The 62,534-nt window shown below is 38.0% G+C and overlaps 1 protein-coding gene across 1 annotated transcript; it reads left to right on the forward strand.

Annotated features, from left to right (window-relative positions):
• Positions 1-3,025: 3,025 nt before the first annotated feature.
• On the forward strand, positions 3,026-58,694 carry GNB4 (G protein subunit beta 4). The gene is made up of 10 exons (XM_029214671.1): positions 3,026-3,201; positions 31,863-31,960; positions 43,046-43,084; positions 43,804-43,910; positions 46,099-46,162; positions 47,818-47,980; positions 49,008-49,074; positions 49,177-49,378; positions 54,469-54,685; positions 58,449-58,694. Exons 2-10 carry the CDS (start codon positions 31,904-31,906, stop codon positions 58,553-58,555), a joined length of 1,023 nt encoding a protein of 340 aa, XP_029070504.1. The 5' UTR covers positions 3,026-3,201; positions 31,863-31,903; the 3' UTR covers positions 58,556-58,694.
• The last annotated feature ends 3,840 nt before the right edge of the window (positions 58,695-62,534 follow it).

The following is a 62,534-nucleotide window of genomic DNA, read 5'->3' on the forward strand; positions in this document are numbered from 1 at the left end:
GCGGTGGCTTCTCTTGTTGCAGAGCACGGGCTCCAGGCGCGCGGGCTTCAGTAGTTGTGGCTTGCGGGCTCTAGAGCACAGGCTCCGTAGTTGTGGTGCACCGGCTTAGTTGCTCCGTGGCATGTGGGATCTTCCCAGACCAGGACTCGAACCTGTGTCCCCCGCATTGGCGGGCGGTTCTTAATCACTGCACCACCAGGGAAGCCCTGGGGTATGATTTAAAAGCAGAGGTTATGAACCTATGGCACTGTGGATTTTAGGGTAGCTTGCTGAGAACAGGATTCAGATTTATCCAATAGAGGACCGAGAGCAGAGCTTCTCTGAGCTTGGTCATAAGAGAGCAAAACACCTTGCAGAAGCAACTACAACTGAGCTCCCAGAAAAATAATGATCACTCTTCTCCTTTCTATGATTCTGAGTAGGGCCTGAGGGTGGTTGGTATGAAGGTTATTTGAGTAAAACAAGTAGCCAGATACCTTTATTCATTCATCTGCTCACTGAGTAATTAGTAGGTGCAAGGTATTCTGTTAAACACCACAAAGAACACAAGGATGAAACAGATAGGGATTTTGTCTTCAAAGGTTCTCTAGCAGGGGCCCCACCACCCTCTTTTAATAGAATAGGATTTGACAACATGGGCATAATGAGTCAGAAATCTAAATATCAGCCAGTGGCATCCAAACACATGAACACTGGATTTAAACCTTAGAAGCAGGCAGGATACATCATTACAATTGTCTACACAAATCTACGGGCTTCGAGAATATTAATAACACTTCCTTTCTTGCTCTTTCTTTTCTTTTTCTTCCTTCCCTCCCTCCTTTCTTCCTTCCTCTCTTTCTTTTTCTTTCTTTCTTTCCTTCTCTCTTTTTCTTTCTACATGGATTATGCTATCATTTGAAAAATTACTAATTGCTGGGTCACTTAGATACATCAATGTGCTTTTAGGAAATTATTCCTGCTAATGAAATTCTTTTCATCAGCTCTACTTTCAGATTTACAACACAGGCTTGTCCTTTAACAAGTAAGTGTTCCTTTCAGAAAAATGTGCAGCAGATGTGGCAAAACAGAAATATAATATTCTTGGAAGTGAACTAGTTTGGATAATAAACTTTCCTTTCTTGTACTTAGACTTTATTCTTCTAGTCCACATCAAATTTTCAGGAAGGTTGAAGTGATCATTTTGTGTAATTTATTCTCAAGTCTTCAAATAATGGTCAGTAAAATTCTTGTAAACTAGTTTCAGGTTTTTGTGTTTAGGAGCTGTTGATTTATATTTCCCCTAATCCTTTGTGGAATAGAATAACACAGTACTTTCCACTGGGTTTTCCTAAATAACAGCAACTTGTTTTTCAGCTAATAATCTTAACCCAACCACCTCTCAAAGACCTGTACAAGTGCCAGTACACAAGAACAAGACAAAAAAGAATCTAAAAGAAAGTGGGCTTTGGAGTCAATCCAATCTAGATTCCATGTAAGGCTGTGACACTCACTGTGTATTCTATGTAAATTACTTAATCTCACTGAGCCTCAGTTTCTTTATCTGTAAAATGGAGATAGAATGCACACTGTAAAGTTAGTATGAGAGTTAAGTACAATATAAGAAAGCAGGGAGCCTGGTATGTAATAGGAGTTCCTTAAATAATAATTCCCCTTTGCTTCCTCCTAAAAATGACAATGATAAAGCTCAGGATTTAATCATTAAAACATAAATAGTTACAGCTGTAAACTATTCAGGTCCCAATCAACTTTTCAGACACTGATATGTAGAAGATTTGGCATTTCTCCTCTTTCTTCTTAATGGAAACAAGCACCCCACATTAAGGAAAATGAAAATTTTGGGGAAAAAACCACCTATAATTTCATCACCCTAGCACCACAGCTGTTTCCATTTTTGTCATGGTCTGGCTTTTAAACAAAACGGTCACATTTTCTCCACAGCTGCAGTCAGGGTGTGCTCATCATGAAGGTACTAAAAGATTTATTCCAGGTGATGGTGGGACGCTGCTGAAGAAGAAATGGAAGGGCTGCGGAGGTGTTAAAGTTCTCTTAAGATATTGTTCAAACGTTTCTCCAGCACAAAAACTCTACAAAGAACTCCTCTGCAGTTGTCGTTACCCAGGGCTGTTTCTTTAAATTGTTTGACGTCAGAGCAGGAATGCTATAGCAACAGTCTGTCAAACTGGAATTAACTCAGAAGAAAGATGGGGGTGGGGAGAGGAAAATTGCTCCCGGGCGGTACTGACTTCAGAGGAAGCAAATTGGGTAGATGCATTCATTTTATGACATTTTAAACATGAAACACCCCTAGAAATCTAGAAAAAGTCGGTTGCATGTGATGTTTAACTCATGCAGAGATGAGCAACTTGACAGGGTTATCTGGAAGGCCCGGTTTCATCAGTGACAACAGTAACGATAACTTCCAAGCATTGATCATTTATTTAGAGGCAGGTTCTGTGCAACTGTTAACGCAGTTAAAATTTTCGCACCTTTTTGAGGCACGTACAGTATCCCTATTTTGCCCATGATGAAACTGAGGCCCTGAGATGGTACACGGTCATACAACTAGGGACGGTAGAGCTGGGATTGCAATGCAATTTTGTAAGACTCTGGGCTTCAGTTTACTCTCTTACATTTAGAATTCCAGAATGTTAAACCTAAACGGGACTTTGAGGTCTTCTAAATCAGCCCCTCTATCCTGCCCACGAGCAAGCTGAGGCCTGTGCGGTGGCAGGAAGGAAACCGGCCACACCACTTGGGCGCTACTGAGAAGTGTGCTCCAGCGTCCAGGCGCCGAACCAAGAAAACGAAACTGCCCGGGAATAAATGTTTTTCTTCTTCTAGCAGGAAACGAGAGAGAAAATAGGAAGCAGACGCTCCGCTGCGCGCCAGCTGCTTTCGCCCCCCGCCCGGGCCGCGCACGCTCCAGGGTCTGCGCGCGTCCACGGCGCGTCCCCGCGGGCTCGCGCGCCTCGTGCCTCGCGCCTCGCGCCTCGCGCCTCGAGCCACGTCCCCGCCCCGGCCCCGCGCGCAGCGGAGTTGGCTGCTGGGAGGCGCGGGCCTGGGTGTGGTCGGCGGATCTCGGCGGTGCTGGTCTCGGCGGTACTCTGCGCTCTGCAAGCCGGCTCCGCGCGCCGGGGGCTGCTGAGCGCCCAGCTGACCTCCGCACGTCCAGTCCACACGGGCCCAAGCTCCCTTCAGGTAGGCGGCGGCCGCGCTAGCTGCGGCTTCTCGGTGCGCCCCGCGGGGGCATCCCGGGCTTCCCTCAGGGGGCGTGAGGCGCGGCCGGCGGGGTCCTCCTGACTCGGGGACGGGGGACTCCAGGAGGCGGACCCTGCCCGGGAGGGACGGGGCGGGCGCGCCTCGGTGGCGCTTCGCTCCGGTGCGGGGACCAGCCGCTCGGCCGCCGCTTCGGGCACTTTCTGGGCAGCGAAGGGGCGGTCTATGGTCCTTGGCCTCCAGACCCCCAGGTTTCTCTCCGCGCCCCGAGGCGCCTCCGGGGCACTGGAACGCGAGCGTGCGTTTGTTCCGAGAATAGCGGTTATTCAGGGCTCCCCAGAAGGGTTATTGGGTGGTGAGCGCTGGGAGAGATAAAAGTTCTCCACCGAGTGCTAAAAATGAGTCCAGTGGTTTCGTGTTAAATTTATTTTGTAAAGGATATGATGATGCCCAATATTTGGCGGGGGGAAGGAATTAAGGATTTTGAATACTTGTAAGTTCAGTACATGATAAAATGTTTTCCTTTTCTCTCCGCATTCTTTTCTGCTTTCAAAACACAAATGATTGCCTTGTATTGTACTTTGATATTTATTGCTCTTCGGCAGAGGAAGAATTTCCCAAAGTTTCAAAACAGACTTTCATTTGGTTATAGAAGCAGTGTCTTGTTATTTTGCATCTCTCTCTCTCTTTCCTTTTCTCCCACTCCTTCCTTTTCTCTTTTAGTAAAGGGTGTGGATGCATCTTTCTCCTTCCACAAGCAAAATAGCTCGGTCTGTGGATTAGCACCCTACTGGAAAGTTTTCTTAAGACGTTCGGCATTGAATTGTTGATGAATTCTAATCGTTTTGGTATTGCATACTGAGATTGTGACCTCTAAGTGCGTCTTCTAGAACAGAGGTAGAGCACACACTGCTTATTTAAGATGAAAGAGAAGTCATTTCTAGTCGGCGAGGAAAACGACGGGTAAAATTGTATGCTTTGTGTCTTATTGCCATTGCGCATTTTAAGGCTCTTCAGTGTGGGGCTTTGGGGTTATTACTGATTCTAGGCTCTGAAAGTTTATTGTATATTTCAGTATTTAGTTAAAGATCACTTTAAGACTTTCCATGTTGCATTTTGGTTTGTAGATCAATTTGAAAGTGAAATAGAAACTTTTAAAACATTGCTTTATTGAACGTCCTTAATTCTCTTGTGTATACACATTTATAAAATTATAAAATAGGTTAATATGCCTTTTGATACATTTATGTTCATCTCTTTGTGAGCCATAGGCATTACTTAGGAGATTATTCAGAGTCGTTGGTATTGCTTCTTTTATTATTTTCTCCAGTTTTATTGAGATATAATTGGCACATAACATTGTGTAAGTTTAAGGTGTACAACGTGATGATTTGATAGATATATAAATTACAAAATGATTACCACAGTTAAAGTTAGTTAATACATCCATCACCTTTGTGTGTGTGTGACATTTAAGATTATTCTTTTAGCAACTTTCAAGTATGCAATACAGTATTGTTAACTGTAGTCACCATGTTGTACATTAAGCCCCCAGAACTTATTCATCTTATAACTGGAAGTTGTTTTTTTTTAATTAATTAATTAATTAATTTTTGGCTGCTTTGGGTCTTCGTTGTGGTGGCTTCTCTTGTTTCAGAGCATGGGCTCTAGGCGTGCGGGCTTCAGTAGTTGTAGCACGCGGGCTCAGTAGTTGTGACGCACAGGCTTAGTTGCTCTGCAGCATGTGGAATCTTCCCAGACCAGGGCTCGAACCGTGTCCCCCGCATTGGCAGGAGAATTCTTAACCACTGCACCACCAGGGAAGTCCCTAACTGGAAGTTTTTAACATTTGATCAACATCTCCTCAGAATTGTTTCTTTTAAATCATTGGCACTTTAGTATGTCAGCACATATTTTTACACTTTAAAAATAGACTCTGGGACATTTTGAAAATTGAGAATTGGAACTACGTGTTGGACATTTTTTTTGCCCTTACCAAATACTGCCTGAGATGGTGTGATTTCACTGATTTCTTTTAAGCATGTTATTGAAACACACTGTGTAATTTCTTTACCTTGTTAATCTGCATTTATTATAGGAACTACTTATTAAGCATATGTTCTGGGCCAGGGGCAATTCTATACATTATTCTGTTTATATTCTACATTAACTTGGCAAAAGAGATATTATCCAGTTCTACAGGTAAGAAAATTGTGACTCTGAGATGTTAAGTAACTTGCCAGTGGTTATGTAGCTGTTAGGTAACTCAGTTGGGATTTAAGGCCAGACCGCTCTGTCTCTAAAGTTCATGTTCTTCCCTCTGTGCCACACTGACTTAGTGCCAGGACATGAGGAATAACCCTCAGTTACTCAATAGCATATTTGTAAATTTTCCAAGACGTGCCAGAGATGTGGGTTTGATTTTCTAGCACGATCGTTACTATCCATCTGTGTTACTACACAGATCCTCATGTCACCCATTCTCTTCTCACCTCTCTATTCCTGCTTAAATGTCTAGCTCAAAGTTCAAAACCTCCCTCTTGCCAGGGCAGAATTTCTCCTACTGACATTAATAGGTAGTGATAGCTTAATTATCCTTCCAAAATAATAACCCCATTTTATGTGGGTTCTCTAGAGCCATAGGTATAACTAATTTGGAAGGTTACAAACAAGATGGCATCTATTTTGGAATATGGGAACCTTTTGATATCCCTCAAATTTAAACCAGAAGTTATTTTGATAGATATTTCTTTATGCAGTTATCCCATCCCTTCTCCACCTTCAATTTCAGTTTCTGTGGAATCATTTACATTATAATACAAACATTCTGTTATGTCTCCCATCTTAAAATTCTTTCTTGATCCAGTATGCTGTCCCATTTCTCTGTTCCACATTGAGAAAGCATAATCTTTTGATAGAACAAAAATAGAGAAGAGGTAACCAGAAACTAGCTACCTGTAGGGGGTGGGTAGGAACTGAGTAAAAGGGATGGTGGAGGGAATGGCATTGCTCTGATTATACCTTTTTGTGTAGTTATGAGCTTTGGAAACTTGGTAATGTTTTATATGTTCAAGAATGAAATTAACAGGGTTGGGAGAAAAAAGCCTCCAAAATTGAATACAAACAGCAACAGATGAACTAACTGTATTTTAGTGAATAACGTAAACTCTCAGAAGCAAAAAAATGAATCCAAGTAAGTTTTTAACACAGGACTTTGATTATATGCCTTTAACCTAAAGGTGAAAGGACTGCCAACAACAAAAACAAAAAACCTTGAACCATGTGTAGTAGGCTGTTATCTATAGTGTAGAGATATAGCAGTTCTGAAACTATTTTGTGTGTTTTGTAGGATTGAGCAAATGAGTAAATTCATTGCTATTTTGAGAGCTAGGGTTTTCACTGTGGGAGAAGGGAAATAAAAAATATGAAACAGAAGAAGGCAATGAAGACCTCTATAGTGTTGGATTGGAATTAGAGTTATACATATGAACTCATGATTAAAATATACCTACATTGGGCTCCCCTGGTGGCACAGTGGTTGGGGGTCCTCCTGCCGATGCAGGGGACGCGGGTTCGTGCCCCGGTCCGGGAGGATCCCACATGCCGCGGAGCGGCTGGGCCCGTGAGCCATGGCCGCTGAGCCTGCGTGTCTGGAGCCTGTGCTCCGCAGCGGGAGAGGCCACAACGGTGAGAGGCCCGCGTACTGCAAAAAAATAATAATAATTAAAATATATATATACCTACATTCATACAGACATGCATATAATTCCTAGCTCTGTCTGATGAAAGGGCTAGAAGTAATGACACCCTAGTAGCAGTGAGCACAACCAGTGCACAGACCTAAATAGCTGATTCGAGAGCTGGGGAAGGGAAAGTATAAGATGAGACTAGAACACAAAATAAGGACGGGTTCAAAAAAATAATGGGGGCATGTCAAAGGGATGTAGGAACTAGCTTGAACAGACAAATCTGGGAAAATTTGAGCATCAAAATTAATAATAATAGTAATGTAACCCGTTGAATGAAAACAGAATCCACAAGTCCATAATAAATAAATAAAATAAGAAAAAGGGAAAAACTGTTCCTGGTAGACCACCAATAAAAACTGTAGAAGGAACAATAGAGTTAGAAAAGTCACTAGTTTGCAACCATCATGATAATATTGATTCAGGCAAGTGTTACTAATAGAGAAAGGTCGATGAGGAAAAGGGTATTACTACTGTTTCCAGTGATCTCTCTGGAGATTAACAACCAAGGGGAAGACAGTAACTTCACAGTGGAGAAATCTGGCAGATACCACTTCAGTCAAGTGATCAAAATTAACATCACCAGTAGTGGGATAAACATGTTCCTTTTAACCCTCTTGCCCTGTTGGTGGGAATGTACATTGATACAGCTACTATGGAGAACAGTATGGAGGTTCCTTAAAAAACTAAAAATAGAACTACCATACGACCCAGCAATTCCACTCCTGGGTATATACCCTGAGAAAACCATAATTCAAAAAGAGTCATGCACCACAATATTCACTGCAGCTCTATTTACAATAGCCAGGACATGGAAGCAACCTAAGTGTCCATCAACAGATGAATGGATAAAGAAGATGTGGTACATATATACAATGGAATATTACTCAGCCATAAAAAGGAACAAAACTGAGTTATTTGTAGTGAGGTAGGTGGACCTAGGGTCTGTCATACAGAGTGAAGTAAGTCAGAAAGAGAAAAACAAATGCCATATGCTAACACATATATATGGATTCTAAAAAAGAAAAAAAAATGGTTCTGAAGAACTTAAGGGCAGGACAGGAATAAAGACTCAGACGTAGAGAATGGACTTGAGGACACGGGGAGGGGGAAGGGTGAGCTGGGACGAAGTGAGAAAGTGGCATGGATATATATACACTACCAAATGTAAAATAGGTAGCTGGTGGGAAGCAGTCGCATGGCACAGGGAGATCAGTCGGTGCTTTATGACCACCTAGAGGGGTGGGATAGGGAGGGTGGGAGGGAGACACAAGAGGGAAGAGATATGAGGATATATGTATATGTATAGCTGATTCACTCTGTTATAAAGCAGAAACTAACACACCATTGTAAAGCAATTATACTCCAATAAAGATGTTAGAAAAAAAATGTTCCTTTTGACATGCTTGAAATAGGGATGTCATTACTTTTCTGTGGTATTTCTGAAATGTGTAACCAAAATCTAATCACAAGGAAACAGTTGAGGGACCTTAACTGAGGATTGTTCTACCAAGTAACTGACTTGTACTCTTCCAACATGTTAATGTCATGAAAGACAAAGAAAGGCAAAGGAACTGTTCCAGATTAAAGGAAGTTCAGGAGACCTGTCAGTTAAATGCAATGCATAATCCTGGATTGGATCTTGGGTTTTGGGAAATCCAGTTACTCTAAGAACATTATGGAGACGTTGGCAAAACTTGAATATGTACTGAATATTAAATATTAAACTTGAATATGTACTGAATATTAAATAATATTGTATCAAATTTAACATGTTAAATTTCCTGAATTTGATAATTGTACTGTAGTTATGTAGGAAAATGCCCTTGTTTTTAGAAGATACACAGTGAATTATTTAGGAGTAAAGGGTCAAAATATCTTCAATTTACTCTCAAATGGATAAGCAATAATAATTATTACATATAGAGAGAGCAATAAAGCAAATGTGGCAAATGTTAACAACCGGTGAATCTAGGTGAAGGGAATAAGAGTATTCACTATATTAAAATTTTGAACTTTAAGTTTGAAATTCCAAAAACATGGAAAGTTAAAACTTCAAAAAGTAATAAAGCTACTTAGTGTCCAAAAATCTTGGAAAGATTCCATGTAGGCTGTATCTGCTTCTCAACTCCTCCTCTCCCTCTTCTTCTGAACCTACTCCAGAGACTTTATCCTTCCTATGCCACAGAACCATTCAAGGTCACCAGGGATGTCAGTCTTGCCAAGTTAGATCTCTCAGCCACGTTTGACACAAGTGATAGATAACTCCTTCCTTACTGAAGCATTTTTTCCCTTGTCTTATGGGACACTAACTCTGATTTTCATCCTGCCTCACTGGCTGTGGCTTCTTATTCTTTTCCAACTCAGTAAATGGTATCACTATCCACCCAGTTGTTCAGTCTAAAACTCCTAAGAGTTATCCTGATTGACTCATCCTATATCTGTTCCTCCATTGGCAAGTATTATGGCCTCTAACTTAAGAATTATTCCAAATTTGTCTGTTTTTCATCACCTCCACTGCCACTACCCTTGTGTCAAACCACCATCTTTCCTGGTCCAGACTACTGTAATAGTGCCTAACTGGTCTTTCAGCTTTCGGTGTCTGTGTTGCCTAGCAGCCAGCATGAACTTTAAAAGGTATCAATCAAATCAGATTATATCTCCCAGTCATCAGAACACATTACTGTTAGATGAAAACTGAAGTTTTTATTATGGTCAGGAGGCCTACATGATCACATGTTTGGGCTCTTACCCACCTCTGTTATATCTTCTGCTTTGCTTACTCCCCTCCAGCCTTACTCTACTCTCTCCTGTTGATTCAGTTTGCCAGGTTAGTTTCTGCCTCAGGGCCTTTGCATTTATCAATACTATTTCTTGTACCTGGAATGCTCTTCTCCATTTAAGGCATGGCTCATTTCCTCATTTCATTCAGGTCTTTACTTAGATTAATTTATTTAAAAATAGCCTTCCTGGTCACCCTCTAACTTCTTGCAGGTTTTTTTCCCCCCTGCGTAGTACTTTTCTGTACTTGAAATTGTTATTTATTCACGAGCTTTGTAATCTTCTCCTAGACAAATATAGAATAAAGCTCCATGACCACGGGAAACTTTTTGTTTACTCCCTGGAGCCTGGAATGTGCCAGGCATGTGGTTGGAATTCAGATATTTGTTGAATGAACGAATAAATGCATGAATTAATATTTGCCAACTTTCTGGCTGTATTTTATTTAACACTATGGCAATTGGAGAAGACTGTCTCAGAGAATCCCATAACATCGGTGCTGTTTTTTGGTGACACTGCTCCAGGTTTTCTGGAAGCTAACAGGTTATCAGCTTTGTGTTTCACGACTTCATCTTTCTTTTGTCTGCCCTCTGGTGGAGGGAGTACTAATAAGCAGGAGATAGTAGAGCAGGTCAGTAGGAAGAAATAAAAGTGGATGAGTCTTGATCACAAACTGGATAATTAACTTTTAAGTTACAAAGATTTGAAAATTTAAATTTTAGGTAAGCCTCAAAATTAACCATAATAAGGTTGGAAAGAATGAAAAGAAAACTGGCAGTAGTTAGATTTAAAGAACTATCTGGCTTAGGATGAAAAATAAAACTAGCTCCAAAATGTTTTGATTACTTAAAATAATTTCTGCTTAAATACAATTCTTCTCTTAAAATATTTTTAACATTTTTCCATCTTTAGTGCAAAGACATCTTTTTCTCAACTGTACTAATAATGTCAGCTAACCTTTGTTGACTTTTCCAGTTGTCAGTTAACATATGCCAGGGGAAAAGCCAGTATTCAAACCCCAACAGTTGGGTGCTAGAGGCAGCACTCTTAACTACTGTGCTTCACTGCAGCCTTCCTACTAATGTCCTATGAATGGTACAGGCACCAAAGAATTTCCTTTGGTGTAATAGTTATGAATAACAACAACAAAAATGCTTGATAAGGGGAATTCTCTGGCAGTCCAGTGGTTAGGACTCCTGTGCTTCCACTGCAAGGGGCACAGGTTCAATCCCTGGTCGGGCAGCACAGCCAAAAAAAAAAAAAGCTTGATAAGTTTACAGCCTGTGTTCCTCAATACCACTTTCCTAGTATGTATTATGGAGAGCTTTTTCTTACAGAATTTGAGAACTATATCTTATTTAATCTGTTTTGAAGTAGATATCACATTAAATGATTTCAACACTTGTGTACTATTGACTTGCTAAAATAATATAAAGTTTCTCTTAATGTCCATATTTAACATTTAAGGCAATATACAGCTTAAAATTTTTTTCCCCAGTTTCGCCTTTAGCTCTCCAATTGATTTATTTTTATAATTTTTGGTTATATAAACAATTGGGTAATGACTGTCTTTAAACATTCATTCTTACCTCTTCAAAAATACCATGTTTTATTTTTTATTTATTTATTTTAAAATTTATTTTTGGCTGTGTTGGGTCTTCGTTGCTGCAGGCGGGCTTTCTCTAGCTGCATCAAGTGGGGGCTACTCTTCGTTGTGGTGTGCGTGCTTCTCATTGTGGTGGCTTCTCGTTGTGGAGCACAGGCTCTAGGCACACGGGCTTCAGTAGTTGTGGCAGGTGGGCTCAGTAGTTGTGGTTCGCGGGCTCTAGAGCTCAGGCTTAGTAGTTGTGGCGTATGGGCTTAGTTGCTCCGTGGCATGTGAGATCTTCCCGGACCAGGGCTCGAACCCGTGTCCCCTGCATTGGCAGGTGGATTCTTAACCACTGCGTCACCAGGGGAGTCCTACCATGTTTTTAGAAGCCTTACTTTTTCTTCTTCATCATGTAATTTGTAATACATTTTTAGCTATAGAGAAATTGATAGAATCTGTATCATAAAGTGAGAACACTACTTTGGTAGGGACAAAGATGAGGACAGTGGCTCCTGTGCTCAAAGTGCTAGTAACCTCTGGGCTCTTACATAGGAAGTTTTGGTATTTTTATTATGATGACATTTACCAATGGCTTGACTCTGTTTTTTTCCCCTTCAATTTTTATGAGTTCCCCACCTAAACACCTTTACCCAGGAATTGTTTAAAATACGAAAATTGAACGTTAACTCTTTGGTTTGTGAAATTAAAACCCCAGTAATGCAACTTAAGCTGAATGAGGCTCTGTTGTACAACTGGCATGTTGTACATGGTATTTAGGATAATTAACAAGGCTTATAATGACTAGTTTTATAAGGAAACAATTTGAAACAATTTTACTTTCTAGGCTTCTGTAAATTAAATTATGTATTTAAATGGAAAAATGGTAGACAGCTAATTACTTAAGGAAATTGAAATTCGTCAACAAGGGATGTCATTATGTGCATTGCTTACTAAATGTGCCCCTAGGGAAGTTGTTGGGAGAGAATAAACTTTTTGAAAAATGTGGTCTCCTTGTCATTTGGTGTAAAAAAGCAAAAGCAGTTGGTATTTTAAAAGTTTTAATAGATACTAGTTTTCATGGTTATGTTAACCTTTACTTTTGGGAATTAAACTTTATCAACAAGGAATTTTATTATGTTTATTAATTATTAATGCGCCACTAAGGAAGATTTTGGGGGAAAATGAATTTAAAAACACACACAAAGACTCCTCCATGCCTTAAGATATAAAAAAGGAGAGAAATGTTTGTATGTAAATTTCCCCCATGGTTATAACTAATCTTTCCATGAGGGAACATCTGTGTATAGTTTCTAGCGATGATAGAGAGACAGGTTATGAAGGGATTGTGAAGCATCAGGAGCAATGTGTGTTTCCTTAAGGCTGCTGAAGGGCAGTATTGGTGTATGTGATAGTGAGTGTGGCAGGATGAAAACATCAATAGGACAGTCTGAGCAGTAGACTAAAACTGTATGCGACTACAATGTAAATGTAACTAAAAGTGAATACACTGTTCAAGCCACCTGGTGGAGATAAACTCTCTGTTGATTGATGGATTTTGAGGATATTAATTGTAGGAGTAGGGAGCTGGGGATGGAGTGGAGTTGCAAATAGCTAGTGTGGGTTATTAATTAGCTGTTAGTCTAAACCCAAGAGAGCAATCAGATGACATTTTGGTAAAGAAAGTGTGATACTGAAGTAGGGTTGGTGGATATCTGTTCATCTCAGACCAACATCATATAAGTACACTTGCTTCTTAATTAGTAAAACTTCCAAAGTTTTACCTCGTGCATAGGCATTATAGCTTTATGTTAGAAAGAATGAAATCTGCCCTGGGAGAAAGGCACTGAGTGCTATACTCTATTTCGACTTATTATTGGTAATTTTAAGATATTTTACTTTTATTAAAACTGAACATACGGAATTGTAGCTACCGTTCTATGAATATGTTAATTACACAAGTCACATTTTGTGCTATCGAGCCAACTCAGCAAATGAGTTAGATCATGATTGATGCCTGCTAGGCACTCATAAAAATTTGTTGGATGAAATTCTGATGTATCCAGCTGTCATATTTTCATCCTTTAGCGGTGGGATTAATTTAAAAAAATTTTTAGATATAACCAAGAGTAATATGTAATCAGGTCTGGTGAGTTTGTGTTGTTTCTGGTAAAACAAAAGCAAATTATGTGACTTTAAAGGGTATAAGACTTTGTGACTTAGTGGTACAAAGATGAACCATGCACGGTCCTATCAAAAAAATCCAAGAGGTGATAATATTTGAGTGAAGTCATATGAGAAAAGACGGGCTGACAAGGTTATGATCTGTAATGTACATAATCGTAATTCATTTTCCTAATGTTTGGTTCACGAAGCCTTGGAAATACTAAAACTAGAGGCGTTGCAACTTAGAGAAAGTAGTTTGAGGACTAAGTAAAAGGAAATACCCTCCTATTTTACATCTCTGACAGCGAATTTATAGAACTGGTTACTTTAAGAGGTTGTACAGCTAAAAATACAAGCATACTGAAAGTGGTTTCAGTGGATTCACAGACAGTGTTTTTGGAATGTATTGCATTTAGTTTAAGGGAAATCCTTAGTATGTTGAGTTCAGTCACATTCTCATGAAACATTTGGTTTTGGTGACATAACACTCTAAATATGTTCAGTATTGCGGCACTTACATCTTAATGTAATTATTATCTTTCTTGTGAGAAGATGAATTTTTCTGATTGGGACGGGTCAGTTCTTGTGCCTGGTGCAGGGTAGGTGTTAAATACATGTTTGTTGAGTGGAAGAATAAATCACATGATGATATGAATTGACAGCAGTTGGAATAGTGCTCATTTATTATGTACTTGGGACTAGAGATAAAAATAATAGGAAATGCAGGAAGAAAACTCTTTTTTGGAAAGCCTTCCCAGAATGTTAAATGGAAAAAAGCTAAACCTAATCACTTAAATTTTCCATTGTATCTCTCTCTATATATGTATGTGGGAATTTAAAAGGGATGCACTAAAAAGAACAGAAGCATATCCACTTTATATTTAAAACATGTACTCTGCATCAGGTTTTCATGTAGTACTTGATATTACAGTAGTTTTAGTTTTTGTTAGCTTTGCCTCAAGACTTCTTCCCCTTCTTTTCCCTTTCCTTGATTAAGGATAATTTTTTAATTAAAAATTTAATTTAATTTTAATTTAAAAATCAAACTCAAAGAACTTAGGGTTAAACACAGCTTTTATAAATGGCAAATAGTCTTAAGACATTGCAGATGTCTCACATTTAATTTATAACACAAATGTAAAAAATGTGTAGGAATGAAACAACAAAATCCATTTGCTTTTAATTTCATGAATTCCTATTCTTTTTTTTTTTTTTTTGCGGTACGCGGGCCTCTCACTGCTGTGGCCTCTCCCGTTGCGGAGTACAGGCTCCGGACGTGCAGGCTCAGCGGCCATGGCCCATGGGCCCAGCCACTCCGCGGCATGTAGGATCCTCCCGGACCGGGACACGAACCCGTGTCCCCAGCATCGGCAGGCAGACTCTCAACCACTGTGCCACCAGGGAAGCCCTATTCTTTAAAAAACATTTTATGCATGATATTTTTTGGGGTCATGGAATTTACCATCTTAGTTTAGATTTCTGCAACGATGACATAGCCTGTTCAATGATAGAGCCTCAAATTATTATCCAAAGTGTTCACCCCGGGCTTCCCTGGTGGCGCAGTGGTTGAGAGTCCGCCTGCCAATGCAGGGGACACGGGTTCGCGCCCCAGTCCGGGAAGATCCCACATGCCACGAAGCAGCTAGGCACGTGAGCCATGACCGCTGAGCCTGCGCGTCCGGAGCCTGTGCTCCGCAACGGGAGAGGCCACAACAGTGAGAGGCCCACGTACCACCAGAAAAAAAAAAAAAGGAGTCAAAGTGTTCACCCTAAGTGGATCTGTTTATGACATTTAGATAAAGAACTTGGTTTCTTGTTGATTGATTTATGCCTATGTGTAGACTGATCCTGTTGTGCCTTGTTAAGAAAACTTAATCACAAGTGGGTTTTTTTGTTTTAAAGAAAAATATATAAAAGTCAGTTTTGGCATTTCATAATCCAAGTTCCTTTTTTAGTTAATTCCAAGGATACACGAAACACTGTTTTCTTCGGGGTATTTTCTCATATACTTTGCTACTTTAACAAAGATTAATACATTTAAGACTTGAATTTAAAACATTGTTTTCAAGTATCTGTCTTTTCAGGTGACATGGGTATTTCAACATAGAAGATAGCTTGGTTCTTAAGTTGTCCTTTTCAATCCTGGTGTTTATTTCATTCTTATATTTCTTAAAGAGTAAAGCAAGACCAAATACAAGTAGATTATTTTAAAGAAGGCAATGGCTGCCAAAAAAAAAAGGAAAGAAAATAAAGATTTTACCAGATGCATTGTTTCCCTTGAGGAAAGGGAAGATAACACCTGAAATACGTCAAGGAATTGTTATTGATTTCTTTGTAAAAAATATGTTAAGGTGTGAGTGTTGAAATAGGAAATGTATATGGAAGCTTCTTTTTTCCTGTTGCTTCTTTTCTCATTCCCAAGCTATCCTTCAGAAAAATAAAACTAAAAAATTTCATAATTCAGATATGGGAAATAGTTTTGCTCTATTATTTATTTATTTGTTTATTTTTGGCTGTGTTGGGTCTTCGTTGCAGTGCGCGGGCTTCTCATTGTGGTGGCTTCTCCCGTTGCGGAGCATGGGCTCTAGGCATACAGGCTCAGCGGCTGTAGCACGCGAGCTCAGCAGCCGTGGCTCGCAGGCTCAGCAGCTGTGGTGCACGGGCTTAGTTGCTCCGCGGCATGTGGGATCTTCCCGGACTAAGGCTCCAACCCATGTCTCCTACATTGGCAGGCGGATTCTTAACCACTGCGCCACCAGGGAAGTCCCAGGTTTGCTCTATTTTAAAACCAATTGGAATGGGAATGATTACTTTCTGTAATTATGTTTTCCATCCATTATCTTTATTTTTTTTTAAGTATCTAGGTGTTGTGTTTGACCAGGAAGATAATATAAATGCCATTTAGTTTTTTAGGAACTTCTTAATAAATGAACACACACCCTTGAGGTTTCCTCCAATCCAGTGGTTTTAGACAAGAGTTTAGACCTGTGGTTCTCAAACTCCAGGAGGCATCAGAATAACCTGGCGTGCTTGTTAACCACAGATTGCTGGGCTCCATCTCAGAGTCTCTGGTTGTTTAGGCCTGGCAAAGGGCCTAAAAGTTTGCATTTCCAGCAAGATCCTCAGTGATGCTGATGCTACTGGTCCCCACCCTCTGAGAACTAATGATTAGGCTATTTGGTTAAATTAGTGGTTATGAACCATGTTTCTTCCCTTACACACCTGATTGATACAACATTAATAATGCCCCGATCCAAGAGTCACGGCATTGGAGTGAGATGGGCAAGGTGCTGTTGGAGAGTCAGGTATTGAGATCTTCAGGAGGTGGGTGTAGTTTGAGATAGCCCCCTTTTTAAAAAATTAATTTATTAATTTATTTTTGGCCGCGTTGGGTCTTCATAGCTGCACACAGGCTTTCTCTAGTTGCGGCGAGCAGGAGCTACTCTTCGTTGCAGTGCGCGGGCTTCTCATTGCGGTGGCTTCTCTTGTTGCGGAGCACGGGCTCTAGGTGCACGGGCTTCAGTAGTTGCGGCACGTGGGCCCTAGAGCACATGGGCTTCAGTAGTTGTGGAGTGCGGGCTCAGTAGTTGTGGCTCGTGGGCTCTAGAGCACAGGCTCAGTAGTTGTGGTGCATGGGCTTAGTTGCCCCGTGGCATGTGGGATCTTCCTGGACCAGGACTCAAACCCATGTCCCCTGCATTGGCGGGCAGATTCTTAACCACTGAGCCACCAGGGAAGTCCCTGAGATAGCCCTTTAAATGATTGGATGTTTTCTCTCCTATCCTCTCCCCCTCTGAATCTTCCTCCTCCACGCTCGTTAGAGGGTCCTAGTCTATAAGTAAGGGTGCAAACGGGGTAGAGGTAGTTTAGGTCCTCTCCCAGCAAACTTATACCTTCTAGAGTCAGGGAGGAAGCTTCAGTGCTTCTTCTCAAGGAGCTGAGGAGAGAAAGAAGAGGTTACACTGCAGGAGAATTGGGATGCTGAGGCCATGAACAGAATTCTTTCTGGTAATAATTCTATTTTCCTTTTTTGTTTAAAGTATTATTGTGTTATATCTATTGATCCATCAACAGATACGAATATTGGCCTGAGTCATGTTTATGATTATACCTTCTTCATATATTTCCCTTGTTAGGCCAAGTTAGCTCTGACTTAAAGTTCCAAGGACGTTTTGTTAATGTGTGTTATTTAATCCCTAAAACAATCACTTGGGTGTAGACATTAGTGTCTCCACTGTACAGATGAGGGAATTGAGACTCAGAAGTTAAACAGTTTCTGGGATCACACAGTAAGTATAGTCATACTCCAACTCTCATTAGGTTGTGTGAACTTGGGTGAGGTTCATAACCTCCAAAACATGTAGTTTCCTCATCTGTAAAATGAGGATGATATTAGTACTTACCTTTTGAGGTTAATTTGAGGCCGTTAAATGAGTTACTGTGAAGAGTTGTGAACAGTGCATGACACATAGTAAGTGCTTAATAAATGTCATCTCTTGATTGGCTAAATACTAAGTATCTTTTAACATCAGGGGTCATCCAGGTAATCCTCCTCTTATATATTATAGGTCAAGAATCTCTTACCAGCTTACGTGGTTCTGTGTGCCACAAGGGTTGAGAATCACGGATCAAGCTAAGTTTGTTTGGCTTTTGCAATGAGAAGGTGGAGGCTCAGAATCAGGATTAGCCGCTTATACTTGAGAAGTTGATTTGTGTTGCCAGCCACATCTCTTGTAGCCATCAATTTTGTAGGAAATCATTTGTTATACCGAGATTTGCTTTAACTGTATAATGAGACAGTGATTAATCACTACGTAATAGATTGTGTTTACTGGAAAAGTATTCATTTCTTGGGAATGCCTCAAACATCTTTTAGATAAACTGTTATTTGCTTTAAAAAAAAGAAAAAGAATCTCTTATCCATAATTTGGAGATCCAGAATGCTTTGAAACTGCAATTTTTTTCATATATCATTTAGTGGCAAAACCTTATGTGATTTGAACTCGTTTGGTGGCACAACCTAACTTGAACTAACGTGAAACTGTTGCTAGTCTACTTTTTCCCCACCTATTGTGACGACACTTACATTTTGCTGCAGAAATACTCCTTCTGGATTATGTGGATGCTGCCCAGGAGTCCAGTTGGTGTGGAATGAAATATGTGATGAATACACCTTTTAAAATCTGAAAACCTGGGAATTCCCCAGTGGTCCAGTGGTTAAGACTCTACGCTTTCATTGCCAAGGGCGCGGGTTTGATGCCTGGTTGGGGAACTAAGAGCCCACAAACCACGCGGTGCGACCAAAAAAAAAAAAAAATCTGAAAAGCTTTTAAAAAATCTTTTTAAAATCTGTAGACTCCCAAATTCTGAAAAGCATTTGGCCCTTAGGGCTTAGGGTAATGGATTATGGACTTCTGTGAATATGCCCTTAAACCTCTCTTTTCCTTCTTAGACTGTAAACTTCTGGAGAACTGGGCCTGTATCTAATTCATGTGTAGCCCCGGTTCTTGGCACATAATAGGCATTCGGTAAATGTTTGGTGAGAGAATGAACTGTGCCAGAACAAACCAGTTAGGTGAAGGGAAACAGACTTGAGAGCAGCACCTTATTTTTTCCTGGAACACAGACAAAACAGACTGCCTTCAGTTTACAAGAGGCTGAATCATGTTAGTTTTGGGGCACTTAAAAATGTTCAGTGTAATGAGAAATTTGGTAGCAAAATAAAAAAGCAAAACTTAGTGCCTATACTACAATGTCAGCATCTCTTCTATTTTCCTCTCTTATCCACTCACTCCATACAGCTTTAGATTTTTGGCCAACTTCTTGAGAAAGAAAGCCACATGGGAACATCTGTAACTGGAAGACTACTTGGGGTGGGTAAGCAAGTGTGTTTTTACATTCTTCTGAGAATGATCATAAAAGCTTTAAATACCTTAACTAATTCATTAAGGGTTTAGGGTTTTTTTTTATAAATAAAGTATAGGAATTATGAATCAGGATTGCAGAGAGGAAAGCAGAACATTAGAGAATTTAATTATAATAATAGCAAACTTTTCTGATAGACTACTAGTAGGTAAAAGTAGTTCACATTTAAATTTTTAAAGTACAGTTTAAAATATTTTTTCATGCCTTACATGAGCTTTCATGATCCATATGAAAATTATTAATAGTTAAGAAATATTTGTATGTCTTTGTCTTACATGGATTAAAATAACTGTTCATTAACACAGCAATATAATTGTACAGGCTACATAATGCCTTGTTTTAGTAAAAATTCTGTGGACATTTTAAGAAGTGTAGAGAGAAGTCTATTTGAATTATGCAATTGTATTTTTTTTCCATTTTATTTAATAAGTTGGCTTGGATACAATGACCCATTGATATTTTTTGATATTTGTAACTGGTACAGCTGAACTTTTTAAAGGATAATTGATATGTTGCCTTCTGCTCAACTAACAGTGCTTTCACTATATGATCAAGTTATTTAAAATGTGTTAAATGAATCAAATATTCATGTTGAGAAAGAACCTAGTAAAGAAGTTACAGTAATTAAGAGAGCACTACTCTTATACCAAACTAATTTCTGTTAAATTATTAGTTTAAAATTGCCTTAGTTAGTAATTTCAGTACAACTGCAGAGATTGTGATAAACAGCTCCAATTGGATCTTGAGTAAAAATCACTGTTGGTGAAATTCCTTGACTGTATCCTTCTGATGATTTTTTTGTGTTTTTTGTAAAGGAAGGTAGAGATGGCTCATATCTCATACACGTCTGTATCTTTCCTTCCTCCCAGGAGGGAAGTTTCTTAACTAGCTGACCAAAGATAGATCTGGAAAAACATAAATATTTAAGAAATGAATTGGGGGTGGGAAGGGGCGGGGGGAGGAGCCCACAATGGTACGGATAAGGAATAATCACTGAAGTACAAGGAGGAAGTAAGGGGTCTGGAAAGCTATTGGAGTAAAGCTTGAATAAGAGGGAGGATCATTAGATTCAGCGGAGAGATCTAACGAAATGCCCTTCCAAGGAGGCGAAGTGGAGTGGTTGAGAGACTGGGTTCCAGAGTCATATATGCTTTGCTTCAATTCCCAACTCTGCTTCTAATCTTAGGCAAGTTGTTTAACCTAACCTCAGTTTATTTTTAAATTTCATTCCATTACATTTATTTTATGGTTCCCAGTGGACTTAAGGTGTGTTAAAAGGTAAGCTGAGGGACTTCCCTGGTGGCGCAGTGGTTGAGAATCTGCCTGCCAGTGTTCGATCTCACATGCCACGGACCAACTAAGCCCGTGCACCACAACTACTGAGCCTGTGAACCACAACTACTGAGCCCACACACCACAACCACTGAAGCCTGCATGCCCTAGAGCCCGCATGCTGCAACTGCTAAGCCCACGTGCCACAACTACTGAAGCCCGTGCTCTCTAGGGCCTGCATGTCGCAACTACTGAGCCCGTGTGCTGCAACTACTGAAGCCCACGTGCCTAGAGCCCGTGCTCCACAGCAAGAGAAGCCACCGCAATGAGAAGCCCACACACCACAACAAAGAGTAGCCCCTGCTCGCCACAACTAGAGAGAGCCCGTGCACAGCAACAAAGACCCAACGCAGCCAAAAATAAAATAAAAACAAAGGTAAACTGAGACGTATTGGGTTAGCCAAAAAGTTCCTTCGGTTTTAAAGTAAACATAAAAGACACATTTTTCATTTTCACCAAGAACTTCATTGAACAACGTATTCACAGTTTTGTTCCACTACCTTCTGTCATTTTTCAGGCAACTTCATAATTCCATCTTCCCAAAACTTTTTGAGCAAAGAACTGTTCCAGGTGCCTTTTACAGTCTTCCAGGGAATTGAAATTTTTTCCATTAAGAGAATTTTGTAAAGACCAAAATAAATGGAAATCTGAAGGTTCAGTGTCTGTTAATGTGGTGGATGAATCAGAACTTCACAGACAAGCTGTAACAGTTTTTGCCTGGTCATCAAAGAAACATGTGGTTTTGAGTTATCCTGATGGAAGAGTATGAGTTTTCTTTTGACTAATTCTGGATGCTTTTCGTCGAGTGCTGCTTTCAGTTGGTCTAATTGGGAGCAGAACTTGTTGGAATTAATCATTTGGTTTTCCTGAAGGAACTCATAATAGAGGACTCCCTTCCAATCCCACCATATACACAACATCACCTTCTTTGGATGAAGACCGGCCTTTGGTGTGGTTGTTGGTGGTTCATTTCACTTGCCCCACAATCTCTTCTGTTGCCTGTTATTGTAGAGTATCCACTTTTCATCACCTGTCACAATTTGTTTTAAAAACAGAATGATTTTGTTACATTTCAGTAGAGAATCTCACGCAGAAATACGGTCAAGAAGGTTTTTTTCCCTTAACTTATGTGGAACCTAAACATCAAAGTGATAAACATAACCAAGCTGGTGCAAGTGATTTTCAGCTCTTGATTTGTATATGTTGAGTATGTCAGCTATCTGCCACGTGGTATAACATTGATCGTTCTCAATTAGTGTCTCGATTTGATCGCTATCAACTTCAACTGGTCTACCCGACCGTGGAGCATCGACTTCCAGCAAGAAATCTCCAGCACGAAACTTCACAGACCACTTTTCACGTTCAGTCAGTCACAGCACCTTCTCCATACACTGCACGAATCTTTTTTTTGCGTTTCACTTGGTTTTTACCTTTCTTGAAATAATAAAGCATAATATGCGGAAAATGTTGCTTTTTTCTCCCATCCTCAGTATTAAATGGCTACACAAAAATTCACCAATTTTGATAAGTTTTTTTTTTAAATGCACGCTAATATGACAGCTGTCACAGTGTAACAGAATTGTTTTGAATGAAGTTAAAGACAACTAAGCTCTACTAGAGCCACCTTATGGAAAAAAACGAATGAACCTTTTGGCCAACCCAATATTAAAAAGCTTAAGTTTTCTGAGCAAAAATCGATTTGGATTGGGCACTGCCAAACCAGAGTGGTTAGGAGTGTTCCACCAGCCACCTCTGGAGGTAGGGGTAGGACTTTTATAGAGAAGAGGAGGAAGTGAAGCAAGGGAATTATTTGATTGGCTGTAGTTTATGTGATTGCCGTACTGGTTTTGTTTGTTTTGTTTTGGCCGTGCTCTGAGGCGTGTGGGATCTTAGTTCCCCCATCCCTAGCCCCCTGCAGTGGAAGTGCAGAGTCATAACCACTGGACCGCCAGGGAAGTCCCCATTGGTTGTCCTTAGGTTTTGATTTCTTAACCTTGAGGCATTTACAGGCTTAGGTTTTGATTTGCTTACACAGGCTGCTAAGGTATTAGAATCACCTCAGTCTAATGGCCTCCTTGTTTAACTGAACATGTGCAAGAGTTGGATTAATTGTAAATATAGTATTCATGGATCCATGTATGACTCATCGTTATATATTTATATTTGCTTGCTTATTGATAATGTATAAACACCTGTAAAGCAAATATCCAACTCAGGAATTTGGAAATTAACACTTGCAACTCCTTGTGTGTTCCTTCCTTCTCTTTTATCATTCTCTTGCTTCAAAAAAGTCTTATTGCATATGTATGCATTCCTAAACAATATATTATTTAGTTTTAGTTGGTTTTGAGTTTTTTGAAGAGTATTACGCTGGTATGTGTCTTCTGGAACTTGCCTTTTTCCTCTTAGCAGTATTTTTCAGATTCATCTATGTTGTATACATCTGTAGCTCATTCATTTTCACTGCGATGTAATAATTTGCTGTGAAAACACTGTAATTATCCATTTTCCTATTGGCGGGTGTTATTTTATTGCTATTACAGGTGGTGCTGTATGAATCCAGCCCTTGAGCACAGGTACTTAAGTTTCTTTTAGGGCTCATCTACCCAGAAGTGGAATTAAATTGTCAGATTGAAGATACACATATCATCACCCTTGTTAGATATTGCCAAATTGCTTCCCAAAGAGCTGTCCTACCAGAATATGTTACCATTTCCCCACAGCTTTGCCAGCTCCTGGATGAGAAAAAAAATTCTGTTAATCTGATAGGTATGAAACTGTTTATTTGCATTTCCCCGATTACTGAGTTTGAGTATCTTCGCATTTGTGTATTGGCCTCTACTGGTTTTCCTGCTGTGACCTGCTATTCGTGCTACAATTTGCACATTATTCTTTTGGGTCATCAGCCTTTTTTATTATTAGCTTGTAGGAATTTTAAATTCTAGATTCTGTAGACCTAAAACAGATAGACTGCCAGATATTTCTCCAGCAAAGATGGGTTTATTTGGGTTTATTGCAGAGAAGTGCAATTCAGGGTCTGCAGCCATGGCAAACCAGCTGCAAGTCTCGCAGGGCAAGGGAATGAGAACTCTTTTATAGAGACGAAAATGAAGTTGGGAGGGCTGTAGTAAACAGAGTCCATGGCTTTTCATTGGTTGAGTCCTTGCCAGGAAAGAAGAGGCGTCTTTCTTTTGGGCTGTGTTATGTCACAGGGTGTGAGAGCTCCCTCTTCTGACCTCCCAACTCTATTTAATTTTCTGTTTATCAATTTTTTATAAGGCTAATCCTTTCTTTGAATTTTAGCTTGCAGCTGTCTTTTTCCGATTTGTGTCTTCGTTTTTTTGGTTTTTTCTTTCTTTCTCTTTGGGGTAGAGGAGAAACTCTCTTCTCATCATGCATACACTGTACTTCCACAGCTGAAGATGCTAGCTCTTACAGCTGACCTTTCCTCCTCTCCTCCATCTTCTTGTGTATAGGGATAATTGTGAAAATCATCATCAACTGTGTGTGTGTGTGGTGGTGTGCAGCAGACTATTGGGCTGTTTAGTAAGCCTGGAGAGTGATTCTGCTCCCATATGTTGGAAGCTTTTTAAAAAAGTAGTGTGTTTGATGCCTCTTTGTTTTCAGTTTTGGGCCAGTTACCAGGTCTGAGTCCTTAGGAGAAGTTATACTCAATTTTCTGTTATGCATATAACCAGTGTACATGGTATACGTTTATTTCTGTCTATAATCACTTCCTTTTTTGGTCAATAACTCAGGGAGAGTCTGATCAGAGACTGTTTTTTGGTTTACTCCCTTCTTAGGTTGGGATCTTGATTATTTTAAAATTTAGATAAGACTCTTCCTTATCTAAGAATTTATACTGCACTTAGTCTGCCTGGCTACACCCACTGAGGATTTTTTCATTCGTTGGTGACTGTCTTATTGGTTTTCTCCTGTCATTATTTTCCATCTTTTTCTTTTCCCCACATAGAATTTACAATGCTTTATAAAATATTTTGCCACTTCCCTGATTTCTGTCCTTTATTAACTGTGGATGCAAAGGAACTGCAGGAGGGCAAGTAGTCAGATGACTTTGTTTTCTACAAGTCGAAAGAAATGCCCATAGAAACTTCATTTCTCTGATTTGGAGCATGCTCTTGGGTGTATCGTTTGAGGGAGCTACTTTAATAAACTATACCTCATGCAACAATATTTTTCTCAAGAATTCAAAACTTTTCTAGCCGTTTTATATATACACACAGACCATGTCAAATACACAGATTGGCTACTTCTTTAAATCCTCCCTTTCAAAGCATAATTTATTAGGATTTATCATATTAGGTTTCATCTGGGGGTATCGTGTTGCTTCTCTTTACCCTAATCAGCCTCTGGGTTTGTCTGGAAGTAGTTTATAATCTACTGGTCTGTGCTGGATGCCCTTTTTTTTTTTTTTTTTTTTTTTGGTTTTTTTGGGAATACAACAATTGTCAGGTGAGAAGAAGACATCAACAGAAAGTCTGTGCAATCAAAATGTTCCTCCTCCATAGTGACAGGACTAATGTAAGCAGATCAGGTAGCGGGTCCCCAAGAAAGAGCATCAAGAATGGCTTTCTTGACAGAAGAGAATCCGTTTTGCCCTAAGCCATTTTGTGCTCTAAACCTGGCGGCAACGCTTGCCCGTGAGCGGGTCTTAGTAATGAATGATCTTAAGGGAATGAAAGAACAACAGGCAAGAGAAGTAACAACAGCAAAGATAATATATCAGTCATAAAGACTCCCAGTTTTATTTCTGTGGTAAAACATTAGCCTGAAGGGCTCAACCACCAGATCAACTGGAACCTAAGGGATGATGATGTTTGTTGACCTTTTCTGACCCTGGTGACTTCAGTCAACTGCAGTTTAGCCTCTGTAGACTGGCCAAGCCCCTTCTTGAGGCTGCATGTATCTTTAGCTTAAAAATTCCTAAGTTTTGCTGCTGGGAGACACTGCTTTGGGAAAGATCCCCAGTGTTCTCCTTACTTGGTGCAAGTAATAAATCCTTCCTTCTCCCAACCTTTAGCTTGGTTGTGCTTTTTGGCTTGACACCCACCAAGAGGTGAACCCAGTTTTTGGGTAACACTAATAAGTTTTCAAATAAAGAGTGAAAAGTTAGTTCCTGTTTTTAGCAACAGATATGATAGGCGGGGAAGGCTGCTTTGACATTTTTCAGACATCCGGAGAGAGTTTGCGGTATTCAGTAGCGGAAGAAAAGTAATTTTCACTCTACCCTTCTGAGTTCTTGGGTGAGACCCCATGTAATAAAAGATTAACAAGAGAAAAACACACAGAAGTTTATTAATATGTATACCTCCAGTATACATGTGAAATACCCCGGGAAAAATGAGTAACTCCCTGAGGGTAACCCAAGCCACCAGCTTAAATATTGGGTTGGCCAATAACTTTGTTCAGGTTTTCCTGTAACAGCTTAAGGAAAAGTCCGAATGAACTTTTTGGCCAACCCAATACCATCTTCAGCTAAAGACAAAAGAAAGGTTGGGAGGTTAGGGGTGGAGACTAGGCTTGGGAGGATCCTAAGAAAAGCAAGGGTAGGGTTTGATGTGCAGATTTAAATCCCAAGACTCTAGTCATTTATAGTCATCCCTCACTTCTGGTACCCAGAGGGAGACACCCTTACAAATGGAGATTTGCTTTGGAAATGTCACTCTCCATTGCAAAGGGGTAATTTCTACTCTTGTTTTCAGAGTTTCTCTTGTGTCTGTTGTTTCTCAAGATAATCCTCCTGCCTAAAAGGCATATTTTGGGTAGGCATATTTTCCTACCCTTCATTGGGCACAAGCATCACAAGGGTTCTGATTTTGCTGCTTGGAAACGTTTCTCAGACAATCCGTTGCCTTATAATTACTCCCTTCTTTTCCATTATGCCTGCTTAAACTTAGCTGAAGTCATTGGGCATGAGCCTTGAGAATTCAGAATTCCATATGAGGAAATAGGGTCATGTAAAGGCAACTGTCTTTGAAAGTTCTTAAACATAGAAAAAGGACTGTAAGTGATGGTGAAATATAGAATCAAGGAGTTTTTTTTTTTCTTAAAGGGAGAGACTTGAGTGTGTAACCCCTAATGGAAAGGATGCAGTCGAAAGTGAAATGCTCCCCAGAGGCTGTTTGCTGAATGAAAATGAGGAATTATAACTTTACAGTAGACGTGAATACACTGATCAATCTTAGCTTCGCTAATAGCGGCATAAACATTAAGTTCATTCTGATGTATTGTAATATGAAGTCTAGTCTCACCTAGAAGTATTCTTGCCAAATACATTGAAATTGAATATCATGTAGCCTGTAGATCTAACTTCCTTCCAGTTCATAGGCAGTATAGAGTATAGAGAAACAAGTTAAACAATACCATGGGAAGTAAACAGAATGTGGGACATTCTGCAGGACAGCTGTCTCCAATAAGTCAATTAGCATAGAGAAAAAAAGAAAGCAGGAGATGGATTCTTCTGGATGGAGAGATTTAGAGATAAAACCAAATATATTATATAGTCCTTTAATTGGATCCTAAGTTGAACAAATCTGATGTAGAAGACATTGGTGGAATAATTGGGGAAATTTGAAAATGGACTGGGTATTCGCTACTAAATAGTTGGTGTTAATTTGGGAGGTTTGTTAATGGTATTATGGTTTAGTAGGAAAATGTCTTGATATTTTTGGAGATGTGTACCTGAAGTGTTTAGGGGTAAAGTATCTTTTTTTCTTTTATAAATTTATTCATTTATTGGGTGTGTTGGGGTCTTCGTTGCTGCTTGCGGGCTTTCTCTAGTTGTGGTGAGCGGGGGCTACTCTTCATTGCAGTGCGTGGGCTTCTCATTGCGGTGGCTTCTCTCGTTGTGGAGCACAGGCTCTAGGCGTGTGGGCTTCAGTAGTTGCGGTGCACGGGCTCAGTAGTTGTGGCTTGCGGGCTCTAGAGCACAGGCTCAGTAGTTGCTCCGTGGCATGTGGGATCTTCCCAGACCAGGGCTCGAACCCGTGTCCCCTGCATTGGCAGGTGGATTCTTAACCCCTGTGCCACCAGGGAAGCTCTAGGGGTAAAGTATCTTGATGTCTGTGATTTTTAAAAAATTTGTTTTATTGAAATATAGTTGATTTATAATGTGTTAATTTCTGCTGTACAGCACAATGATTGTTATACACGTATATATATACACATTGTTTTTCATATTCTTTTCCATTATCGTTTGTCACAGGATATTGAATATAGTTTCCTATGCCACACAGTAGGACCTTGTTGTTTATCCATTCTATATATAATAGTTTGCGTCTGCTAATCCCAAACTCCCAATACATCCCACTCCACCCCTCTCTCCTTGGCAACCACAAGTCTGTTCTCTATGTCTGTAATTCTGTTTCTGTTCTGTAGATAAGTTCATTTGTGTCATATTTTAGATTCCACATATAAGCAATATCATATAATATTGGTCTTTCTCTGTCTGACTTCACTTAGTATGATAATCTCTAGGTCCATCCATGTTGCTGCAGATGGCATTATTTAATTATTTTGTATGGCTGAGAAATAATTCCATTGTGTGTGTGTGTGTGTGTGTGTGTGTGTGTGTATGTATGTATCTTTATCCATTCATGTCTGTGATTGACTTTAAAATACTTCAGCAAAAACAAAAGATGGAGCAAATACAGTAACAGTATTAACAATTTGTAAACCTTCACAGTGGACATTATGGATGTCTGTTATATTAATTTCTCTGCCTTTCTCTGTGTTTGAAATTTTTCTTAATAAAAAGACTAAAACAGGGCTTCCCTGGTGGCGCAGTGGTTGAGAGTCCGCCTGCCGATGCAGGGGACATGGGTTCGTGCCCCGGTCCGGGAAGATCCCACATGCCGCTGGGCCCGTGAGCCATGCCCGCTGAGCCTGCGCTCCGCAACGGGAGAGGCCACAACAGTGAGAGGCCCGCGTACTGCGAAAAAAAAAAAAAAAAAAAAGACTAAAACAATCGAGAAAGAGTGAGAGGTTGAGTGTACTAGGTGAAAAGGGATAATCAGAAATGTAAGATTACTGAAAAGATAGGGAGAGATAGGATTTAAATCTCAGGAGGAGGAATTGACCCAAATGACAGAAAAGTCAGCTTCTCTATTATAACAGAAGGGAAGGAGGAGCATCTGATGAGTCAGTCCTCTATGTATCATTTTGTAAAACTAATAGTGGGAAATTGAAAGAGTTCATGTCTGGTGGCTTCTCTTTTCTCTGTGATATAGAAGGTAAGCTCACTTGCTGCAAGAGGGGTTGTGAGAAGATCAGAAGCTGGTGAAGGATGCAAAGGAGCTGAAATCGTTGATATTGAGTGGATGTGATGGGTAAAAAGCTGCATATGGTAGCCAGGTGGTTTTGAGGGCCCAGCTAGATTGCTTATATGAACTTGTAGTAGAACTAACTTGCCCCGCTGTTTGACTTTTCAATCAGTGTTTGATAGATTGAGTGCTGGCTGAAAGAAAGTACGGAGTTGGGTTCATCGAAGTTGTGATTTTTGTCAGTTGAATGTGACCAAATAGAAGGGCAGGGGAAACTAGGGTACTGGCAGAGTTGTTGATGAAGTGCTGGACCTGAAATTCAGCCTGTATGAGAAGGGAGTGCAGCTTGCAACTAGAAGATGAATAAGTTCTGGAGATCTAATGCACAGCATAGTGAGTGTAGTCAGCCACGCTGTGTTTTATACTTCAAAGCTGCTAAGAGACTAGATCTTAAATGTTCTCTCCACAAAAAAGAAATTGTAATTATGTGATGTGATAGAGGCGTTAGTTAACGCTTTGGTGGTAATCATATAGATATATAAATATCAAATCAACAAGTATGTCTTAAACTTACACAATATTATATGCCAATTATACATACCTCAATTTTAAAAAAGGGGGAATTGCCACAAACTCACTATATTTCACATTGGACCCCTCATCTTTCATATGAACCTTCTCCCTGTCATGGACTCTAAAGGGTCTGGGATTTTTACCTACTTATAAGCTAATAAATTAGCCTGTTAGTGTTTTGTGGATGCTGGCAGAAGACATAAGACTCTTGGGTCAGAGACCAAGGACTTTATTACTCGCAGCACCCCAAGTAGCATGGCCTGATGTTGGTTTTGGCCCGTTCCCCATGCTCCTCAGTCCCATGGAGGTGACCCAGGTGTGCCTAGATGGATGCTACATATGCATTGGGTTTGCATTGCAGTCTAGAAACACTGAGCTTAGGGAATTTACCACTTTTACAGAAAGAAGCAGCAAGCTCTCTCTTTGTCTTGGGGCAGACGTTGTCTCATCCCTCAAGGTTGCTCACTGCAAATGCAGCCTTGAGAAATGGCTTAGGTAAAAGTGACGAGGGCCTTGTTATTTTGGCATATGCAGTAAGAATGTGCAGGGATGCTCAGGGCCCCATGGCCTCTCCTAGTATTCCCCCTCCATAGGGTAGTGGTGGTGATGAGGGAACTGCTTCCTCTTTGTCATTTCTATTCGCAGTACCTCCATCCTTTCGGCACCCAAGCTGGAAAATTTCATTCATTTGGAACAACTCATAGTCTTTCCTGAATAACTCTTGTTAGCTGCAGATAGCTCCTCTTTAGAGGGTCCCTTGTGTGTGTGTGGCTTTGGGGGGTAGAAAGGCAGTAGAATTGGGTAAGAGGTGGTTTTGAATGCCCTTAAAAGTTATATGAGACCTCTTTGAGCCCCTTGATATACCTACAGAAAGTCATTCTGTAGAAAGAGAAAAACAAAGCAGGTATGAAGAGAAAAGCAGGACAGGTAGAGAAAGAATACTGCCAGTTTCCAGTCTCTGTTTTCTTCCTGAGGTCATAACACCCTTGCCTTTTACTTCTGGATTCATGCTAAATCCTTAGAATGAATTTTCCTTTAGTTCTTAGATTATTTTCAGGTTGGTTAATTTACTGGAGCATGAAGTGTCTCAGGTGCTAGAGATGTAGCAAAGAGTAAAGTGAGCAAAGTCCCTGCCTTAAGGAGCTTACACTCTACTAGGAGGAAGCAGACAACAAATAAGCAAATACATGTTCGATGGCATTGAGTATTACAGTGAAAAATAAGACAGGGTAAGGGGCCTAGTTGGGTACATACGTGCTATCCGTGAAGGTTGCTCTGAGAAGGTAACATTTGAACCGAGGTAAGGGTGGAAGCAGTGAAGATATCAGGGGCAAGCAAGAGGGTTCCGGGCAGAGGTAAGAGCAAGTGCAAAGACTGAAGCTGGAGCCTGCTTAGCGTGTTCAAGGAACATCAAGAAAGCTTTTGAGTGGCTGGAGCAGAGAGGGGTAGGGGGACGAGAGATACGAGGTCAGAGGGTGTATGTGTAAGAGACTGTGTAGGGGGCTCTGTGGGTCAAGATAAAGAGTTAGATTTTGGTCTGAGTGGAGTGAAAAGCCATTGTAGGATTTAAAGCAGAAGAGTGACTTGTGTTTTCAAAGCATCTCTGGTTACTATATTTAGAATAGACTGGAGAGTGGGCAAGGGCAGTAGAAAGGAGACCAGGTGGATGATGGTGGCTTGGACCAAGGTAGTCAAAGTGGAGGTAATCAGAGTTGGTCAAATCCTGGATATTTTTTGAAGGAATGCCTGACATGATTTGCTGATGGATTAGATGTAGGGTATGAAAGAAACAGAACAGAGCCGTTAAGGATGACTCCCAGGTTTTTGGCTTAAACAACTGGAAGGATGGAATTGTCATTTACAGAGATGTGGAAGACTTAAGGGTGGTGTGGGGTTCAATTTTGAAATAAGTTGAGGTGTCTGTTAGGCGTCCAAGTGTGGATGTCTACTGGTACCCTTGAAACTGTTGTAAAGTATTTCTCCCTGGACTCCATTCTAGTACTGATTCTCTATAATTAAGTCGAATACTACAACTCAAGCTGTCTCTTCCTTCCTCTGATCCCATTCCTCCATAAAGTCCTTTAGTAAATAATCTAGATCTATATTTACTGAGCAGTTTTAAGTACCAGTAATAATTATCTCACTTGAGTTTCAGAGGGACCGAAAGGAAGTTACATGTCAGTATTTAAAAAGCAGATTAATATGTAAATGGAGAACTGAGTCAGTCTGTCTCTCTTTCTTTTTGAATAGTGACTTTCATTTGTTAGTTTCTGAGGTAAACAAATTCAAGGATGAGTGAGCTGGAACAGTTGAGGCAGGAAGCCGAGCAGCTGCGGAATCAGATCCAGGTAAGAGCAAACTTTTTCATTTTGAAATTTTAACATTTTTATGTAATACCAGCGATGAACAAAATTTGTGCATTAGTTTATCAGTCTACATATATTAAATAATTTATAAGGTGAGAAATGGTCAATTTGTTTTTATCATGCCTCTAAAGAACTCTGCAAAAATCATTCCTAACAAATACCTATGTGGCCCAACGGCCCCTGTGTCCCTAAGAAGTTAATAGTGTTCATGTAATCTCTGCTGACATGATAATTCTCTTCTACTCACACACCTGGAATCATAGTTTGATTTTTGGTATGTTGAGGTATAATGTAATATCATAATGTTACATAATATCATAATATCACATAATGTAATCTATTAGAAAGTTAATCTCTAAACCATTAGATTGCGGAAAAACATTAAAAATGGTAAATGGCATAATGAAGATGTCTGTCATCTTTACTCTTGGAAATCAACTCAAAACAGTAAAGAGCATAACGAACAAATACAAGCTTCATCTTTAACAAAACTAAAGACACTTAGAACTTCAAAACCTAATAGAGTGGGGAAAAGTTGTCAAATGTTAGGGTGTGGAAAGGCTCTGAGAGAGGGTTTCTGCGGCTGTAAATCTCATATTCCCTCAGGGACAACATCGTTCCTTTCTTTTGGAACAGTGAAAACATGCTTCCCTGGACTGAGAAATATCAAGGAGGGCAGAGATAAACATGAAAGGATATAGACATGCTGTCTTTTAGGAAGCCTCTTGGTGAGAAGGTACAGGAGGGACCGAATTGTGTGTAGCCTGCTGCTGCCTACTTCTTTTCACAGGGAAAAAGTAAGAGCTAAACAACTTACAAATATAAATGAAAAACTTCATAACGAAGCATGGAGAATCCAAGTTATTAGTAACTTGGAACACTGTTGTGATCTCTCCAGTATGAATCTTTGGCAAAGTAATTTCAGAATTACTTATCTAATTTAAAAGTGAAGAATAAGAAAAAAGGAATAATCATAGGATCTATGCAAAGATATTACAGGAAAGAGATGAAAGGAGCAGGAAAAACAAGGGATGGGGGAAGAACACTCAGCAGAAAAATGTTGGTTCTGAGTGGATTAAAATCATAATCATTCTGATCACCAGGAATTCAAGGAAGTTAATGATTTAGATGTGAATGAGAACTCTGAGTGGATACCTTAGGTGTCTGAACAAACCTGTCAAAACAAAGGAGGGATTTATTTTTTCTGGGATGATTAGAGAAGGCTTCATAGGCTAATCTCTGAGTTAAGATGTTGCTACCACCACCAGAATGGATTCTCCACCATCTCTACTTTGTGTCACTTGCTCCAGATGCTGAGCAGGAATGACTGATTGGCCAAGCACATTGGTCACATGGCCGTCTCATTTTTTAAAATCTTTTCTCTGTATCTGTAAGCTTGGTTTTTTGTTTTTTTGTCTTTTTTAACTTGCACATATAAGTGAGATTATGTGGTATTTGTCTTTCTCTGTCTGACATATTTCTCTTAGTGTAATGCCCTCAAGGTCCATCCATGTTGTCACCACAAATGGCAAGGTAGTCTTTTTTTATGGCTGAATAATATTCCATTGTGTGTATGTATGTGTGTGTGTGTGTGTGTGTGTATCTCACATTTTCTTATCCTTTCATCTGTCAACAGATACTTAGGTTGTTTCCATATCTTGATCATTGTAAATAATGCTGCAGTGAACATGGGGGTGCATATATCTTTTTGAGTTAGGGTTTTTGTTTTCTTTAGATAAATACCCAGAAGTGGAACTGTTGGATCATATGGTGGTTCTTTTTTTAATTTTTGAGGAACCTACATACTGTTTTCCATAATGGCTGCACCAATTTGCAGTCCCACCATCAGTGTTCAGTGTTCCCTTTTCTCCACACCCTCGTCAACACTTGCTATTTCTTCTCGTTTTGATGATGGCCATTCTGACAGATGTGAGTTGCTATCTCATTGTGGTTTTTATTTGCATTTCCTTGATGATTAGTGATGTTGAACACATTTTCATGTACCTGTTGGCCATCTGTATGTCTCCTTTGGAAAAATGCCAGTCAGACCCTCTGCCCATTTTATTTATTTTTATTATTTTATTTTTTGGCTACGTTGGGTCTTCATTGCTGTGTGCAGGCTTTCTCTAGTTGTGGCAAGTGGGGGCTGCTCTGTTGTGGTGTGTGGGCCTCTCACTGCAGTGGCTTCTCTTTGTTGCGGAGCACAGGCTCTAGGCATGCGGGCTGCAGTAGTTGTGGCTCATGGGCTCTAGAGCACAGGCTCAGTAGTTGTGGCACACGGGCTTAGTTGCTCCATGGCATGTAGGATCTTCCCGGACCAGGGCTCAAACCCATGTCCCCTGCATTGGCAGGCGGATTCTTAACCACTGTGCCACCAGCGAAGTCCCCTTCTGCCCATTTTAAAAATCAGATTATTTGTTTTATTTTTCTGTTGAGCTCTATGAGTTCTTTATATGTTGTGGATATTAATCCCTTATCAGATATACGATTTGCAAATATTTCTCCCATTCAGTAGGTTGCCTTTTCATTTTATTGATGGTTTTCTTTGCTGTCAGAAGCTTTTTAGTTTAATGTAGTCCCACTTGTTTATTTTTGCTTTTGTTATCTTTGCTTTTGTGGTCAAATCCAAAAAATCATCACGAAGACTGATGTCAGGGAGCTTACTGCATATGTTTTCTTCCAGGAGTTTTATGATTTCAGATCTTGCATTCATGTCTTTGATCCATTTTGAGTTAATTTTTGTGTATTATGTAAGATAGTGGTCCAGTTTCATTCTTTTGCACGTAGCTGTCCAGTTTTCCCAGCACGACTTATTGAAGAGACTGTCTTTTCCCCGTTTTGTATTCTTGGCTCCTTTGTTGTAAATTAATTGATCATATATGTGTGGATGTATTTTTCTGCTGTCTATTCTGTTCCTTTGATCTATATATCTGTTTTTGTGCCAATATCATACTGTCTTAATTACTATAGCTTTGTAATATAGCTTGAAATCAGGGCATGTGATGCCTCCAACTTTGTTCTTCTTTCTCAAGCTTGATTTGGCTATTTGAGGTCTTTTATGGTTTTATACAAATTTTAGGATTGTTTGTTCTATTTCTGTGGAAAATGTTATTGGGATTTTGATAGAGGTTGCATCGAACCTGTAGATTGTTTTGGGTAGTCGGGACATTTTAACAGTACTCTTCCAGTCTGTAAGCACAGAATATCTTTTCATTTATTTGTGTCATCTTCAGTTTCTTTCATCAGCGTCTTAGTTTTCAGTGTACAGGTCTTTCACCTTCTTGGTTAAATTTATTTCTAGGTAATTTATCCTTTTTGATGCAATTGTAAATGGGATTGTTTTCTTAATTTCTCTTTGTGATAGTTCTTTATTAGTGTATAGAAATGCAGTTGATTTCTATATATTTATTTTGTATCTTGCAACTTTACCAAATTCATTTATTCTCAGTTTTGATGGAGTCTTTAGTGTTTTTTGTATATAATATCATGTCATCTGCAAGTAGCAATAGTTTTACTTCTTCCTCTCAAATTTGGATGCCCTTTATTGATTTTATTTCTTCTCTTTGCCTAATCACTCTGGCTAGGACTTCCAATGCTATGCTGAATCCAAGTGGCAAGCATGAGCATCCTTGCCCTGCTCCTGATCTTAGAGGGAAAGCTTTCAGCTTTTCACCCTTGAGTATCTTATATATGTCATATATGGCCTTTATCATGTTGAGGTACATTCCCTCTATATCCACTTTGTTGAGAGTTTTTATCATAAATGGATATTGGATATTGAATTTTGTCAAAAGCTTTTTATGCATCTGTTGAGGTGATTTTATGATATTTATCCTTCATTTTGTTAAAGTGGTGTATCACACTGATTGATTTGTGGGTGTTGAACCATACTTGCATCCCTTGAATAAATCCCACTTGATCATGGTGTATGATCCTTTTGATGTGTTGTTGAATTCTGTTTGTTAATATTTCCTTGAGGATTTTTGAATCTATGTTCGTCAGGGATATTGGCCTGCAATTTTCATTTCTTGTGGTGTTCTTGTCTGGAGTGACTGACCAATCACTTGGTCATGTGCTGATCTCATTTAATGCTTGTAGCAACCCTATGAGGTAGATGGTGTTACTTCGTAGCTGAGGAGACTGAGCCTCAGTGAGATTAAGTAACTGGCGAAGGTAACATAACTATGAAGTGGTAGATCAGGACTCAAGCCAGGTGTATTTTGGTTCCAGAGCCCGTGCCATAGGTACCCCTGTGGCCCTGCCTCCCCATCATGTCTGCTAAGATCTGGCTCTGTAGCCTGTGCTATAGCCACATGAATCTGGTTGTCATTCCCTGAACATGCATTGCTCTTTTCCACTTTGTTGCCTTTTATCAAATCGTTTCCTTTGCCTGGAATTATACTACCTCTGCTCTAATTTTGTTCCTGGGACTTGTATTCATTGAATCCTAGTCTTCCTCTAAAAAACCTCACCAGAGTCCTGCACTTGGATTTCTTATTCTTTTGCTGGAAGGCAGCATTGCCTGGTGGAAAGGACATGGATTCCATCTTTTAATTATTTTGTGGCCAGGACATGTTTACAGCTTTTTTTGATGCTTAATGTCTCTGCCCACTATATAGGTTTGCGGAGAGGAGTAAACAAAATGACATGTAAAGGATTTAGATCAATGCCAGTAAGTGACAGTTCCTTACTTGTACAGCCCTTTGGATTTGTGTTACAAGGCTGATTACAGCCCACCTGATATTATAGTTCCTTGTGCACATTTATCTTTACTACCTGTACTTGGCTGGGAAATTCTGTGTTTTAATTATCTTTGTATCTCACCAGCATCCAAGCAGAATGTCATGGGCATAGTTGCTCACTGAATTATCTTTCGTGATTTCAAGTAACCATGTGTATGTAAAATGCCATGTACTTTTCTTATCAGTTTAATCATGTCATGATATATTTAAAGACCATTTCTTCCTTCTTTCCTTTTTTTCCCCCTTAATTCCAGAAATATATTTTAACTATATATTTAACTGTGGTATAAACACATGACATAATAGAACTGTATGCTATTTGATGCAATACGTGATTCATTTAAAAAGTTTATTTTATATTGGAGTAGCATTGATTATAATTCATTTTAAGTTAAAAAACAGAAATAGAGAAAATGTAGATTGTCTTTTGTAATTGTTACCTGTTTGATTTGGAGTGAGAAACACCACTTTTATTTTGCACAAAGATATTAATATCAGAGCTTTATTTTTTAAGATGGGCAATAAGGAATTCAGCTGTTCATTGGGAATGATTCTCTTATATTCAGTTTTATAATGGATAAAAGTGTTCGTACGTTCAGTAATTTTAACTTGCAGTATTTTAATTGTGTTGTTAATATAAAGGTAAGCTCTATGAGGGCAGGGATTTTTGGTTTGTCTACTGCTAGCATAGTACCTGACACAGTGTGCAACAGATTTTTTTATTGAATGACTGAATTAAGAAAGATGATCTAAACAGTGATAGTTCATTTTCATAAAGCTTAAAATCAGAGAGCTCTTTTTATAGAATTGTCTTCTACTCCAGCATTTTTGGACATGGCTCAGGCTGTCACTGTTGTTTCTGGAAATTCTTTTCATTGTAGGAAAGTGGGCTAAATTATTCCTTGCCAAATGAGGTTTCTAAACCCACAGTCTGAGAATGAGAGAATCAAATCATATGTTTGTGTAACTACTTATGAACACCCTTACATAGAAATATTCTAAGTGCTTATAAATAGGTTGAAAAGGCCGCCAAAAAGATTGCATACTTATCCAGTCTTTGTTGCAGACGGTGGCAGGCATCCCCTGGCTGAATGGAACAGGTTGTCCTTTGGGGACAGTAATTCAACAAATCGTGTGTGCCTCTCTGCACAGAAGCGTGCACAGCACACTGGGGAAGAACAAAGTTGAAGACAACACTACCCTAACCTTTGGGGGAAAAAATTGGAACAAATCTAGTAGGAAGAATTAATTGTGCTTCCCATGTATATGAATCCTCTAAATTTATTATTAACTGATAAACTTGATTTAAAACATTTTGTTGCTTATTAAACATGTTCTTTGTTTGCCGTTACTTATTTTGTTACATTAATTTTTGTTTCACTATCTTCTGTTTAATAATCCTCTTCAGTTTGTGTAAAAATTTAAGGTCTTTTTGAAAGGCTACCCTATAATACTTAGGCAAAAACACCTGCTTACATGTAGGGAATTTGCTTTTAATATACAAATATAACTCATTATATAAAAAATTATTTTCCTGACATACCATATCTTTTTATCATGTTAGATCAAAAGTATTTTATTTCTGGGCTTCCCTGGTGGCGCAGTGGTTGAGAGTCCGCCTGCCGATGCAGGGGACACGGGTTCGTGCCCCGGTCCAGGAAGATCCCACATGCCGCTGAGTGGCTGGGCCTGTGAGCCATGGCCGCTGGGCCTGCACGTCCGGAGCCTGTGCTCCGCAATGGGAGAGGCCACAACAGTGAGAGTCTCGTGTACCGCAAAAAAAAAAAAAAAAAAAAAAGTATTTCTACTAACACCTGTATACAGTATACTTGCAAAGTATTTTAAAGATGTGTTATTTTTTAATTAAAAAATTTTAGTTGAGGTACAGTTGTACAATATTATATAGTGATTCATAATTTTTAAAGGTTATATTCCATTTATAGTTATTATAAAATATTGGCTATATTCCCTGTGTTGTGCAATATGTCCTTGTAGCTTATTTATTTTATACATAGTAGTTTATACCTCTTAATTTCCTAAGCCTATCTTGCCCCTCCCTCTTCCCTCTCCCCACTGGTAACCAGTAGTTTGCTCTCTATATCTGTAAGTCTTTTTCTTTTTTGTTGTATTCACTAGTTTGTTTTATTCTTTAGATTCCACATCTAAGTGATATCATACAATACTTGTCCCAACTAAAAGCTGCTTCTTTGAAAACATAAACAAAATTGATAAAGCTTTAGCCAGAGTCATCAAGAAAAAAGGGAGAGGGCTCAAATCAATAAAATTAGAAATGAAAAAGGAGAAGTTACAATGGACACCACAGAAATACAAAGGATCGTAAGACACTTCTACAAGCAACTATATGACAGTAAGCTGGACAACTTAGAAGAAATGGATGAATTTTTAGAAAGGTACAACCTTCCAAGATTGAACCAGGAAGAAATAGAAAATATGAACAGCAGAATCATAAGTACTGAAATTGAAACTGTGATTAGAAAGCCTCCAACAAACAAAAGTCCAGGACCAGATGGCTTCACAGGCAAATTCTATCAAACATTTAGAGAAGAGTTAACGCTTATCCTTCTGAAACTATTCCAAAAAATTTCAGAGGAAGGAACACTCCCAATCTCATTCTATGTGGCCACCATCACCCTGATACCAAAACCAGACAAAGATACCACACAAAAAAGAAAATTACAGGCCAGTATCACTGATGAACATAAATGCAAAAATCCTCAACAAAATACTAGCAAGCCAGATCCAATATACATTAAAAGGACCATACACCATGATCAAGTGGGATTTATTCCAAGGATGCAAGAATTTTTCAATATCTGCAAATCAATCAGTGTGATGCACCACATTAAGAAATTGAAGAATAAACACCATATGATCATCTCAGTAGATGCAGAAAAAGCTTTTGACACAATTCAACACCATTTATGATAAAAAAAACTCTCCAGAAAGTGGGCATAGAGGGAACCTACCAACATAATAAAGACCATATATGACAAACCCACAGCAAACATCATACTTAATGGTGAAAAGCTGAAAGCATTTCCTCTAACATTGGGAACAAGAATGTCCACTCTCACCGCTTTTATTCAACATGGTTTTGGAAGTCCTAGCCATGGCAGTCAAAGAAGAAAAAAATATATAAAGAGGACTTCCCTGGTGGTCCAGTGGTTAAGACTCTGCCCTTCCACTGCAGGGTCTTAGTTGCGGCATGTGGGATCTTTTGTTGTGGTCCACAGGCTCTTCGTTGCAGTGTGCAGGCTTCTCTCTAGTTGTGGCGCACAGGCTCCAGAGCGCATGGGCTCAGTAGTTGCAGTGCGTGGCCTCTCTAGTTGTGGCACACAGGCAAAGTAAGTCAGAAAGATAAAGACAAATACCATATGATATCACATATATGTGGAATCTAAAATATGGCACAAATGAACCTATCTGCAAAACAGAACCAGATTTGCAGAGATAGAGATCAGACTTGTGACACAGAGATCAGACTTGTGGTTGCCAAGGGGGAGGGGGGAGGGAGAGGGATGGACTGGGAATTTGGAGTTGGTAGGTGCAAACTATTACATTTAGAATGGTTAAACAGCAAGGTCCTATTGTATAGCACAGGGAACTATATCCAATCTCCTGGGATAAACCTGGGATAAATGGAAAAGAATATTTTTAAAAAAGTATATATGTGTAAAACTGAGTCAGCTTGGCTGTACAGCAGAGATTGGCACAACATTGTAAATCAACTCTACTTTGATTTAAAAAAATAAAAAAAATAAAGTCTACTTTGTTTGATATGAATATTGGTACTCCAGCTTTCTTTTGATTTCTATTTGCATGGAATACCTTTTTTACATCCCCTCACTTTCAGCCTGTATGTGTCCCTAGATCTGAAGTGGGTCTCTTGTAGACAGCATATGTACAGGTCTTGTTTTTGCATCCATTCAGCCAGTCTGTGTCTTTTGGTTGGAGCATTTAATCCATTTACATTTAAGGTAATTATCGATATCTTTGTTCTTATTGCCATTTTGTTAGTTGTTTAGGATTTGTTTTGGTAGGTCTTTTTTCTTCCCCTGTTGTTCTCCTGTGATTTGATGACTATCTTTAGTCTTGTGTTTGGATTGCTTTTTCTTTTTTGTGTGTGTATCTATTGTAGATTTTCACTTTGCGGTTATCATGAGGTTTTGATATAGCAGTCTATATATATACAAGATTGTTTTGACTTGCTGGTCTTTTAATTTCAAATATATTTCAAATATCCTGCATTTGCATTCTCCTCATGATTGCTGGTTTTGATATCATATTTGTTTGGGGATGATTTTCTACCTTTACTCTATGTTTGCGTTTACTGATGAGCATTACTTTTTGTAATTCTCTTGTTTCTAGTTGTGGCCTTTTCTTTTCTGTCTAGAGATGTTCCTTTAACATTTGTTGTAAAGCTGGTTTGGTGGTGTTCTGCCTATGTTTTCTTCTAGGAGTTTTATGGTTTCTGGTCTTACATTTAGGTCTGTAATCCATTTTGAGTTTATTTTTGTATATGGTATTAGAGAATGTTCTAATTTCATTCTTTTACATGTAACTGTCCAGTTTTCAAGTACTATGTATTTTAAAAAATATTTCTGAAATGACTTGGGTTATACTGTAAATATTCTTCCCATCACCTCAATTTCTAGTTGCCAGAACAAATAGAAGGGAACTCAGAACTCTTGCTTTTTGGTGATGCTTATTAACAAATATAACTCTGAATACAATGGGCTTATTAAATCAGTCTAGTTCAGTTTATTCGGGGGATGCAATTAAAAATCTTTTAACCATAAACCAAAAGTATATTTGTGCAATAGAATAGAATTGTGTGTCTATATATAAAGCCACATATCTATGGCCAATTGATTTTTTAGCAAGGGTAACAAGACAATTCAATAGGGAAAGAATAGTCTTTTCAACAAATATTGCTGGGACAGCTAGATATCCACATGTAAAAGAATGAGTTTCGACTCCTACCTCATACCATATATAAAAATTAACTCAAAATGGCACCTAAATGTAACAGCTGAAAGTGTAGAATTTTTAGAAGTAAACCTAGTTGTTAATCTTTGTGACCTTGAATTAGGCAACAGTTTAATATGACACTAAAGCACAAGCAAGAAAGAAAAAAATAGATAAATATACAAATTGGTCTTCATCAAAACTATAAAAACTTGTGTGTCGGAGGAAACTATCAAGAAAATGAGAACTCAACCTACAGAATGGGAGAAAATATTTGCAAATCATAATCTGATAAGGGTCTAGTATCCAGAATATATAAAGAACTCCTATAACTCAACGATAAACACTTAACCCAATTTAAAAATGAGCAAAGAAGTTGATAGACATTTCTCCAAAGAAGATATACAAATGGCTAATAAGCGCATGTAAAGACACTCCACATGAAAAGATGCTTAGTATCACTAATCATTAGGGAAATGCAAATCAAAACCACACTAAGGTGCCACTTGACATCCACTAAGATGGCTGTAATAATTTTTTTAAAAAAGAAGAAGAAGAAAAAGACAAGAACAGTGTTGGTGAGGACATGAAGAAATTGGAACCCTCATACATTCCTTGTGGGTATGTAAAGTGGAGCAGCTACTCTGAAAAACCATTTGACAGTTTCTTAAAATGTTAAACATAGTTGCCATATCACCCACCAATTCCACTTTTAGGTTTATACCCAGGATAATTGAAAATGTATGTTCAAAGCATCATTAATCATAAAACCAAAAAGTAGAAACAGCATAAATGTCCATCATATTAACTAATGGGTAAACCAAATGTCATATTTTTATACAGTGGAATATTACTCAGCCATAAAAAGAAATGAAATACTGACACATGCTACAACTGAATGAACCTTGAAAACATTACACTAAGTGAAAGAAGCCAGACACAAAAAAGGTCATATATTGTATGATTCCGTTTGTATGCAATGTCCAGAATGAGCGATCCATTGGAAAGTAAATTAGTGATCACCTGGGGATGGGGGAAGAGGGAATTGGAAGGTATAGGGTTTCTTTTTTGGAGTGATGGAAATGTTCTAGAATTAGGTAATGGTGATGGTTGCACAGCATTGTAAATATGCTAACCAACCCAACTACACACCTTAAAGTGATTAAAATGGTTAATTTTATGTTATATGAATTTTATCTCATTAAACCTTAAAAATAAAGATTGTGTGGTACAGTAGGAAGTATATTTCAAATCTATATTTCCAATGAAAGTATTATTTTAAATCATATCTAGGGATTTCCATATCTAAATGTATAATTATCTTTCTTTACTTTAGGATGCTAGAAAAGCATGTAATGATGCCACGCTTGTTCAGGTAAAATTTTTATTTTTCCTCAATTCATTTTATTAATTCACATGAAACTGCTTGATACTGATGCAAATGATGTTCAGATTCTCTTTATTAGTGTTTAATTGAAAGGAATATGAGATCTCTATTTAAAAACACGTTGTAATTTGTCAGATGCTGGTAGAAGTGCTTTTTAAAGCATACCTGTTAAAATGGAAGTCCGAAAAAATACAGTAAAAATATGTACGTTCATATAGTATATGTTTCTTTTTAGGTAGCTTCTGATTCTTTTGATATGCCCTGGTTAAGATCTTTTTTTCTTATATAAACTATTAGGAAGGTTTCATTAGTTTAATTAATATTGATCATTTTTATTAAGGAGATATTTTATGTGTTGTTTAAATATAAAATTGGCTTTCTTTAGACAGTTAAAATTAGAAATGTTTTACTATTTGATCATCTGCTATTAGATTTTTATTTGTGGCTGTTGTTTTACTAAGGTTGGAAGGTATGTCTGTTCTTTTTACTTAATAGTCTACAGAAGATGTTCTCACTGGAAGGTGTGCAAATAAATCATACTTTTTCTTGAACAACATATTAATCCTATAATGACTCTAGGAATTATTAAAATACCTTCAATAGCTATAAATTTGTTTTATGTCTGCTTTTTTGCCTATTAATTGTTTCTACTTTATTTTCTGAGCTACGTCTAAGGTAAAGAATGACATTCTCGTCACTTCCTATAGATCACGTCAAATATGGATTCCGTGGGGCGAATACAAATGCGAACAAGACGTACACTGAGGGGTCACCTAGCTAAAATCTATGCTATGCACTGGGGATATGATTCGAGGTTTGTACCTGCCATTTTCAGACTGTGTGCAGAATTATTTTTGTTGAGGCATCATTTGCATTTTCTTTTTAGAAACAACCTATATCTATGAAGTATTTGCAGAAAATGCATCTAATGTGAACGCTTTGCTTTTAATAAAAGTATTCATTGATACTTTAAAAGTTTAGAAACCTTTAATATGGAAAACAGATTTACCTCTCAGAAATATCCTTTATCAAATGATTTAGGCAAAGCGTTTAGGATTTCTTTTCTTTGCGGTGGGGTATTATACTTTGTGTTTTTTTTAACATGCCAAGGCAGTTTTATTGTGTATTAACATTGAAATTTCAGTTAATAAGGAAATATTTGTTGAATATTGCTATGTACAAGTTACCAGATCTTGCCGTAATTATTTATTACCTAAATTCACAAAGGATGGAATTACATAAAACAATGACATTTTTGTTGAATACATCTTTTATTCCCCTAACCCCATCATACAAGTGTGTGTGTATTGAACACACACACACACACACACACACACAGCCGCCATCTGGAGTGCAGTTGGATGGTTGGTCTTGATGAGTTACTTTGTTCATAGGGTCACAGTGTGGCCTGTGCTTTTTCCAGAGTATCTGGCACTGCTTCCATAGTGGTTGACTTGTTCCTTTGATTTGGTTCATCTAATTGGGAAAAAGTCTTAACTAAAAAATTATTTTTTAATAGAAGTTGCATATTTTTTCTTTTCTTCCAGGAGAACCTAAAAATGTTGCTACCTGTTGCTAATGCCTGGCACATCTTGATGTAAATAAGATACTTGAATACAGTAATATAGAACTTGTGCCTCTTAGGAGGGAATAAATAAAATTATATAACTGGCAACTGACATAAAGCTAGGCCAAATATTTTATTCTTTTTCTCAAAGAAGTTTAAGAAGTAATCTACCCATTGAGATAGCAAATGTGTAACTCGAAATACAATCACTTGAAACAATGTTAATGGTTCTTACTTTCTTATAGTTTTCTCAAGACTATTAATAGAGAACCAAAAGTGTCAACAGAACCTATCTCACATTGTCTTTCTACCCATTCTGATTATCAACTTGTAACTTAATGTCCTTCTCAACTCAGTGCTGATGATGCCAACTGATTTTTGAAGAACTTTAGGTTCCATCCCATACCCTGTGGTTAGATCTTCCCTTTCATAAAACTTACAGTAATTGCTACGTAAGAACCTGATGTTATTTACCTACAGTGAAGGGTGATAGGGACAGGAAGGTGATTCTTTTCACTGTATATCTATCCTTTTGTAGTTTTTGAATTTTATACCATAGTGAAAAATAAAATTCCAAAACAAAACAAAAAATTCAATGGCAGGTAACTTAGTCAAGAGTTCATATTTAGCCTGGCAAACAGAGCTTTCTGTAGTTTAAGCCCAGTCCCCTTTTCTAAACTGTTATTCCCATTTCTTACAAACTCTGTGTAACTGGGAAATTCACAATTCCTGAAATACCTGTTGTATTTTTCCATCTCTTGCCATGGAACATACCCTCCTCATAGAACACAGACTTCTCTATCTTTAGCTTTTGAAATTCCATTTTTTCAAGACTTGTTTTCTTTTGCAAGACTACTTGAGTAACCCAGTTAGCACTTATTTGTCCCTCATTTGTTTTCCTATGGCCTTTATTTTATACCACTCCTCTGACTATTTTCATTTACCTAATTTATTTTATTAAATGTCTTATCCCCACCAGATGATGGAGGGCCCCAGGGTAGGCGGTATAGCCTGTTTTGTACCCATAACACTGCCTTGCATTCACAGGCTCTCAGTTGATATTTTTAGATTGAATGAAATGTGGTTCTTAGGCTTATATGTACTCTACTGTCATTATATTTAAGTCAGTACATACTAAACCAGTCAGCTAATAGCTACCAGAATCTTGAATAAGAACTAGAATGTTGTTACCATGAAAAAGTTGTTATAACCAGAGACATTTCTAGTAAAATGTCTAAAAATATTTAATGTTGAAATTTTTTGGCATGCAGAATAGATTTTCTTTAACTTGTGAGAATATTTTCTGGTATCAAGTTTTTAATTCGAAAAATTATTTTTGTCTTTTCTGAACTGTTCTACATTAATGCAATGCATAACTAATTTAAACTACTTTTTTCCTCTAAATGTCACATTATTTTTGTGTTTGTTCCTCTAGGCTACTAGTCAGTGCTTCCCAAGATGGAAAATTAATTATTTGGGATAGCTATACAACAAATAAGGTAGAGTTTCTTAATCATCCTCTTACATAACCTTTTATTTGGTTTGATGTCCACCAATTCTTCCCTTTATTCTATTACTTCAAACTTTAATTTCTTTCCAGGATAAATTTACTCCGTTAATTTTCACTCAGATCCTTTCTTTAGACCTAGTGTTTGCTTTTAATATTTAACCTTTTCTTTTTATTCCCAAGGACAACTACAGGACTATAGTTCAGTGTGTCTTATTTGAGTCCCATATTTCATACTTGAATATTAGAAGACAGTGTGCATCAGTTTTACATATAAATGATTTTTTTTAAAAGGTCCCATTTCCTAATGTGACAGCGACCCTGCAATTTTTATTTTTAGTTGTGGATAAGCTAGAATGTTTTCTTTGGTCCACACTAGGCATCGATTTGTGTTTCTGGACTGCTCAGAAGATACAGTAGATTGGAGGCAAATTACAACTTGTTTAGATCCCTTGGTGGTAAAAGCCAGTGGGTCCTCTTAATATGTCCACTGGAAGGAACCCCTGACATAGAGGTGTTGAGTGGTCATGAAGAAGCTCCAGGAAAATGCTCACAAGTCAAATACTTCTAGATTCTGTGTGCACTTATACCACTGTTTCTAGTAAAGATTTAGAAGTACTATTTTGTGAAATAAACAGTAACTTCAGCCTGGTTGAGAATTTAAAGCTAGCTAAGACACATTTGTAATATAATAGTTTTTCTGTATCAGTCAGAATTGAGTGTGACTTTCAACTATATTTTCCTAAAACAGAAAAATATTCTTTTAGATTAAGTGAGAGCATAGTAATCCCACAATGTGTTGATTCTGTGTATGGGCCACTTAGCCTTTATGTTCCCATTCACATTAAACTTTGCTACCTGACCTGCAAATGCTTGGTGTTGGGTAATAAGGCATCATACAGTGGTATGAGTAGATCAGTGCAAACTATTACCATTGTTTGAATTCGAGCCCAGAATATGTGTTATTAGAAGGTCATAGTTCTTTGTGGAAGAACCACTCTGTTCAACTCCAGTACTTGTATTATTCAGTGTTATGTTAGAGGAGATTCATCTTTTGAGCACTAATGCAAAACCAAAAAATTTTGTTAAGTTCTGTAACATTTACACTTAATATTTCAAATGGCTCTGTTAGTGTTGAAATGTCCTACATCCTTGTTCTTCTTAAAAGAATACTTTCTGAAAAGAGCACTTAAATCCAAATGATTTGATAATAATACAGAAAATATAATAGGCATTTCAGTGTGCATTAGTATTTTATTTTTTTTATTTATTCTTTTTTGCGGTACGCGGGCCTCTCGCTGTTGTGGCCTCTCCCGCTGCGGAGCACAGGCTCCGGACGCGCAGGCTCAGTGGCCATGGCTCACGGGCCCAGTCGCTCCGCGGCATGTGGGATCTTCCCGGACCGGGGCACGAACCCGTGTCCCCTGCATCGGCAGGCGGACTCTCAACCACTGCGCCACTAGGGAAGCCCTAGTATTTTATTTTTTATTGTTCACTTTCTCAAACCATTTCATTTTTATTTTACTTGGCCTATTTTTTAAGTACATTTAAATTGCAGTAATATTTGCTTCATTGTAAATAGGTTTGAAAAATTAATGACTGTTTTTGTACTCTTGACTTAGTTTTTGTGTTGTATTTGTCCTATAGATGCATGCTATTCCTTTGAGGTCCTCCTGGGTGATGACCTGTGCTTATGCTCCCTCTGGTAATTATGTTGCTTGTGGAGGACTGGACAACATCTGCTCTATATATAACTTGAAAACCAGAGAGGGAAATGTGAGAGTGAGCCGAGAGTTACCGGGTCACACGGGTGAGCATCACTACATATTGTCCTTTTCTCCTAAACCTGCTTCCTCCTGAAGAATGAGCTGATCAAGGAGAAGGAGTGACAAAGTGAGATCAGCTGGCCAAAGGATGCATATTAATCAAGTGAGAGTAGAAATTACCATGAATCTGGGAAACACTTTTTATAATTATACAAATGATGACCATACTTCTGTTTTTCTTTCAGAAAAGTATTGTTTTTAATATTGTACATCAATGAAAAAAGAAAATAAGTAACTCCAAAAAATAGTATTGCTTTTGTAAAAATTTATTGCGAAAAATTCAATCAATAATGAAAAATACAAAAAGAAAACAAATATAATTTTCTGTATTCTCTGCAAACCTATAGCAATTATGGGATTTTGGTGCTTAATTATGTAATTGAAAGTGTGTATCAAGATACATTTATGAAGTATTTTTCACTATGTGATAGTGCATTCAGTGTGCACACCATAGTTCAATAATATAGTATTTGGTTAGCAGTGTTAATTAGGAATTTATCACCACTCATCAGGTTTCAGCCTCTCTGGATTCTTGGAAGTACTATTTGGCTGTGCTTTTTACACAATCTCAATAATGGTATTGTTCCTGAAATTTCCATATTTTGAAGCACAGGTGAATTCTGAGCATTTGAGTGCCACCTTTCCTTCCCTGAGGTTTTTAAAATATTTCTCCAAGGTACTTAACCAAGTCTGCTATAGATTATAATAGATATTTGTATTAAGGAGTAGCTTTCTCTTAGGTAATTGTAGTAGGTGGAAAGGACTGTGTCTTTTGTAACTTTGAGTCATCAACACAGTAAATACCTAAGAGAGTTTGTTGATAAAATTCAGTTGCAGGCAGCATAGAGTTGGAAGTAATTAAAAGTAGAACTATAGATTATATATATAACTATAGATTATACTAACAAACACTTGCCCAGGTATTATATTTTTAAAAATATATATTACTATTTCATACGGTAATTGAATTAATCAGTGATAACCTAACATTTGTTACTCTCTATGCTGTAGGCTACTTGTCCTGCTGTCGTTTTTTAGATGACAGCCAAATTGTTACAAGTTCAGGAGATACAACTTGGTAAGTTTATTCCAGAAGATTACTGATTTTGAGGTTGAGGATGGTAGTAGGAACTAATGTAAGAAAAGAGCAGTCATTAATTATTTCTATTTTTAATTATAGTGCTTTATGGGACATCGAAACTGCCCAGCAGACCACTACATTCACTGGGCATTCTGGAGATGTGATGAGTCTTTCTTTGAGTCCTGACATGAGGACTTTTGTTTCTGGTGCTTGTGATGCCTCTTCAAAATTATGGGATATTCGAGATGGAATGTGTAGACAGTCTTTCACTGGCCATGTGTCGGATATTAATGCTGTCAGTGTAAGTGAAGAGCACTTCTAAGGAAAATTTACTGTGCATATAAAGTGTTGAACTCTATAGTATGATTTTAACAACAGATTCCCTTCAAGGATTCTTACAAATAGTATGCTTTTATAACATTTAACCCCCAAATAACAAGGGTTTGATTTTTTTTTTTTTTTTTTTTTGCGGTACGCGGGCCTCTCACTGTTGTGGCCTCTCCCGTTGCGGAGCACAGGCTCCGGAAGTGCAGGCTCCGGAAGCGCAGGCTCAGCGGCCATGGCTCACGGGCCCAGCCGCTCCGCGGCATGTGGGATCTTCCCGGACCGGGGCACGAACCCGCGTCCCCTGCATCAGCAGGCGGACTCTCAATCACTGCGCCACCAGGGAAGCCCAAGGGGTTTGATTTCTAAAAATGGAAAGGTTTTAATCCATAGGCCTAGGTCCTTATTTGCTGGTAAACAGGAATAAGTTTTGTGTTTTTTTCCCAGATTTAGAGGGATAGATCATCTTGAGCAAACAAGCAGATCATGAGTATCAACAGTGTGTTCAGAGGAGAACAAAGTCCCATATCTCTGGGGTCAAGGGAACAACCCAAAGAGAGACAGTCAGGAAGACAGAGGCAGCTGTTTAGTATAGAGAGTATAGCTTTTGAAGTCAGCAAACTCTGGATCTTAGTTCTGCTGGGAACCAGCTGTGTGAGATCAGGTGGGCTACTTAACCTCTGTGAGCTACACATTCCTCAGTAGGAGTAATGCTACCTACATTAAAGAATAATGTGAAGACTAAATGAAACTATAGACTGGATGCCCAATAAATGGTATAAATTATTCATAATCTCCTTCATATTGAAAAAAAAAAACCCTCAAACAGGTATCCACAATTAAGCCAGACAATAAGTACTTAGTTCTTATTTCAAAAAAGTATTGTTTTTAATATTGTACATCAACTATACATCAATGAAAAAGAAAGAAAATAAATAACTCCAAAAATGAGAATGAACTAGTCATACGTCTTTATAAATTAAAACTAAAATGGCATTTTGAATGACAATCAAAATGATTTATCAAACAGTCAGAATTGAGGAGAGGGATATTAAGAGGAGGTGGGATACCGCTTGACTTAGGTAAGTTGTCCTATGCGGATCAGATGCCAAAATGTATAGATATGACTAGAATTTCCTAAAGCACTGTAATTGCAAGTGTTTATGGGTATAAGATACACTCTAATTTTGCAAGACGATATTTTTTGGGAAAAATTCGTTTCTATTTATCATGTGCATATTGAAAGTCAATTTTATATAATCTTTAGAGAATATCAGAGAAAGTAAAGGCTTTGTTACCCCCACCCCCTACCAGGCCAACCTGGTTTGAAGAGTAGAATTTTGGAATAGGCAAATGCAATCCTCTCCATCTCTCATCCCACCACCTTTATCAAGTTGATGAGCTTCTCTTCTGTTCCTAGTTTGCTACAGATTTATCAGGAATGAGTGTTGAAGTTTATCAAATGTCTTTTCTTCATCTATTGAGATGATCATGTGGTTTTTCTTTTTCAGTCTGTAAATGGTGAATTTACGTGGATTAGTTTTCAAATATTAACCCAACCCTACATTTCCAGGACAAACCTCACTTGGTTATAATGCATAATCCTTTTTAGTTACTAGTGGATTTGATTTGTTAAAATTTTAAAATTTGCATCCATATTGATAAGTTATTATATGATTTTTCATTTCTTGAAATGTTTTTTTCAGATTTTGAAAGGGTTCCCTTTTTTCCACATCCTCTTCAGCATCTGTTGTTTGTAGATTTTTTGATGATGGCCATTCTGACCAGTGTGAGATGATACCTCATTGTAGTTTTGATTTTAGTGATGCTGATAATCAGTGATGTTGAGCCATCTGTATGTCTTCTTTGGAGAGATGTTTATTTAGATCTTCTGCCCATTTTTTGATTGGGTTGTTTTTTTGATATTGAGCTGCATGAGCTGTTTGTGTGTTTTGGAGATTAATCCCTTGTCAGTCGCATCATTTGCAGATATTTTATGCCATTCTGTAGGTTGTCTTTTTGTTTTGTTAATATTTATTTATTTAATTTATTTTCTTTATTTTTTTGGCTGCGTTGGGTCTTAGATGAGGCATGCAGGATCTTTCATTGCAGCGCAGGCTCTTTGTTGTGGTGCATGGGCTTCTCTCTAGTTGTGGCATGTGGATTTTCCCTCTCTGGTTGTGGCATGTGGGCTCCAGGGCACATGGGCTATGTAGTTGTGGTACGTGGGCTCTCTCTTCGAGGTGCACAAGCTCAGTAGTTGTGGTGCGTGGGCTTAGTTGCCCTGCGGCATGTGGAATCTTACTTCCCTGACCAGGAATTGAACCCACGTCCCCTGCATTGGAAGGTGGATTCTTTACCACTGGACCGCCAGGGAAGTCCTTGTCTTTTGGGTTTGTTTATGGTTTCCTTTGCTGTGCAAAAGCTTTTAAGTTTGATTAGGTCTAATTTTATTATTATTGTTTTTATTTCCATTACTCTAGGAAAGGATCCAAAAAGATACTGCTGCAATTTATGTCAAAGAGTGTTCTGCCTATGTTTTCCTCTAAGAATTTTACAGTATCCAGTCTTATGTTTAGATCTTTAATCCATTTTGAGTTTATTTTTGTGTGTGGTGTTAGAGAATGTTCTACTTTCATTCTTTTCCATGTAGCTGTCCAGTTTTCCCAGCACCACTTATTGAAGAGACTGTCTTTTCTCCATTGTATATTCTTGCTTCCTTTGTTGTAGATTAATTGACCATAAGTGTGTGGGTTTATTTCTGGGCTTTCTATCCTGTTCCATTGATCTGTGGATCAATGGAATCAAGTGTGTGTGTGTTTTTGTGCCAGTAACATACTGTTTTGATTACTCTAGCTTTGTAGTATACTCTGAAGTCAGGGAGCCTGATTCCTCCAGCTTTGTTTTTCTTTCTCAAGATTGCTTTGGCTATTCAGGGTCTTTTGTGTTTCCATACAAATTAAAAAATTTTTTGTTCTAGTTCTGTGAAAAAATGCCATTGGTAGTTTGATAGGGATTGCATTGAATCTGTAGATTGCCTTGGGTAGTATACTCACTTTGACAATATTGATTCTTCCAATTCAAGAACATGGTATAAGAGTTCCTTTTTTTTATGGCTGAGTAATATTCCATTGTGTGGATGTATATGTGTGTGTCTGTGTGTGTGTACGTGTATATCTCACATCTTCTTTATCCATTCTTCTATCGATGGACACTGAGGTTGCTTCCAGATCTTGGCTATTCTAAACAATGCTGCATTGAACAGGGTGCATGTATATCTTCTCCAATGAGTGTTTTTGTTTTCTTGAGGTAAACACACAGAAGTGAAATTGCTGGATCATATGGTAGTTCTATTTTTAATTTTTTGAGGAACCTACATACTGTTTTCCATAGTGGCTACACCAGTTTACATTCCCACCAACAACACATGAGGGATATTTTCTCCACATCCTTGCCAACACTTGTTATTTGTTGTCTTTTTGATAATAACCATTTTGACAGGTGTGAGGTGCTGTCTCATTGTGGTTTTTATTTGCATTTCCTTGATGATTAGTGATGTTGAGCATCTTTTCATGTGTCTATTTCCCATTTGTATGTCTTCTTTGGAAAAACGTCTATTCAGTTCCTCTGCTCATATTTTAATTGGGTTGTTTGTTTTTTTGATATTGACTTTTGTGAATTCTTTGTATGTTTTGGATATATTGTTTGCAAATATCTTCTCCCATTCAGTAGGCTGCCTTTTCCTTTTGTCAGTAGTTTTCTTCACTGTACAAAAGCTTTTTCTAGTTTGATGTAGTCCCATTTGTTTATTTTTGCTTTTCCTTGCCTGAGGAGACATCCAAAAAAAAAATACTGCTAAGACCACGGTCAAAGAGCATACTGCCTGGGAGCTCCCCAGTGGTCCGGTGGTTAGGACTTTGCACTTTCACTGCTATGGGGGACCTGGGTTTGATCCCTGGTCAGGGAACTAAGATCCCACAAGCTGTGCAACGTGGCCAAAAAAAAAAAAAGAAAAAAGAAAAAAGCATACTGCCTGTGTTTTCTTCTAGGAGTTTTATGATTTCAGGTCTTACCTGTTAAGTATTTAATCCATCTTGAGTTTATTTTTATATATGGTGTGAGAAAGTCATCCAGTTTGATGCTTTTGCATCTAGCTGACCAGTTTTCCTGACACCATTTATTGAAGAGGCTGTCTTTTCCTCATTTTATATTCTTGCCTCCTTTGTTGTTGACTGTGTGTGCATGGGTTTATTTCTGGGCTTTCTATTCTGTTCCATTGATCTATGTGTCTGCTTTAGTGTCAGTAACATACTGTTTTGATTACTATAACTTTGTAGTAGTTTGAAATCAGGGAGAGTGATACCTCCAAAAATTTGCTTTATATTTTTAAAAAAGTAAAAAATATTAGAAGGTAAATGACAAACTATGAAATATTTGCCACAAAGAAAACAAATTTATATTCTTCATTTTATTCCTACACATCAGCCAGGTACTAACAGAGTAATACAGATGACCAGTAGATACGTGAAGTGATTTCCTCTTTGTAAAACGTGTTGAGTAGTGCCACAGTATCTGAGAAAGGGGATTCACAAACTAATAATGCATAGTTTGCTTTACTACTAGCTTAACTTTATAACCTAGCCTAACTGGATGATTTTTGTTCTCTTTTATAAAATGTTTCCTATTTATTTCTCATAATGAGATTATTGGAACATTTAAGAGTATACATACATATATAAATTCTATAAATAGTAATATTTGATTTAAACATTTTAGTAAGACATATGGAGGTCCAGAGCCAGGATGTTTTGAGTACTTGCTTTGTGCTGAACAGTGGGTTATGGGTACTGTGCATGTGTTATTTCATTCAGCCCTAACCAACACACTAAATTCTGAAACTAAGACTCAAGTGTTTAAGAATCTTTAGTGCCTAACATCATTCACCTGGTAAGAAACCAAGTTGGAATTTGAATCTAGGTCTGTCTTACCCCAGAGTCTATTATTACACTGCCTCACGTAATTTTTGTGTACTTCTATGGAATAAATGTTTGTTGCTTTTCTTTCTAGTTTTTCCCAAATGGATATGCCTTTGCCACTGGCTCTGATGATGCTACTTGCCGGCTCTTTGACCTTCGTGCAGACCAAGAGTTATTATTGTATTCTCATGACAATATCATCTGTGGGATCACTTCGGTAGCCTTCTCAAAAAGTGGGCGTCTCCTGTTAGCTGGGTATGATGACTTCAATTGTAACGTATGGGACACACTAAAAGGAGATCGTGCAGGTTAGTAAATAAGTACACATTAGGTTTTGATTTTGTCAGGAAATGTGAAAAGGTTCCCATCTGTTGTTTCTGGGGCCCCCATGGACACCCTGGGGAATGGCAACATGGCAGTTCTCATTCATGGTCATTGTTGATCTTTTGAGTTTAGTTACAGTCCATGAACCATATTTATGTTTCTGTTTTCTGAAGAGTATTATCTGATTCTGTATTTTCTTGTTTGGTAAGTTTTGACATAAAGATGAATAGTGAATATAATTTAGTATGGTCTTTTCCAAATTACAGTTCTCTTATAACCTGACAGGAAACATGGATCTTCTTTTTGGCTCAGATCTTGTATGGGACAGGACATGGAACCACTGTCTCCCCTTAACCCCATACTCTGTGTTCTCCCCTGCAGCTTCCAGAATATTAGCATCCAGTTGTACTGGGGACTGTCGTTAATAACAAATTACACAGAGTGACTTAAAATTTTTTTAGAATCAAAACTATACTCAAGGAATCAAATAGGTCTACATGGCTTGTTACCAAAACACAACAGTCCTCTGACCCCAGCCCATGTTCTCTGCTCCCAATGGTAGCTACTTTTAAGTATTTACTTTTATATCTTTAAAGAACATCCTGTATTGATTTTTTTTTTTTTTTTTTTTTACTTTTAGGCATTATCTGTTGAGGGTTTGGTTTCAACATCCCTCCTCCCACCACAGCTTCCATCTTCCCATGTAGTGAATTTGGTTTAGAACATCAGTCAGTGTTTATTCCACAATTATGAATTTTTAAACAGTACTTACTGCCAAGCAGTGAGGTATATGCTGTGACTTCTTTTGCTGTGCTGCTTTTGAATATTCTCTAGGGTCAAATTAATTTTTTGGCTTACATTCTTAGTTTTGATGTACTTCTCACTAATTAATCTTCAAACTTTTTGCAAGTTTTGATATGTTTGGGAGTAGATCCATTTTCATCCCTCATTCTGGGCATTCAGTGGACCTTTTCAACCTGGAAACGTATACCCTGGAGTACTGGGAAGTTTAGGAGGCTTATTTAATTGGTTGCACTTTTTTCTCCATTATCATTCTGTTCGTAGAACTCCCATCATTCATTCATTCATTCATTCATTCATTCTTTTTGGCTACACTGGGTCTTTATTACTGCGCACAGGCTTTCTCTAGTTGTGGTGAGCGGGGGCTACTCTTCATTGCGGTGCGCAGGCTTCTCATTGCGGTGTCTTCTCTTGTTGTGGAGCACAGGCTCTAGGCATGCGGGCTTCAGTAGTTGCAGCACGCAGGCTCAGTAGTTGTGGCTCATGGGCTCTAGAGTTCAGACTCAGTAGTTGTGGCGCAAGGGCTTAGTTGCTCCGCGGCATGTGGGATCTTCCTGGACCAGGACTTGAACCTCTGTCCCCTGCATTGGCAGGCGGATTCTTAACCACTGCACCACCAGGGAAGCCCAGAATTCCCATTATTCTGATGTTGGACTTCTTGGACTTGCTTATTAGTTTCTCTCATATTTTCCATCTGTCTTTTTTGCTCCATGTTCTGGGAGAAATTCTTGCCTTTTCTTTCCATGAACCTTCTGTTAAGCTTTGGTTTTCTATTTTTGCTACCATCTTTTTGAGAGTTTTTTTTTTAGGGCCCCCATTCTTTTTTTTTCATGAATAAAAGTCTTTTGTTTTTCTGGGGTCATTAATGAAAGCCTTTTTTGAAGTTTTCTTCTGAAAGCATAATCTTTTGTTTTCCAAGTTGCCTTTTTTCCTCCTTCTTATTTTTTCAGTGTCCTATCTATTATATTTCCTTAAAACTCTGATTCTTAGCCTCTTATTTATCCTTAAGAGTGAGGCACTATAACTGTTTGAAAGCCCTCTTCACATGGTTGGGGTGTACTGACTGTAGGCCTCACTGAACAGTGATCTGGCCAGGCTTTGATTGGGGAACCTCTGATATATCTTATGGCCTTTTTTCCCTTGGGCCAGCTGTCTTCTCTGAGGTGGATTGTTCCACTTTTCTACCTGAAGTATATAAGCTGACTGACAGTTTGGGGGCTGATTTCCGGGAAGAAGCTGGGGTGCAAGACAATTAGCAAGTAAACTTATTCCCCATTTTCAGCAGTTTCACCAATCTCAACTGTGCCTATTTTCTTCTAGTTAAGAGACCCTCTTTTACTCTAGCAAGTTAAGTCTCTAGTCTTATGTTCTGGTGCAGGATGATAAATCATCTGACTCTGCAGAGTGAAGGAAGAGACCTGGGGAGTATAACTGATTCCTGGACACTTTCTAATGTAGCCTCAGTTTACCCCATCTTTGCCCGTGTCTGGTTCCACAGATACCTGGTTCCACTAGTATCTGACCCTTTTGGAGGTTCTGCAGTTTGCTTTTGTTTCTTGGCTTATCAGACCATTTGCTTTGAACTTAGCATTTTGGGGTCCACTAACACACTTAACCATACAGCTCACAAAATTTTGTTGCCACTGCTTGCTCTCATCCTTGCTGTCCTTGTGGGTGTATGTCCTTGCCCTTTTAAACACCTATACAGTTGTTGAGGTTTCTGAGGGAGTGGAGGCAATGTCAACATTACCAGGAATAATTTTCTACAACCTCTCTTGAGACTGCAGAAAAGTTCACGGGTTAGCATTTTGCAAGTAAATTTTTGGAGATACTCTGTTGTTCAAAGCCAATTACTTTTTTGAGGTATTAAGGTGTTTTGCTTGGATCGAATGAATTAATATCCATAACAAAATAAAAACATGTTTTCTGTATTTTTTTAAACATATGCTTGAGTTTTAGTTTTGCTTTGCTTACAGCCGTTTGGTTTCAAGTTGACTCAACTGGATACTTTCACCTTAAAATTGAAATGTGACTCATGAATTGCTAATTCATTCTTCTTTCCAATATGACTTGGAGTATTTAGTCACAATGGTCATTTTTTGTTATTTCAACCCATAATGGTAAATTTGCCTGTTGCCAAACATTGCCATACTGAAGGTACTGCACAAAATATTGTTAGACAAGATGAACTTCTGTTCCTAAGATTGGGTGAAAATGATATGCTTAATTACATATGGAGATAATGAAAACTCCAACAGTATATTAAAGAAAAAATTCTTTTTGAGAATTTGATATATTCTAATTTTTCTTTTAAATCTTTACTTTTCTCATTTTCCTCTCAAATGTTTGGGAATATTTAATTTTATCCTGTGTAGTGGTCAGAAGATCAAATAGGTTAAATATACAAAAGAAAACTAAGACTAGATGAGTTTGATGGTTTCAGAAAGTTATGACCAAAACATTCCAGGGTTTGGTGGTTAAAAGAATAAAGTAAATAAATTATGTTGTTATTTTTGGAAGTGGTAGTATAAGTCAGCTTCATTCTCATGTTTTTGTTGTTCTGGTGGTAAAAGTTCATTGAACTTCATTTAAAATTTTGTTTTTGTTGAAAATAGCATAGCTTATTGGCAAAATTTAGAAGTATCATGAACTTATTAGAGATGTAAAATAAAAGACTACATGTTGAACAGATGATTTTGAACATAAGCATAATTATAAAATAATTTTTCAAAAATGAAAAACACAATTTGATGCACATGTCAGAAGTTCACGGAATACAAAGAATTTTATTTTATACCTACATGCCCAGCTTACCCCTGGCACTCAGTCTCTCAACTCAGGGGAACCTGTTAGCTTTTAAGTACCCTCCCAGATCTTTTATGCATACACTTGCTTAATTCTAGAACTTGCCCATTGCTAACTTTTTACTGAACTTTTGTTTTTCAGGTGTTCTTGCTGGTCATGACAACCGTGTCAGCTGTTTAGGTGTAACTGATGATGGCATGGCTGTGGCAACAGGGTCTTGGGACAGTTTTCTTAGAATCTGGAATTAACAGCACAAATTTTCTGTTCTCCACTGATACCTGGAGAAATCAGTACTACAGCCTATAGCTGTGAAAAAGAATTTACCTTATATTTGCAGGTGAAGATTTTTCTATTATTATATACAAAAAGAAGCTTTCAGTAAACTACAAAACAAAAAAAAGGTGAAAACAAGGTAAAGGTGCTTGCTGAGATCAGGACCAGTGTATTAATTTGAGGAGTTGAGCTAATTTAACCTTGATGAATTTTTGCTTGTACTGTCTAGTTCTTTTTCTTCGTGTAGAACAGAATGTACACATTATAGCAGCCTATCATGTTTGAGAGTATGTGTTTGCATTTTTTAAGAACTACATTTTTAACCTTGTATACCTTAAAAAGTGTCATAGTTTTGAGTTTTACAGTGGAGGAACCAGGCACAGTAATAGATGGAAGTGATACCATTGATGTGTGTACTGATATTTGAAGCAAGTCTCCTTGTATTCCGACCATTTTGATCTAAAAGAGATCCTGGTTGCTTACTGTTTAAGAATGCTGACAGGCCTAGGTACCACTGAGGGGAGTCCTTGTGAATATCATTAGTTTCTGCAGTATCCTCTGCCATCTTATCAATTTAAATTAGTGCTCATGTTTAGTCTTTTGAAGGGGACATAATCTGATGGCCAGGGAATAGAGATCTCACTCTGAAATTTTAGACATACATAAGAAACTCATATTAATTAGTAGATAGCAGTAATCACATGAGAATGGTTCTTGTTATTTTAAAAAGCTGGTTATGATCAAATGACACTTAGGTAGCATTCGAAATAGCTGGGCTTTCCTATTGATTTCATATTCTAGAACTGAGTTTGTAAGGTGCACTCATTTCAGCAGATTGATGAACATTTGGACTGTCCTTGCATCTGAAAGATTTTTCCCAGTGTTCTCCATCAGTGTGTATCTAGGTGGGAAAAATAATGTGATGGCATTACGTTTTTCAAAGAAGTATAAAATCTAACCAATCACCAGGTCTGACTAGTTACAATCATTAAGAAAGTTGCTTTATGAATTTGTTCACATAATATAAAATCTGAATTGATGTTAACTCTCCGTGCCTTCAAAAATTTAAAAAGCAGACATTCAAGCTTTTTGATTTTCTGTAATATTTCCTCCCATTAGCACAAAATATTGGTTTCTAAGTGGTTTTGCTTCAAAGGATACCAAGATCAAAGTGACCCCCACTTTAAAGCCAAAAGAAGATTCTAAGAGCAGTTCTTGAAGGGGTCAGAGGAAAATACTAAGCAATTCCTCTGCTTGTCAGTGATATAATAATGTGTGTATTACTAGAACGGGCCCCCTTGAACTTAAACAGAGATCCTTGACCCTTGGATTTCTCTCTTAAAAATAATCTAAATGATTGACAGTAGAAGATTGTTAGTCTTCTTTGATGGTAAAGTCGTGGGGGTTTTTTTCTGATGTAGAAGTGCATTGTGTTTTGTAACAGTAAACTGTCAGTAACTGTTGAGATAGGTCTGTTAACTTTTGATCACCTGTAACCCTAACCTAAATACTCCCAAATTTTACTTGTAAATTTTCATTTTTATATTGTGGATGTGCTAATAAGTGCATCAACCATAATGAAATCAGTAACTGTTTTAAGATACTAAAAAGAATAAAATGGGAAAAGGAAGATTTATAGGACCAAAAAACCAGACTTGTAGGTGGCAGGCATGAATGTATATTTATATACACATTCAAGATTTCTATGAGCTTTAGCTGTTAATGTTTGTGGACTATTTATATCACTTCATAAAGAGCAGCTCTTTGAGATAAGGCAAGAATACTTCAAAGGGACATATTCATATCCAAAAATAGAGAGGGGTGAGGGTTTACCATGTAGTTCAGCAATTTATTCCAAAATCCTCTTCAAGAAAGCACTTCTACCATGTGCAAAATAGCCTTATATATATAAAAAGAGAGTATCTCCTCTACTTTGAAAGTGGTTCTAGTAACAAGATACTTTAGTCAGAGGCACACAGACTATGAGAAGTCTGTGGTCTTCAAAATGTTAATACAGGTGATTTAATGTTATTAAAGTTTTTGTAGATAGTTAAAAAGCAATTCCCATAATTAAATATGTATTAGGCAACTGAAAATTAATCACTACTACGGCTATTATGACCGTATTACACATATGACCGAATGGTGACCTCATTACCACGTTAACTTACTACTTAAACCTTTGTTTAGTGATATGGGTTCCAGTTGCTAAATATTTGTTTCCTTGCAGTTTGAGTTCATCTGCTCGTCTAATTCTTTTGTGCATAAGAACTTCCTAAATTCAGTATAATTTGTAGAAGCACAGTACAGTTTGAATCTCAGTTTTTCAAAACTTAAAAAAAATATGGCCAAAAGTAGTTTTAAGGAATTTTATCAATATTGCAGTTCTGGTGCCTGATCTTTTTCTATTTACCTAAGAAACATTTAAACGTCATGCGCCTCAGGTTTATTTGTAGAGTCTTTAATCACTTCGTAAAGAACAGGTTTTTTTAAGATGTGGCAAGAATATTTTAAAGGCACATACTCTTTTCTAAAACAAAGTGGAGTGACTGCCATGTGCTTCAGCAAATCATCCCATAAACCTGCTCAAGAAAGCACTTTGTGCTCTCAGCAAGAACATCACCTCCACTTTGATGGACAGGCCTCAATTTTGGCAGCTATGCTATCAGAGATTTAGACTAAATATCCAAGATCCCTCCCTAGCTCGGATTTTTATAGTTGAGTCTGTGGTTACAACAGCATATTGAATTCCATCTTCAGAGAGGCAAAGATTTAGGCTTAATATTTCATGAGATACTTAAGTATCAAGAGATACTTAATTCTTCAAGAGAGCCTAGTAAGCCATCTCCTTATCTTAATTTAGACTCAGATGAACTGATTAATACTGCATGATGATAGTAAACTAGTTTCCTAGACATAACGGAGGTAGCTGCTTTTGGAATATGTTAAGTAATTTTAAAGTTAACGTATTGGAAGAGAAATGGATCTTGGCTTCTCCAGGTGACAAAGTGAAATTTTTATTGTTGCTAAAAAAAAAAAAATACTGTGCCAATATTATGTAACTAACCTTCTCCAACACTTTTGATGTCTTAGATTTAGTAATATTATTAAGACTTTTAAAAATGAAGACATTTATGGAAATTTATGCTTGATCATTGGTGAATGTCTCAGTTTAAAGTACAACAGTTGGAATACTTGTGGCTTACTTGTTGATGTGTTTAAACGTTAATGGAAAGTGATTAAACAATCTCCCAAATGGGTCTATGATTTTAGTAATAAACGTGTTCTTTCTAAAATCTTCACAGTGTGAGTCAGACTTAAAAACATTTTTAAATTAAGTACTATGTTCAGTTTCTAATTTCCCTTTTGCCACTGTGGAAAGCAAAATTTTAAAGTGTTTCTTACCTCCTGTTAGAATTTTTAAAACACCCACCAGTCAGACTATCTTGTGAGAAATGGTATCACAGTGAATAAAATTGGTATTTTAAATTAGGTTAAGTAGAATGTGAAGTACCCTTCATATTTACTAGTTTTTCTCCCATTGTTCATTGTAAGTTGCCTTAAATTCAGTGATATATTTAAAAGTATTGGTTATAATAGGTACTCAGTAAAGTGGTCTGTAGTTGAATGTCTAAGCTAGCATTATTTTAAAAAGTAATTTATTAATCAGAATGATGGTACACCTTGTGTTTAGCAAATTTGTTTGCATGTTGATAAAATTTCCTAAGTCTTTTTTCTTAAATCCAATTGATCCTACAAAATAGTTGATTAATACAGCATATGAAAAAGCTGGTTATATGTTTCAACTGGTGTTAAATGTGCCTGACAAAATCTTACATCATACAGTATTTTTTAATTAATAGAACTTCAGTGATATACTTGGTAGATATTTCAAGCCTTTTCTGTGTCTTACACAATGGTGCTCTATCCTATTGTTTTCTCTTTTCAAAGAAG

This window comes from Monodon monoceros, unplaced genomic scaffold (genome assembly GCF_005190385.1).
Source record: "Monodon monoceros isolate NGI ecotype Baffin Bay Population unplaced genomic scaffold, NGI_Narwhal_1 Super_Scaffold_11, whole genome shotgun sequence".
Classification (NCBI taxonomy): Eukaryota; Metazoa; Chordata; class Mammalia; order Artiodactyla; family Monodontidae; genus Monodon; species Monodon monoceros.

Coding starts and splice junctions, on each gene's coding strand:
- GNB4 (XM_029214671.1), top strand. CDS start 31,904: ATGAGTGAGCTGGAACAGTTGAGGCAGGAAGCCGAGCAGCTGCGGAAT. Junction 31,961..43,045: donor AGCTGCGGAATCAGATCCAG/GTAAGAGCAAAC, acceptor TCTTTACTTTAG/GATGCTAGAAAAGCATGTAA. Junction 49,075..49,176: donor AGTTCAGGAGATACAACTTG/GTAAGTTTATTC, acceptor TTTTAATTATAG/TGCTTTATGGGACATCGAAA.